Source organism: Ursus americanus, chromosome 4, assembly GCF_024610735.1.
Source record: "Ursus americanus isolate L20-20 chromosome 4, mUrsAme1.1.p, whole genome shotgun sequence".
Classification (NCBI taxonomy): Eukaryota; Metazoa; Chordata; class Mammalia; order Carnivora; family Ursidae; genus Ursus; species Ursus americanus.
In genome coordinates, this window is record NC_142130.1 from 83,195,411 (window position 1) to 83,267,499 (window position 72,089).

The following is a 72,089-nucleotide window of genomic DNA, read 5'->3' on the forward strand; positions in this document are numbered from 1 at the left end:
TCATCTAATGTTTTATCTAAAAATGTGTATTCCAAATATAGTAGCAGGTTGCTAGTAGATCTAAAATGCCATCTTACTTCAAAATGGAAGACATGTGACTCATCTTTGGCTAATCATATTCAGAAGTCAAGAACAGAGATGTACCAGGCTAGCCTCAAGCTCATTATATTAAGTCAGGGGATTAAGTAAAAATAAATAAATAAATAAATAAAATAAAAATAAAGGCTTTTTGTCTGTGAAAAATAAAGGGACAAACAAGATGTCTGGTTTTCAACTAGATAAAAGATCAAAATACTTAAGATTTTGTCTTCATTGATTTAAAAATGAAACCCAAATTATTATATTTCACATTTCAGTATGTATAAAGATTACTGATTAAAAAACTCAAGTTAATTTTATTTCTTCATACTTATGATCATTTTGTGTATAAAATAAAAACTATGCTCTCTCTTGTGTACCAAGCACTACGTTAAAAGATTATCCTTTTCAAAATTGTAAGTTTACTTATGATATTTAATTGATACAGGATGACTAGTCTTATAGATTTTGTTATTGGTTTCTCAGTTCAAAGGAATATTCTCAATCAAAAGTTTTCATGATTACTTTTCATAGTTGAATATTGCTTTATTATAACATCAGTAGGGTTGAGTATCAATAAATATATAACTTAGAATAGTGATGTTGTGACATACTATAAGGGTCTGACATTGAGTCGTTTTAGTAATACTATTAAACAAGGAAATATTTGTTTTTTCTAGCCTAATTTATTTGTGATATTCATATTAAAAAATCTCCTTGGCTCCCATGGAGAAAGTAACATATTTATCAGCTGCCTTCCTTAGGGCATAAAGTAAAACATAGAACTCCTGCCATTTCCCTAATCTAAGGAAAATCTGGTCATAAGCCAAATTATACTGAAGTGTGTGCTATATTTGGATCTTAGAATGTTTGCCAAATGTGTGACTTGCTTTAACTGTGTATGTTGTTCAGCCAAATGTCAACAATTATCGTTTCATTATACTGAAAACTCTGGCTTTAAGCCTCCTCTTGCTATAGAACACATCCATGCTATCTAGAAAACTTATTTTATGTAATTATGTGTCAGTGGGCATGGTTACTAAAATAACTAAATACCACCCAGTCACCAAACAGACCTTTGCACTCATCATGTTTTATCTTTCAGTCGTATTAGAGGTCAGTGTGAAAAATGTCCTCCTTTTAATGATGTGGAGATAAAGAAGGAAAATGTGCAAAGCTCATAATATGCCTGTTATCCTTGTTCTCAAGCTTGGAGTTAAAACACCCAGCGTTCAAGTACCATGGATAAGGTTTTAGAAATACACCACAAATCCCAAAGACTTAAATGGAGAACACAGTGGTAGAACAAAAGAATATGTGTATCGTTGTCTAAAAAGTAATTCTATTCTTTCAGGGATGGCCAATCTCTGGCCAAGCACCAGCTTGGAAATGAGAATGATTATACAGATAAAGCATCCATCTTGCCAGTCAGAACAGCTGACTCAACACTTTAGATTATTAGAGTAACATGTTAAGTACAATACAACTCACAGCTTAAAATTTGGTGCAAAACATCACTCTGCTTTCTAGTTCATAAATAATGAGATTGTTTTTTACAAAGTGCTACTTTAACAGTTTAAAGCCATATTAACTTTCTTTTTACCAGGCACTTTTCAGCCTAATTCCGAGTTTGGGGCTCAAGCTGTTTATAAACAGCTTTTTTGAATGTCTGCAAAATTTGGATAGGATAAGCTTGAGTATATTTGGATGGGGAGAGAGTGGGGATTAGTTTAGAAAATATATATTCTCAATAGGAGTGCTTAGTGAATTGATCTATCCAAAGGCTAAAACCACTGCTTTGCTCCATTCTGTTTTGGTATCTGGCTGCTTTCTGTCATTGTACTCTTCCCTCATTGCCCGTCCTAGGGCAGTTAATTGTGCTCTGGGCACATATTCTGAATAGTTGAAATGAAAAGTTCCATTTTAATTGTTTTGGCCCATGAGGTAATTTAATAGTGATCTGGGTAAATCCTAAAACACTATTTTTAACAGGGCAACACCCTAATAAATATACTTCCATGGAGCTTTGTTAAATATGTTTGCAACAGTATGCTACTTGTTTTCTAAAACCATTTTCTATTTTACATTACATGGATGTGAGAAAATTGCCATTCTAATAATTATAATGAGTTCAAATGTCTCCAGTCTCAGAACAAAACCAGATGTAACTCATAGGTAAGTTTTTTTTAAGACCCCTTAAAAATGACTTCTCCCCCCACCCCCACCTTCACGCCACAGGTTCATTGTGGTGTAAGCAACTTGAATGTTGTCGATGTTTTGTAAGTATAAAATCTATGAGAGAAAGATGTATTAAATATCATTTGCATGGTTAGTTGAATATATTACTAACGATATAGTTTTTAAAATTGTTATTATTCATTTATCACTTTATTATTGCTTTTGCTCTTCTTAACCTAGAGATTGGGGAAAGAAATTAAAAATATACTTTCAAAGGATTCCTTAGAAGCCCAGTTCATGTTTACTAGTTGTCAAAATATTCTACTAAGCTTCACATTATTTTAGAAGTTTTCATAATACCTACTTTCTTAAAAAAAGAATTAAAATACCAGTAATTTGGACTTAAATAGTTATAGCTTTTTATTTTTATATAATTTTAGATTTCCAGAAGACTTACAGAACCAGTACAAAGAAGTCTGCTAAACCTTTCACCTAGCTTTACACAATCATACACTTGTTAAAACAAAGAACATAATTTTTACACATTTATATGAATTAAACTACAAATATATTTGAATTTCACCAGTTTTCCCACAATTCCCATCTCCTGTTCCTAGTTCCCAGCTAACATCCCACATTGCATTTACTTGTCATGTCTTCTATGTTTTTTTTTAATCCATGACAGACCCTTAGTCTCTCCTTGTCTTTCATGACCTTGGCACTTTTGATTAGTACTGGTCAGTTATTTTATAGAATATCTGTCAATTTGCATCTGCCTGATATTTCCTCACAATTGTACTGAGGTTATAAATTACTGGGAAGGGTGCATTGGAGGTAATATGCCCTTCTTTCTGCATCGTGTCAGTGGCCACATGATGTTGAAGTTCAACATGCTCTCATTTTTTTTCCTAATTGTTTGTTTCTCTCCTTTGAGCACTTCCTTATGTCTAGCACAGCAAGGTATGCCATGCTCATCATATATTATCCCTTACCCAGTCCTAGAGTCATCCATGTCTCCAACAATTCCTGATTTGCTTTTTTAAATAATTTTATTTAAATTCTGGTTAGTTAACATACAATGTAATACTAGTTTCAGGTGTACAATGTAGTGGTTCAACACTTCCATAAATCACCCACTGCTCATCACAAGTGCCCTCCTTAATCCCCAACGCCCATTTCATCCATACCCCCACCCACCTGTCCTCTTGCAACCATTACTTTATTCTCTATAGTCAAGAGTTTGATTTATTGGGGCGCCTGGGTGGCTCAGTCATTGGGCGTCTGCCTTTGGCTCAGGGCGTGATCCCGGCGTTCTGGGATTGAGCCCCACGTCGGGCTCCTCTGCTGGTAGCCTGCTTCTTCTTCTCCCACTCCCCCTGCTTGTGTTCCCTCTCTCGCTGACTGTCTCTCTCTCTGTCAAATGAATAAATAAAATCTTAAAAAAAAAGAGTTTGATTTATTTTATTAGAAAAGGATATTTTCTATAATAACTGGGTGCTTAGTATACTCACTGCTAGGAAGTGTCACTGCTTTTAGTGGCTTTCAGTGGATAGAGACAGGACATATGTGTATGTATATTAATACTTGCATTCGCATCTCTCTCTCTCTCTCTCTCTATCAACCATCATCTATCATTTATCATCGCTTACACACGAACACACACAATTCATTGCAGCACCATAGGGTTCATTCTAACCTCCCATTTATTTTTTATAACTTCTTGAGAAACTTGGCTCTCATTATCACATTGTACTTACTTATTTTTTCAACCATAGTATGCAAACAAAATAATTTAGGAATTCTTAATCCATCATGCACTAGAACACAGTATATGTGTATAGTTCACATTGTTTTTTGGTATGTGATATGCAGCCAAAATATTGTGTTCTGAAGTTGACATAAATTGTTCCTCTCTTCCCATCCCCTTCAGTGCAGTTACATAATTAACTTATAATGCAATTCAATTATTTGTCAAAATTTACATTCTATCTCTTCAGCATGGGCTGGTTGTTACATTTTTAACATTTACATGCAGTTGTAATTACTCTTTGTAATGGATAGTCTTATTTTTTTGACAAATACATACAGTCATATATCCAACACCATTTCCATCCAGAAGACTTCTATCACCTCGAAATGTTCTCATGGTCCCTTTTAATCATTAACCCTGCCCCATATTTCTCTAAACTGTTACACCATTGGTCTTTCTTTGTCCTTATACTTTATCTTCTCCTCAGTCTTATGTGAATGGAATCACATGAATCATGACATAGATAACTTTTCAATTCTGTTTTGTTTTGTTTTTACTTAGCAAAATGCACTTAAGATTCATCTGTATTTAGCCTGAATCAATAGTTTATGTTTACTGTAACTATTATTTCCTTTGCCAAAGATTTTTTTTAAGAGATTTCAAATTTTCAAGTTGCAATAGTTTGGACTTGATATCACTGTAAAATAAAAAAATTCCAGTATTTTCTAAATGTTTAAATGTGTGGCACTTATTTTGTTTCAAATACATGCAAAGAGAAGTTTTGCTGTTTCCATTTCATTTTCTGTCTCAGTTGTTAGCAGAAGGAAAGTTAATAATTAGTAGTAGTTAAATTGACATTTGGTAACTGGTATTTAGGAAGTGTAGAACTGAGTATGAGAACAATTATTTACTGAGGTTTTCCTTAGTAACATTAAAATAATGTCCAAGAATGCTACAGAAATATGTATATAGTTAGAACAAATTTAAGATTATCACTGAGCCATTTGGATGGCTTGGTTGGTTAAGCATCCAACTCTTATTCTTGGCTCAGGTATCAATTTCAGGACTGTGAATTCAAGCCCTGCATTGGGCTCCACGCTAGGCATGAAGCCTACTTAAAAAAAGTGGGGGCACCTGGGTGGCTCAGTCAGTTAAGCATCCAACTCTTGATTTAGACTCAGTTCATGAACTCAGAGTTGTGAGATTGAGCCCCACATCAGGCTCCATGCTGGGTGTGGAGCCTGCTTGAGATTCCAAAGGCTGGTTTCAAACCCTTACTTCAAAAGCTTGCCAATCATGCAATCTTATGTCCCAGCTTTCTCATTTGTAAGATGGGATGGCAATAATATCTACATCACAAAGATTATTTTGAATATTAAATCAGATACAAATTTCAAAGTGCTTAGCACAGTACTTGGCACCTGGTAAGTGTGCAATGAATGTTAAAAATATGTATATATCTATTTATCTCCCCAAAAAATTCCTTACTCTGAAATGTGTTTCCCATCTGAATAACTAGAACTAGCTAATAAATTCAGATGTCTACTGAAAGGGGAGGGAGAGGACCTTGCCAAATATCATCCCATGTCACATTGTGACCAGAGAAGACTCTCTAGACAGTGATTCGGGAGAATGTTCCTATTTTATCTGAAATTCCAAAGAGTGGAGCCATAAGAGAGGTTCATAAATATTCTGGTATGTGTGTTTATGTTTATAAATGATTGATTTATTATGTAGTAATAGATATAAGTATACAGAGATAAATAGAAGATAGAGCAAAAACAAATCCATTTATATTATAATTTGGGCTTACTTTTATTATTGACAATCATGTTCAATCTTTTGTGGGTTGTAATAATTCTTACTCTTCAACATCTTTCTTTCTATCTTATGACTAGAAACAATTAATGCACAAAATAAAAACTAACAACTGGCTGTTAATTAACCACATACAAACCATTTTCACATTTGTTATTTTATTTAATATCTTAACACACACATCCACACAGACCCACAAACATATTCACACATGCAAACCTTGTAAGCTAAGAATGACTGATCTTATATTACCTTTCTAAAGGCTTTCCTGAATTTATTTTCTCAGTAATAAGTACAATGATAGATACAGAGATTATTATAGAAGACTGAGAGGAACATGCAAGTCAGATTGTGGCAGTCAGGGAAGGTTTCCTGGAAGAAGAAACGCATAATCTGAATTTTGAAGGCCATGTAGGAAGTAAATAGGTGGTAAAAAAGGCAGGGCATTTCATTTGCAAGAAACAACTGCTGTAAAACACAAAAGCATGGATCGCATGAGAGATTTTTGGATATGTAAAGAGGTTTGGTTAGCTAAAGAGAAGGATAGTCATGGAATGGTGGGGGCCTATGTTGGAAAGGTAGTAAGAAACTAGCTGGCAAAACTTACAATAAATATCAAAACTTTAACCTAAAAACTTTGGAGAAGTATGTGCAAATGTCAAGCCTGAGAGTAACATGATCATAATTTTAGAAATACCATTTTAAAAATAATGTGGAGAGTGGACTAGTCATGGGGTATGAGAGGAGGTAAGACCAAGCAGCCAATAAGAGACCATTGCAGTGTTTCAGGATACAAGCAACGAGTGTCTTAAGCCAAGAACTATTTATGAGGCCATAATGAACTGAGGAGAGCTAAAGAAGTCTGACTTAGAGGTATAGATAGGAGGTGAGGATTAAAACCATGAATTTAGGAAAACATGGACGTCTATGGTGTGGGCTTGTGGGTAAATGATGTTCACACATGCAAACGCTGATAAAAGAGGAAGCAAATGCAAAAAATAAATACAGCACATTTTATTTGGAATATTCTGAATTTCACAAAGATATTTGGTAGACATTTGAACATATATGTCAAGAGCTGAGCATGGAGGTATGAGATAGAAATAATAAGTTGACATTCGTTAATATATACATACAATATGGGGCAAAATGTTTGGACGAGTTTACTTAGGAAACTGTCATAGGAGGGGCAAGGAACTACAGATGAGCGTGCATATGAGGAACAAAGAAAGGGAAGACCAGGCAGGGAGCAGAAAATAAGGCCAGGTGGGATGGAAAAAAACAAGAGAGAGTAGCAGCAGCAGCAGCCTGGATACCGAGGAGGAAAACAGTTTCAGGAAGAAGGAAAGGCTGAACTTTGTAAGACACCAATAATTTCAGTCAGAAAGAACTGAACAACATTCATTGTGCTGACACTGTTAAGTCACGGAAGGATTTACAAAGAACATTTGTATTGACCAGTGGCTGGTATCATGGGCCTAATATGTTGAAGTTCTAAACTCTAGTACCTCAAAACATGACAGTATTTGGACATAGGGCATTAAAAAGGTAATTAAAGTTAAATGAGGTGTTTAGGGTGGGCCCTAATCCTATCTGACTGATGTCCATATAAGAAGGGGAAATTTGGACACTCAGAGAGACACCATGAGGGTGTGTAGACAGAGGAAAAACCATGCAAGGACACAGCAAGAAAACAGCTCTCCAAAACCAAGGAGAGGCCTCAGAAGAAACGAAACCTGCCAAGCATGATCTCAGACTTCTACCTCAAAACTGTGAGATAAATTTGTGTCATTTATGCCACCGAGTTGGTGGTCCTTTTTACGGCAGCCCTAGAAACTAATACATCTGGGAAGAAAAGTCATTTTACTAAATTGGAGCTTAGAAAGAGGAAACAATAAATGCGAATGTCTCTTATAAGCCTTAGAGTTAAAGGGCCTTACTAGGGGAAAGAAATTTGCGGTAAGGAAAAGTGTTAAGGTCAGTTGGCTTTGTTTTGTGTAAGCTAGGAGACAAGTGAGCATGTTTACAAACTAAGGGGAAGAAGAAGAGGAATCTTTCAGGAATAAGGAAATTATTTTAGCCAAGGATCTAAAGAGACGCAATAAGAGGGCCATCACTCACTCATGTATTCATTTTGGGACAACATATTAGGGAGTACCATATTAGTGTCACAGAGATAGCACTAGGAGTCACTGTGGGGCTACAAAGATAAGTAAGGCATATATACTTTCCTTCAAAGAACTTTCTTTGTCACAGAGAAAACACCTGAAGAGCATATTGCAGAAAAGTGTGAGGCATAAGTAACATAAGTAACCCTATGGAAGAAGTATCTACCTGAGCTAATTGTAGTCTGGGCATGTTGCTTAGAGTAGGCTATGCATGACCTGAATCTTCAAGGACAAAAAAAATTATTTAGTAAAAGAAGGAAGGATGTGGTTAATAAGAAAATGACAAGACCGGTTGAGTAGTCTTTTCAAAAGCAGGGAGGCAAAAAATAGCATAGAATAATACTGTTGAGGAGATATGCTCATCCTTTAATTCACATTGATTGATCTTCTTATACACTAACTAGGATGTATATAGATTAGCTGAACTAATGAGTGTGTGTATGTGTGGATTTAATAGCCATACTGTAATTTTATAATAACTCTATTTGTCACAGAGCAAAACTTAGCACAAAACAAGATCCTCATTGGATTGGGGTCCAGAGTATTTAGTTACCAGGTTATCACAAATGCATTCATTTCCTGTTGGTGTTGTGACATCAAACTTAGTGGCTTTAAAAATGCAAATTTATTGGGGTGCCTGGGTGGCTCAGTCGTTAAGCATCTGCCTTCAGCTCAGGGTGTGATTCTGGCATTCTGGGATCAAGCCCCACATCAGGCTCCTCCGCTGGGAGCCTGCTTCTTCCTCTCCCACTCCCCCTGCTTGTGTTCCCTCTCTCGCTGGCTGTTTCTACCTATGTCAAATGGAGAAATAAAATCTTTAAAAAAATGCAAATTTATTATTTTATAGTTGTGGAGGTCAGAAGCCTGAAATGGGACTAAAATCAAGGATCATCAGGATTGTATTCCCTTCTGGAGGCTCTAGGAAGAAGCCATTACTTCATCTCTTCCAGCGTCTAGAGACTGCCCAAATTTCTTGGCTCATGACCCCCTTCCATCTACAAAGCCAGCAGTGGCCTGTCAAGTCTTTCACACCTTGCATTACACTGATAGTAGCCCTTCTGACTCCTTCCAAATTTAAAGACTGTTATGATTACATTGGACCCACCTGGATTATCTAGGAAATCTTCCCTATTTCAAGGTCAGGTGAAAAGCAACTTTAATTCCATCTTTACCTTAATCCTGGTGGCCATGTAATAAAACATATTCAAAGGTTCCAAAAAATTAAATTAAATTAAAATTTTAAAAATTAAAAAAGATTCCAGAAATTAATGACATCTTTGGAAAGCAGCTGTTCTTACCACCATGCAACAAATGGTCCTCGAATGTGGACATCTCTGGGAGGCCATTACTCTGCCCACTACAATTTGCAGTCTGGCCTCTGAAGATTTGCAAGCAATCCACATGCAAAATACATTCATTTTATCTTACCATCCCCCCAAGAACCTTAATAGATTACAGAGTCAACTCAGATTTTTAAATCTCATCTACTTCTTGTCAACTCCGTTGCAGTTGACTCTTGAACAACACAGGTTTGAACTGTAAGCATCCACTTATACTCAGATTTTTTTTTATAAATACAGAACAGTACTATAAATGTATATTCTCTTCCTAATGATTCTCTTAAGAACATTTCTTTTCTCTAACTTACTTTATTGTAAGAATACAATATGTAATACATATAGCCCAAAAAATATGTTGATTGTTTATATTATCAGTAAGGATTCTTGTCAATGGTAGGCTACTAGTGGCTAAGTTCTTAGAGAGTCAGAAGTTTTATGTGAACTTTCAACTATGTGTGTGTGTGTGGTGGGGGGGTGGGAGGTTGGTTCTCGTAACCCCTTTGTTTTCAAGGGTCAGTTGTACATGGAGTGAACATTAAAAAAAATAGAGGAAGTGTGGGACTACTTGCAATTAAATGACAACAGTTTCGATCAAATTCTAAGACACATTTAGTTCAGATCTTAAAACTGGAATTAAGAACATCAAGTCCATAAGTGGAGGTAGAAATAAGCTGGAAATAAGGAGAGAGGAGTAAAGTATACTAGTATCCCTTAAGGACATGTTTCTTTTAACATGGCCATTTCTTATGATGGGATTATTTTGGAAATGATGGTTACAATAAATTCCTAGATCAGTTTTGGACATAGGTGGCCATTTCCCATCATGAATGGTATCACAGCAATAATGTGAACCTTTATAGAAATGTAATAGAATAACCCTAGGTTATGGGCTGTACATATAGAATTCTATCACAGCAACTAGAATTTGCATCAGCCTTAGCATACCCCCCCCACAGGAAGTGACCTGATTGGATATTTCCCATCAGGCTTTTCTCAGAGTTTCTTTTTCACGTCATCTTTGGCTATGCTTATGAGTCTATGGCATTCAGTCATACCCTCTGCTGCAAGTTCAGTTATGGTTAGATTTTAAAGGGTCTATCATTTGTGAATGGATATTTTGAACAATAACCAAAAAATCAATGTTATTTTAGATAATCTGGTTTAGCTATAGAAAGAGATTTCTTACCTGATGAGAGTTTCAGATATTGACTAGGTGAAGAGATAGGCCATTAAAAAAATCCTTCAATTGGATAGTCTTTCCTGCTTTGTTTAAAGTTTGTTGACCATATAGTCGTGGGTCCATTTCTGGGGTTTCTACTCTGTTCCATTGATCTATGTGTCTGTTTTGTGCTGACAAAGCAGGAAAGAATATCCAATGGAAAAAAGACAGTCTCTTCAACAAACGGTGTTGTAAAAACTGGACAGCAATATGCAGAAGAATGAAACTGGACCACTTTCTTACACCATACACAATAATAAATTCAAAATTGTTGAAAGACGTAAATGTGAGATAGGAAACCACCAAAATTCTAGAGAAGAACACAGGCAGCAATCTCTCTGACATTACCTATAGCAACTTCTTACTAGACACATTTCTGGAGGCAAGGGATACAAAAGCAAAAATGAACAATTGCGACTTTCATCAAGATAAAAAGCTTCTGAACAGAGAAGGAAACCATCAATAAAACTAAAAGGCGGGGTGCCTGGGTGGCGCAGTCATTAAGAGTCTGTCTTCGGCTCAGGGCGTGATCCTGGCGTTTCGGGATCGAGCCCCACATCAGGCTCCTCCGCTGGAAGCCTGCTTCTTCCTCTCCCACTCTCCTGCTGTGTTCCCTCTCTCGCTGGCTGTCTCTCTGTCACATAAATAAATAAAAAATCTTAAAAAAAAAAAAACTAAAAGGCAACCGATGGAATGCGAGAAGGTATTTGCAAATGACGTATCTGATAAAGAGTTAGTATCCAAAATATATAAAGAATTTATCAAACTCAACACCCAAAAATCAAATAATTCAGTTAAGAAATGGGCAGAAGACTGAACAGACATTTTTCCAAAGAAGACATCCAGGTGGCTAACAGACACATGAATAGATGCGCAATATCACTCATCATTGGGGAAATAAAAATCAAAACCACAATGAGATACCACCTCACACCTGTCAGAATGACTAAAATTATCAACTCAGGAAACAATAAGTGTTGGCAGGGATGTGGAGAAAGGGGACCCTTTTACATTGTTGGTGAGAATGTAAACTGGTGCGGCTACTCTAAAGAACAGTATGGAGTTTCGTCAAAAAGCTAAAAATAGAACTACCCCATGATTCAGCAATTGCACTACCAGGTACAAAAATACTGATTTGAAGGACACATGCACCCCAAAGTTTATAGCAGCGTTATCAACAATAGACAAGTTATGGAAAGAGCCCAAATGTCCATCAACTGAAAAATGGATAAAGATGATATGGTAAATATGTACAATGGAATATTGTTCAGCCTTAAAAAAAGAATGAAATCTTGCCATTTGCAATGATGTGGATGGAGTTAGAGTGTATTCTGCTAAGCTAAGTAAGTTTGTCAGAGAAAGAAATGCTATATGATTTCACTCATATGTGGAATTTAAGAAACAAAACAGATGAACATAAGGGGGGAAAAAAGAGAAGCAAGCCATAAAACAGACTGTTAACTATAGAGAACACACCGAGGGTTGTTGGAGAGGTGGTGGGTAAAGGATGGGTTAAATAGGTGATGAGTATTAAGGAGGGCACTTGTGATGAACATTGGGTGTTATATGTAAATGATGAATCACTAAATTCTACTCCTGAGACTAATATTATACTATATGCTAACTAACTAGGATTTAAATAAAAACTTGAAACAAAAAAATTATAGAATAAATTAAAAAATAAAAAAATAATGTAAGGTTGATAGAAAATGTAGCTTTTTAATAGCAGTGGTGTACCTGATTGGCCAAAACATGTAAAGATTCTATGTTAAAAAAAAAAAAACTACCCTTCAAAAGCTGAAAAGGATATTTTTTTCTGTTTTTTACTATAGAGTTCAGAAGACTGCTACTGATACTCTCTGAGACCTTAATTTCTTTTTTAATGAGAGAAGAGATATTTTAATAACCAGTTAATTAAAATAGGGTTATTAAATTTAGGAACAACGGTCCATAGTAGATGGGTGGCTTGGGGATATGGATTATCTTTCATCATCCTGTGTTAATAGGATGCCAGCATGTAGATTCCCTCTGCCATTTCAAATAGCTAAAAATAATTATAATGATTTCTCTAATCCCGGTATCATGAGGGACACTATAATTTCTTATAACTCTTTATCATTTCATCAATTCTCATAACAACCCTGTAACTTAGATATTACCTCATTTTGCGTGTTCACTTGCTTGCCCAAAGTTAAAACAGCAGAGTTGGATTTGATCCCAAGTTTTTCCAATTCACAAGCTTATATTTTTCACTTCTTTCAATTTTTTAAAAACTGTAATTGAGCTGTTTTATAGAGAGATATTGCTCTATGACACAGGTGATCTGTGAGAACAGAGCAATACTCTATCCAGCAAATGGGTTTAGCAACCTCACCCAGGGAAATCTGGCATTGATATATATTGCAACCAGCATTTGTGTTCTGTTCAGAAATGGATACTATCTGCTTTCATCCAGATGTGCATTTTCAGTTGTCTTTCCAACTTTGTCTTAACCCTTTCTCCACATGTTTAATTGATCAATAAATGCAGGGACTTGAAATTTGTTTTCAGCCTTTTCAGGTCTTCATTTCTTCTAGGTCGTAGGGTTCTGGGAGAAATGTCACAGAGGTAAAGTGCCATTTTTAGCACACATGTCAGGGGAACATACTATCAACACAATTTGCTGAGTTTTGACCTTGATCATCCAGCTAAGATAATGTCTGTCAGGTTTCTCCACTGTGAAGTTATTCTTTTCCTTCTCTTTCTATACTGGTGGTACTCTTTGGAAGGAAGACATTGTGCACAGTCCACACTTAAGGAGTGGGGAATTATTTCAAATATTTGGGATTCTTCTACAAAGCCGATTTGTCTCTACGCTTTATTAACTTATGCAATCATGTGTTGATATCCATATGAGCTCAGATATTTGTTTATACCTTGGATTATGCCTATTCTGTTTTATTTCTTTTTTTGAACAATTGTTTCAGCTTTGGACACTGGGAGCACTTTCATTAGGTTCTTCTGTCCTTTTGTCATATCTCCATCAATGTGTGCTTTCCTTTCCTTTCTCTCACTTCTTTCTTTTCTTTCTTTCTTTCTTTCTTTCTTTCTTTCTTTCTTTCTTTCTTCTTTCTTTCTTTCTTTCTTTCTTTCTTTCTTTCTTTCTTTCTTTCTTTTTCTTTTGTCTTTCTTTCTTTCTTTCTTTCTTTCTTTCTTTCTTTCTTTCTTTCTTTCTTTCACTTCCTGATGTTAACAAGATACAGCTCCAGACTCAGATTTATTTTATTTAAAGACGTATTATTAAATAGTGCAATACAGCTCACTCCATGGGTCCACTTTTGGAAAATTAATAGAAGTTATATGCATATATAACTGGAATATTACATATCAAATATTAATAGTAGCTATGTTATCTCTGAGTAAAGGGAATATCATTGATTTTCTTTCCTCTTTTTTGCATATCTGTTTATTTTTATTATTATATGTTTCTTAAGTTTAAGAATAAATAATATTGGATGTTTAGAAAGGGAATAAAAATAGGCTGAAAGCAATAATCGCTTTTTTGTAAATGATTGAAGCATGTGTTTCCTGAGGGTCAGGACATGGAACCAAATCTGAAGAGTTGCAGCTGCCCTCTACTGGTCAACACTGCAGACCCTCTTGGAGACAAGGGCCAGTGCTTTTAGAAAGCACGCCTGACACTTTCTGGCTAATGACAGTTCAGATATCTCGAGTTAAAAAAGACATTTGAGCTTCTGCTACAGAACCTACAGCAGATTGAGCTGAGCTACATAGACGAGGGGTCACAATGTGAACTTAAGAATCACCTCCCATAAATGTGAAGTTCATGCTGGGGACTGTGAGCAGAAATGGATATGTGTGAGAACAGGCCCAGAAAAATATCGTACATGCTGACTTGCCAATATTGTACCTCCTGAGTCTGATCTAAAGAAAATATCTTCTTGGATGAGAGTGTTTGGTCCATGACCTCTCTGCTGAGAATATGATCATGTCTGTTACAAAGCTTATATAAATAATGCTAAGACTTTTCATTGGAAAAATACAAAGGGAGAAAAAAAAACTATTTTATGTACTACTCAATTAAGTTTAAACTGTCTAGTGTGAATTTGTGATGAAGGTCAAAAGTTTAATAAGTGACTTAGCCAAGAGAGGTATTCATGTCCTGAGTAAATAATTATTGAGCACATATTCTCCTACGTCCTAGGTGTTGCTCTAAGGAGCTGCTTGAAATACAGCAACAAACACTGAAAAGCTCTGCTCATGTGGTGCTTGCAGTGGTGAATAGCGACAGACAACAGACAATAAACATGTAAGTAAATGATTCTATTGGTAGGAGGCAGAACGAAAACTGCTATAGAGCGAGGGTGTTAGGGAGGGTCTGGGGTGAAGGTGGGGACAGGTTCCTGTATTAAATAAAGGAATCAAAATAGGCCTACTTGAGAAGGTGAGATTTGAGTAAATATGAATGAATAAATGAACAAACGAATGAATGGATGGATGAGTGGGTGAGTGAAGAATGAAGGAAGAAAGAAATAATAAATACAACTTCTCAAAACTTTTTTTATTGTCTTCTTTTTAATAAAAAGCTGCAGTTCATTATAATTGTTCCTAAAATACAATGCAAACATTTATTTTTATTTTTTTCATTGCAGACCTTTTTTATTTGACTTCTAAGGGCTCTAGCCTCTAAGAGTTCCAGCCTCTGCTTAGTTGCCCAGCCACACCTTTCACCACCACCCTCTGTTTATTTTGTGCTGGTTACATTGAGTTCAGTTTTTAAAAAATAATTTTCTTTAGTCCTCAAGCTCATTCTCACCTCTGAATCTAAACATTATCTATTTCCTTGGTCTGGATCCCTCTCCCCACCATTAACCTCTCTGCCTATATCCACATTTCAATTCTCAATTTAAATGCCATTCCTTCAAATGCTCCCTTCCTTGATCCCCCAGGCTCCCCAAATGAATACCTCCCAGTATTTCTTCTCCTAATTCTTATTACAATTACCTTGGAATAGACATTGGTTGAGTGTTTGCTTCCTTCCATCCCCTGGCCATCCTTCACTGCTGGGCCGTACACTTCCTGATTGTCTTCATTGTTGATGTTTTTCCTAACACCTAATATATTTGGTTCATAATAGTTGTTTAATAAATATTTGTTAAACAAATGAATGAATTAAGTTCTTTGCAGCTTTTCTTTTTTCTTACATAGGTAACCTTGGTTTCATGAACTATTAGGAGGAAACTCTTGCAAGGTATCCTTTAAGAGTATAAAATTTTCCTGTGTCTTCCTTTTTGTCAGCCAAATTTAAATCCCGGAGGCAAAAAATCAGACATGACAGAGGCAGAGATACTTGAATCAAGAAGTTTGTCTATACACTCTTGGAAGGTTGTATTTAAATACGTCCTATACCTTATATCATAAACAGTGATGGGATTGTGAGAAAACAAAAGGTAGACATTTTGATTATGGCAATGGTTAGTTTGGCATCAATCTCAAAGCAGAAGAAAGAAACAGAAAGAAATCAATGGAGAGAATCCCAGGACAGCTCATCTTCTCTGCTGCCAGAAGAGGCAACTTTCTTAAATTACTTTGAAGAATCACAGAGACCCCTAAATGAAAGGACAGGTATTTAAGCTGTTTCATAGAAAATTCATTTAAAGAGACATATTTTTAGGGCAATGATTCTCAATGCTAACTATACATTGAACTCACCAGGAGAATTTTTACAAGATGCATATGATCCTAAACCAATTACATCAGAATCTCTAGGGATGAGACTTCGGCCTTGATCACATATTTTCAAGTTCCCTAGGTATTTCTAATATACAGCTTAGTTTGAGGGCCACTGATTTAAGTAAAGACAATTTTCTCTATTAATATATAAATATTTCTATATGGATAATATATAATATATTAGCACATTAGTTTAAATGAAAAAATATAAATATAATAATTATTTATAAATGAATATAAATGTATATTAAATTAAACTAAATGTCAGATTCTTTCTAGTTTGCCTGGACAGTAAAAAGAGATTTTTGGTAAGGGTAGAGAGGACATTGGTTGGAAGAAATTTTCTGAAACACCCTATCTCAGCTGGGTAGTGAACGGCTGAGAGGGGTTGAAAGGACTTCCAGGAAATTAGAAATCAAAACCAGGATAGGGAAAAAAGATGGATGGGATGGTTATCAAAAAGCTTGAAAGAAAAGTTGACATAGTGTGTTTCAACAACCCCCAACTGCATCTAAGCATGCCCTAAGCTCTAGAAGGAATGGGGGTCTAAAAGGCCCAGTGGCTGGAGAGAGTAATACAGTCGCCGAAGTTTCTGAGAAAGCAGGAACTAAAACTCGTATGAAAATCTGTTTGGGAGAAGCAGCCACTAGGGCCAAGATCATCAAGCTACAGACAAAGTTCTTGACTGTTTAACAAACAGAGGTGACTCTGTCCCATTTGTGGATAATATGAATGGAAATAAGCATGCAAGATTGGGAAGCTTCTTTTAGTAAATCTCTGCTTGACTTAATTCTATATTCTTGAGAGAGATTTTCATCAGATTAGTTGACTTCATCAAGGGTTCGACTTTCACCTGAATATACTGCTTACTCTAATCTAGATTCTGACCAAAAATTATTTCCAGAAGGACCTTTCTATTAATAAAATCCAAAATATTTAAAAATTATTTCAGCGTTGAAGCATCCTGTATATTTTCCATATCAGTAATTACAAGGGGGCAAAGGGAATTAAGAACATGCTTAGTATATAAGAATCAAAGATGGTAATGCATCTTTCATATGCAGGCTATAAACTTGAATTTGAGATTGTAGTATGCACCACAGTGCATAACTAGTCATTTGGATGAATAAGATTCAGTTCTGTTGTACTTGGCACTCTTGGGAGCATCCACATACAGCTCTTAATCTTGAGCAAATACTTTGGTGGATAACAAATGACTTGTTCCTCATGTCAGTTCAACAAAGTTAAATCCAACTTTGGCTTTATAACTGCAACTGAGGATAAGGCATGGCAAGGTCTCTCTGATATCTTCTGTTATTAAATGTTGTATATACATGTACCTGAATTTGTATTTCTTTGCCTTTTAAGATATGTAAATGTCTTCCTATCCACTGGCTAAAAATCATTAGCAGGATTTTTAATTCTTTCCTTTTCTCCTGGCTTATTGGAGCATACAACTCTTAATCTGATTGGACTGTGCAAATCTCGAGGCTGTGTCTGAATCTATTCACAGCATACTGCTACAAGCAATTTGTTCAATGTGAGGAACTGGAGTGCATCATGTGCAACTGGTGGATTACATAACTGTATTTTATCTTTTTGTAACATGTTATATTACCAGCATGTCATGACCCTTACTTCTTTAGTTCTTACTCCCCTAGGACAGCAATGAATAAAAGGAATTAAACCACTAAAAAAATGTTATGTATAAAAGGGACATATCTTGGAAAGGAGAAATGAACATGATAACCTAACTTTACGTAAGTTTGACTTTCTAGTTTGCCCCAAATCATCTGGCTGCAGAGGTCAGACTGTTATAAGACCTGTCAAGAAAATGCTTTTAACTATGAGAAACAGCAGCGCTGTGTAATTTAGACCACAAATGGTGTTTCTTCACCTTATTTAAGACTAGATTTCTTTAAAACTGGGGAATCAACCAGTTATACAAGAAGTATTCATTTTGATAGTGAAATGTTAAAATGAACCAGAACTTGGAAAAGGGGCTAATGGTACTTTGAATTCAAGAGAAAATAATTTTCAAGACTTTTATTTTTTGCAAATCTCTGCCCATTTCTGAACTTTTTTTTTTTCTTCAGAGATGATGGAGAGGAAAGTAGAAAAAGTGTGTGTTTGTGCGTGTGTGCATGTGTGTGTAATAGGTGGGAGAAAGGTCAGATGATATAAATATTGTAATTGGTGATATCCAGAGATGCTTGAGAGTTTATGACATTCAGGAGCCTTGCTATGGCAGACAGGAGGTAGTTCAAACCATGGATGTTGTGTTAGGGAGAACATGACCACAGAATACTACATCTCACCTTTCAAAAGTGTGTTCTTAAAGGAGAGCTTGCTGAAAGAACGGTAAGAAGGCCCATCATCTGGGTGTGTTAGCATCAGTGTTTGGGAAGTACATGAACATTTCATTCCAGTGTTTCAACATTGACCAAAACCATTAAAGATTTCTGTCAATTGTTGGTTAGAAAAAGACTGAAGCATTGCACAAACTCAAGGCCATCATTAGAATTTAGTCTTGCCTAATTCTGTATGAGAGACTAGTTTTTACTTTTTGGGTTTTGTGTCTAGGGTTCTAAGACTTGATGATTCACTAGAAGAACTCACGGTATTCAGAAATTGTTATACTTATGGTTATGGTTTACGATAAAGGATAGAGAGTAAAATCAACAAAGGGAAAAGTCACAGGTTGAAGTTAAGAAGAAATCAGGTGAAAGCTTTTATTGACTGAGTTTAAGTCTCCAATTTAATACATATTCTAAATAATCTTAGATAATTTACTTAAATTCTTTCTGCCCCAATTATTTCATTAGTAAACTGTAATAATGCTACACACCACATGGGGTTTTTATAAAGAGTAAATAATCTGGTATATATCAATCATTGTACAAATAATGTAATAATCTAATACGTGAAGTCTGAATGCACTGGAGGAAAAAAATTCTGATTTGTAGAATTTACAGTCTACATTGAAAGCCTTTAAGTCCTAAAGTCAGTAAATGTGTGGAGAATTTTAACACAGCATTCAACACAATTCACTGAAGATCTCAAAACTTCAGTCTTGTATTCCAAACATGGCACCACCTGCTTCCGCTTTGAGTTAAGAGGTCTTAACGCCATAATGAATCATGGAACACTACATCAAAAACTAAGGATGTACTGACATAACATAATAAAAAATTATTATTAAAAAAAGAGATCTTAACACCAATGGTTCCTCAGTGGCTGACAACCATTGCCAAGCATCATGCTTTGTCTACTTCAGTAGGACCTCATTTCCTCTCCACCACACCTGATCACTTGGGTTTTCACCTATGGCTTCAGAGGATGACAATAATATTTACTTATCTTAATGTCTTCTATAACAATCAACCCAGCTATTTTATGCCTTTAAACCATTGTTGGTTTCAAGTAACAATTTTTTTAAAGATTTTATTTATTTGAGAGAGACAGATAGTGACAGAGAACACAGTGGGAAGGAGAGAGAGAGAAGCAGTCTCCCCACTGAGCAGGGAGCCCGATAAGGGGCTCCATTCTAGGACCCTGGGATTATGACCTGAGCAGAAGGCAGATGTTTAACTGACTGAGCCATCCAGGTGCCCCTCAAGTAACAAAATTATCACCAGGATTCTGCTCAGAAGAAACTACCTTTACAACCAATTTAACTTATTAAACTGGAATAGTTCATCATTGGCAATACACAGAATAAACATGAGTACAAAATAATTTGTCTATAGTTACCTGCCTATTAAAATCATCTCTGAAATTACTTTCCTAGGGAAGTTTTTCAAAGTATTCTGCCTGGGGCACAATGCCCCTTTGAAAATACGTTCTCAGGGTAAGTTGTAGTGACCCCAAAGGATCACTGAGGAAAGTGCTGAGTCTGGAAGATGAGAATTTCTGCCCACCACAGGTGAGAATCAGGAAGGAAGAAGAAATAAAGAGAAAAGAGAAAAGACTATATGGAGATAAAGTCTGTGTAGCATGGAGGTGGTGGTTCCAGGAGATATTGAATATCAATGGAAATGTGGGCATGGATGCTGGAGGTCACTGCTATAAACTGAATATTTGTGTCCGTGCGCCCCCCCCCCAATTCATATGTTGAAACCCTAATCCCCAATGTGATGATATTTGGAGATGGGGCCTTTGGGAGGTAATGAGGTAATGAGAGGGGAGCCCTCATGACAGATGAGTGACAACCTCAAAAGAAAAGGCAGCAGAGAGCTTGCTCCCTTAGTCTCTCTCTCCCTGCCACAGGAGGATATAGCAAGAAGGTCACCATCTGTGACCCAGGAGGAGCACTTTCAACAAGAACCCAACCATTTTGGCACCCTGATCTTAGACATCCAGATTCCAGAACCATGATCAATAAGTGTTTGTTGTTTAAGCCACCCAGTCTACAAAAATTTGTGATAGCATCCCAAATCAACTAAGACAGATGCTCTCTGATGAAAGGATCTCCTTTCTGTATTCTAGGGAAGAGGTTTCTTGTTGGATAAGGTGCCCCAGTTGCAGGATCTAGTAAACAGTATACATATTCATTAAAAGTGATTACCTGGGCTGAGTTGAACCAATTCTGGTTCATAGAGCATGAATCTGGAGAATTATCTTGTTCATTTCTATAAGAATTGAGTAGTTGACTGAAAGTTGGCCCCTCTTTATCACCATTGAGATATAATATTTTCTAAGGTATTTGCTCATTATCAGTTGTTTCCCCTAGGCCTCTGCTGCTTGTTAAAGGTACAGGTTTTGCATCAGTGCCCATGTCTCATCTCACGATGCCACTGTTCAGCCTCCCTGTGTCATGACCTAAACAACAGCACAGTCTTTTTCTTACCTGCTGTGACAGAAGCTATATCAAGTCCAATGTCCAGCGCAAAGATGCTTGAACCCAGTGTGAAGTTTGCCTCCCCAGTTACTGTCAGGTGGCTTAGGTAACATAATGCAGAAGTGTTGGAGATTTCAAACTGTTGGGATAAAATTTGCTCAAAAAAATCAGGAGAAATGGAAGAGCCAATGTATTATTTCCTCACATTTACTCACCATCTGAACCCCCCCATCCACCTCAAGGAGTCATCTTGAGGAAATTATTTCTATTAGCTTCTCCACAGACATCCCACATCATCCAGGAACCAGCTGTGTTTCTTGTGGCCAGCTTAGTAACACACCACCTTGAATGTGACTTTGTCACCTCAACCTTGATGACCTGGAATTGCACCCTTTCCTGAAGTGTTACTACAGAAACTTTGCTTCAGGTTCATTTTTGGGGGGTGCTTTGACTCATCATCCTTCTACCACAACCCAGACACAGATGGCTTGCCAAGTAGTTTGTTTATTTCATTGATGTCAGCAAGAACAGATGTTCATGTCCAACTATGTTGATTCCTTCCTTTAGTCTATCTTGGAAGCAGCTAAGAATTTCTGCTCTTGAGCCTGTCTTTCAATTGGGAACACACATCAAGATGCAGCTGTTGAACTAGTAGATGCAAATCTGCGGGCCTGCCAAATGGTACATTCCATTGTACAACAAGAATTCTTGGGATGTGTAGTCCACACACCAGCCAAAAGCATAGCTTAATATCCCCACAGTGGTGTAGGGTGGCACGAATCTTAGCATTTATTTTATTTTTCCTGGTAATCATGTATTTTATTTTTCATGATCAAATTTTGAGTCATTTCAAGGGTCATAGAAATGGGAAGTGGTACCTTTATATAGCCAGTGCCAGAGATAGATGTTGGCTTTCCACAAAGTCTTGGAGCTACACAAAGGGAGCCTGAGGATTCTGATGAATTGACTCTGAATAACTGAGAAGAGAAGGATAAATAACGTGTTGAAGACTTGGAGTGTCCTCAAAACATTCAAGTCCACTAAGAACCTCATGTGACCTCATTTGGAAAAAAAAAGTCTTTTCAAATGTAATTAGTCAGGGACCTTGAAGTGAAATCATTCTGGATTTACCATGAGCCTTAAATCCAAAGACTCATGTCCTTAAAAGAATAGGAAAGGTCATAGAAACATAGAGAAGGCCATATGAAGAAGGAGGCAGAGATTGCAGATATGCTGCCACAAGCCAAGGAATGTCAGAACCCACCAGAATTTGGAAGAGGTGAGAAAGAATTCTCCCTTAGAACCTTTGGAAGGAGCATGGTCAGGCCGACACCCTGATTTCAGATTTCTGGACTCTAGAACTGTGAGAGAATAAACTGTTCCTTTAAGCCACTCATTTGATGTACTTTATTATGGTGGACCTAAGAAATTAATACAAAACATAATGGAGATCACAAGGCAGCTATAGAAAATAGTGATTGGCTAACAGAAATAAAAATAAGAATGACAATGGAGAACGTACACAAAAGAGCAAGATACTTGATGCCAAGTCATATCGCTGCCTCATTCCAGTGTTTTCCTACTTAATAGAAAGCTACTAGCAGTCCCTCCGTCTGGGTTTGTAGCTCACATACCTGCTCAAGGTGCCTTCAAAGAACAGAGCATTTCTTTTGCTAAATACAGTTGACCTTTGAATAACAGAGGTTTGAACTGCGTAGGTCCATTTATACAGATTTTTTTTATAAATATAGTACAGCACAGTAAATGTATTGTCTTATCATAATTTTCTTAATGACATTTTCTTTCCTCTAGCTTACTTGATTTTAAAATATATAATATATATAACATAAGTAATATGTATATAATACAATATATAATGCATATAATATGCTAAATATGCATTAATTGACTATTTGTTATTGATAAGGCTTTTGGTCAACAGGAGGCTATTAGTGGTTAAGTTTTTGGGGAGTCAAAAGTCATACATGGATTTTCAACTGCATGGGAGGTTTGTGTCCCTAACCTTGAGGGTTAACGATATTAAAATATATGAAATAGGGGAAATGACATATATATGTTCTTTCATGGTCACAGGGACCAGTCTTGAAACAATGCTTTAAATCATGATCCTCCTATCAATCTACTAGAATTTTAAGTCACTGTATTACTTATCAACTAGTTAAAATAAATAAATTAGAATTCCAGACATATCACAAATTTTTGTCATGCCTACTTTTGATTACTTGACATCACTGACTAATGAACAACTTTAATTTTTTCTTTTATGTGATAAGTTAAAAAAAGGCCTTCCAAAATTGAAAGATTAAAGGATATAACATTATTAATGAGAGAGCTACTAGTAAATTAAATTTTGTATAATTTCAAGGATCATAGGTACAAGAATTAAAGTTTGAAACCAGTGTTTAAGTCTAAAACTAATATACCGGTCATATTTGGTCTGTTTTTAAGCAATGTTCTAGTTTTAAAACTGTCTTTTCTTTAACTGATGGCAGAATCAGTTAAAGCAATTTATGATTGCCTCTCACTTCTTCTTTTCTATAATTCTGTCTTCCCCAGTATAAGGAAAACTATAGATGCAGAACAAATTTATCAATTGGAAATCTTGCATTCTACTTCTGATTTACTCTGTAGTCTAACATCTCATACAGTTTAACTTTCCAAGCTGTGGACAGTTATGCAGTTCCAACCCCACAGCTCTCTGAGGTTTTGGATGTTACGCTAGATATAATGAGTCATCATAAACTGAACAATGGGCTTGTTGGTGTCACTGAATGACTCCAGTTTCTTTTACTTGGATATACTAACTTCCCTAACTCTATATGAAGAAGGTTCAGCATAGCTAGAATACTCTATCAGTGAGTCAAATTGTCTCCTAGATAAAAACACCAACAAACCAAAACAAGCTTGCACAAGTGGAAAACTTGACATTGTTGAAGAGTGAATGACAGAACCTCAAATGTGTGAATAATGTTTCATTCACAGCTGTTGTGGTGTCTCTCTAGTTGGCAACATGTCTAAGTGTAGGCTTCACTAGAAAAGGGATATTCTAGTTTGAGCAAATTGCTTTAACATCAGATGGGCCTCATCATATAATTCTTCAAGGTGTGTATTTTTCAGTTGATTTTATCCTCCATCCCACGTTTAAAAAGAAAATGAGGTAAGCAACTGGTTAAAACCTACAGATCTTTAATTTAATAATTCCTTAAAGCCTTTAATGTAGAATTATTTCTCGTAACAAAAGCCTTCTTATATCCCTTGTAACTATTATTATATATTTTCTGATACTGCCTAAGGGCCGTTTCATTATAATGGGGCATTTTGAAATACATAATTTTCATAATTATGTGTTCTTTTATTCTTATATAAAAATGAACTTATTTGCAAATAGGCACCCCCACACAAAGGGATCATTCAGGCCCCTTCTAAACCAACTGAAATGCTGACACACTTTGCAAGAGACTATTGTTAAATATGTTGACACAATTTTTACCTGGCTTTTATGGCAAATTCCAACTTCTTCAGAATGGGTTTACCTTCCTTGGGTAAAATTTTCTGACCACAGGATATGACTTTGGTGATTTTGAATCTCTTGTGTGTGTGTTTGTTTTTTGTTGTTTTGTTTTGTTTTTGTTTTTTTTTTCAATCAGGCTATGCACACCCCTGGGGAAAAAACTCTAGTTTCTCCCATATGGTTCATTAAAAATAAATTTAAAATATGTGTGTGTGTGTGTGTGTGTGTGTGTGTGTGTGTGTTTTCCAAGGATTGATTAGAAATGTACAGTGTTCTAACACCTCAAATAAACAAGTGACAATAAAAACAAGAACAGTTACCAACTAAACAGCTTTTTAGTAGTATGACCATATTTCTCTTTTCCTTGGAGAATCCTTTCTCTCCAAGACATTCCTATCTCATCTTCTTTCCACCTCATCCTTCTAGAATCATGGGATGTCTTCAGTCATGGATCATTATTTCAAAGATGAGATAATTCTTCAGGAATGATTTTTAAAGTGGTTTTGCCCCAGTGAATATTCTGTTGAATCATTAACATAAAGCTAAACATTTTAAATCTTATGTCTCACAATTTCCACACTGAGAGAGTCAGTGAAAACTACCTATTGTCAAAAGGAATGTGGTTTTGACTACAGAAACATTCATCTGAAGAAAAGAGAAGAGGTTAAGTATAATTATAATTACATTTTCATATAAGAAGACTAAGATGTAGAATATAAGCAAATATTCTTTAAATAATATTTTGGCCAGAACTCATATCTTGATCATATTTTTAAGAGAAAATTAAGATTAAATACCTGCCAATTGTAAATATGCCTCTCAAATCAGAATTCCCCAAATTTTTATCCAAAAATCAATATTATACTCATATGAACAACTTCATTCTATATCTAGGTGAACATAAAATTTGTACTTTTTACAGTAACTTGAAAGGGAAATATAAAAACAGCATTAGCAACAATTATCTTAATGAAATGACTCTTATCTGGATCTAATTGCATTGAACAATTGGAACGTCACTCCATACCTTCAAATTGTACTGAATATAAAATCCACCTAGTCAATACATATATTCTTTAGTCTTCTGCCATAGGCAGCTCATGACATAGGAGAGACACAAGAGAGTTAAAAATAAGTGTAATGTGAACCATGAGAGACTATGGACTCTGGGAAACAAACTGAGGGCTTCAGAGGGGAGGGGGGTGGGGGAATGGGATAGGCTGGTGATGGGTAGTAAGGAGGGCACGTATTGCATGGTGCACTGGGTATTATACGCAAGTAATGAATCATGGAACTTTACATCAAAAACTAGAGATGTACTGTATAGTGACTAACATAATATAATAAAAATATTATTATAAAAAAATAAAAGCAAATAAAAAATAAATAAGTGTAATGTGTTGACAGAGGGTGTGGGTTTGAGGAGAAAAATAAATAGGAGGCTGCTAGGTGAAGAAAGGAAGAAAGAGAGGTTGAAACAAAAGAATAAGATATGCAAAGTCCTGGAATCATGAAACAATATAGATCATTCATGAAGGCAATATGGAGATAAAGATGGGGTGGTGATAGACATAGAGACAGGTACAGATAAAGGTAGATGTAGACATAGAGGTAGAAATAGGGGTAGAGGTTGGGGTAGAGATAAGAATAGAAAGAGTCTGCGTGTGCATGCATGCATGTGTTTATGGTCTTCTCCAACATGTTAGTGAAGGAGCAGGGAGTTAGTTGTGAGGATCTTTAAACCAAAGTCATATCACAATGTAACTCATTTTTAGGAAGGTAATTTTGGTAGTAGAACCTTCTGTATCAGGGAGATTTTTCTCTCTAGAATTTTTCTCTCTTGAACTTTATTAAGTTCAACCAATTCCATAACAAGAGAGGCAGAGGAAACCACTCCTCATAGACTGAAATGAAATTTAGACTCCCAAGGGAGTATAAATGTTACATTACTGGACAGAGCTATGGTGACCAAAAATTTATCTTCTATACCTAGAAACTTGTGAGAGTAAAAGGCAATGCTAAATAATTATTTAGCTTTTGGAATTTTTGTTAACCAGAAAGTGGATTTTTATATTAGTGAATTTGTAAAATGATTTTATTTTAAAAAATATTTTCAAAAAAATATTTTCTAAAAGAAAAACAGCAGATACCTACACACATTGAAACATTTAAAATTTAACTGTTTTTATCTAATTATTTAAAAATGAAATAATAAATCAAAGCAGAATAATAATTTAAGCAGAACAACTATTATTGGTATATATTTGCATTCTTACCTATATCTGACTGAGATGAATCTTTCTCTAAATACCATGTCACTCGTGTTTTTCAGAAATGCTTTTTTCCCCAAATTTGCTTTTTGCTATTAGGATTATAAAAAAATTGTCTACAATTGTCAACAGAGTCTTATTTTATGGGTAAAAATGACTTTTCTCTGTAGACGATAACATTTATAATTGAAAAAATACTCTAGAAAACTTTAGTAGGTTTAGAAAATTCACAATTCTATTATTTTTTCACATTGAAACACTTTAAGGTTTTAGCTCAAAAACAGGTAGTATTTTTTCTTGCTTTTAAGTGATGTTCAAAGGCTATTTAGAAAGACATCATATAAGTCCTTATACTATCTTTATTAGATCTAAAAAATGATAGAATATTTTGATTTCACTCTATTAACAGTGGAGAATATATATACATATTCAATTAAAAGTAAGAATTGTAGCAAAATTTCTTTCTATGAGCTGTTTCTACAAAGTGAAATAACAGAGGATAAAATCCATCTAGTTAACAAATAAAATTTTCAATTACTTTTTCTCAATGCACTTTGAACTCTCATTAATTTATTTTATTCAATTGTTCTCTTGTGATTTTAGAGATTTCTTGCTTGCTAGCTTTTTTTAAAAAAAAAATAACTTCAATTCACTAAAAGTTGAAGTATTTGAGTTCTCTTTTCACTGAATATTTTGATTAAAAATTTCCAAAAGATGTGGAGTACCATGTAAATAGAATTGAGATGACTTGTCTATAAAAATACATGCATTGGACTCAGTTCATATCAAATTAATTTGATGATGGACAGAAGTGGATACTGCTGTATTAAAGTGTTCCTTTGCTTTCAACATCAATATTTTCACAAAAATTTTATAATTTAGTTACATTGAGTATATACAAAATATTCACAAATTTTGTATAAAACTTATAAATTTTGACAACATCAAAGAGAAGTTCAACTTCAGTTTCGGTATAATCTCACAATTTATGACAGTATGATTACAGATTATATGTACACATAGCCAAATTGAAGTGAATTTCCCCTCTTATTTTAGACTATTGTTTTTACCATGACATTGTCTTCAAAATGTATGTCTGTGTTATCACTGCAAAATTATCATCAATATTAAACTTTTAAAATATGTAATGTATAAATTCTAAATTTATAACCACATTCACAATAATGTTATATGTTTCACCTTCGACAGAATGAGTTTTCAAACATTTTTCTTTAACTCCATGATTTGTTGAAGCAATATATCATTATTAGAATCTACTGATCTGTTTCTTTGAAGCATCTGATATCATTGATACAAACAGGGACCATGAAGATCTTCCCCTGTCAAAGGCACCAACTATTAATGCTTGTTTTTGTCTTACTTTCCCTGTTGGACACACAAAAGGAAACATGAAGTTGAAAATGAGTAAATGTGATTTATAATAACAGTCATTCAATCCAAGTGAAAATCCACGCTTTAAAGAGTGATAGAGGAACAGACCTGGGGCAGCATGTTTTAAATTGCCATCTTGGGCACAAATTTCTTTTTTTTTTTTAAAGATTTTATTTTTATTATTTATTCGACAGAGATAGAGACAGCCAGCGAGAGAGGGAACACAAGCAGGGGGAGTGGGAGAGGAAGAAGCAGGCTCATAGCAGAGGAGCCTGATGTGGGGCTTGATCCCATAACTCCGGGATCACGCCCTGAGCCGAAGGCAGACGCTTAACCGCTGTGCCACCCGGGCGCCCCACAAATTTCTTAATGTAATAACTTTGGCAGTAGTTGCTGATGGTTCTTCAGGGTTGGGTCTTTTGGTTTTCATGTGGCCACTGCAATTGCTATGGCTCACAGAGTGGACATCAGTGTTTATAGCATACGCAAAATCAACGTTTATCATCAAACTTCTTGAAAAATAGAGATTCAATCTTCAACTTTTTATTACTTATGCACTTTTTTTTTTTACCTCACTGATGACTAAAATTTTGTTGAAAAATATAAAACCAAACAATTTGGTTACCAAACAACAACTACATTTCCCACTACTTCCCATAAGGAGATCAGAAGGGGCACCGTTCGTGGTTGCTATTTATGAAATTACCACGTGAAAGAGGAAACCATGCCCCTCAGATGAACTGTTATGTCGAAAACCGTGAGTGGTCTCAGATGTTTCCGAATTGCAAGTTAATAAGTTAGCCTACTTATGTGTATAAGTTCACGTACATATACTGACAGAAGACACCAGAGCCATGGGTCAGGCACACAGATGGTTTATTATAGCAGAAAGAGCAAGCACAGTAGCCTCTCACTTCAGGTACTAGACTGAAATCCCCCACAGGGCTATACAAATGAGGGCTGCATGTTCACCTGTGCATTCAGTGGGTTGCACGACAGAATTGCAACACTCAAATTAGGAGAATTTGATCTTCTATCAGAGCTACTGGTGGCCTGTCAATCTCCTCCAGAAAGAGATTACTCCTTACCTTTGAAAATAAGCAACTCTACCCCAGGAAAAGTATGGGGGAATTTATTATCCTGAAATGTCTCTGGGGAGGGGGGAGATATCCTTGTCTTCTATGCTTTGCTCAATCATCCCCGAACAAAGTTTCTCAGTTTCCTTTGCTTAGAAGATCCAGTGTGAGAAATCCAGAAAGAACCGTCTTTCAGTGTGGACATATAACCTCTTCCCAAGGGCTACGATTTTGATTGACCAGAGTTTCAACAGACAAGCTTTATATGGTTAATAAGAACAAAAATTTGAGCACAGTTTTGGGTGTGTGGGGGCATGATTTCCTCTTTTCTGACCAGACCCTCCTCACGAAGGTTGCAACCATAATGGAACACCTTTGGCTTTTCACAACTCAATCATTTTTCTCCATATGGGGTTATTTGACAAGTTCACAATCAGAATCAGCTTGCTTTGCTCTGATCTGCTATCTTCCTTCTGTTTGGAGAGCGAGTCTGTCCATAGCACAGCTGACAGTTGCTGAAGGCCATGGGACGAACTCCGTAGCCGAGGTGGCTGTTGTAGGTTGAGCTCTTAATCTAAGCCAATACTGCCAGAGGCCAACTGGGTAAGTCTGTCTAATTCTGGATTCCTCCATGACATATGATTGTAAAGGGGAAAAAAAGTCGGGAAGGAAAAACTAATAGGAAGTAGAGGTTAAGTTAATGGAAAACTTATTAGATGGTTATTTTTCAGGGGAAGAGTTTTGAGCATGTTTGTTGTTTGAAGTGAGTCACAGGGAAGAAAAGGATTAAAAATTACCTAAATTATGGGAGCCTGGGTGGTTCAGTCAGTTAAGCATCCAACTCTTGATTTCTGTTCAGGTCATGAGCTCAAGGTCATGAGATTGAGCCCCACATCAGGCTCTGTGCTGCACATGGAATCTGCTTGTGGTTCTCTATCTCTCTCTCTCCCTCGACCCCTACCCCCCCCCCCCCCGCTCATGCACTCTTTCTCCCCCTAAAAAAAAAAATTACCTAACTTAGGTAAAGAGCAAAATTGCATAAGGCAAAAGGTAGATGAATCCAGGTGCACATATGGAAGAGCATCTTGACTTCTAAGGAAGTAAGTATAGGGACTTCTGAGGTAACCACAGAAGTAGGGGAAAGGAAAATGGAGGGAAGTTGTGGCTTATAACATCTGTTTTCACCTTGGACTATAAAGCAAAGTTATTTCCTGAAACATGAAAGTTGTGAAAATAGGGCTGAGACCTACAAATATATGGTAAAAATTTAACAGAGTAGCCAAAGGTTGCACCCTAGAATGTAGTTTTCTCTATTCTGTATTCTCTGTCACTACGTGTAAGGCAAACATTTTTTCATTTTCCTTTGAGTAGCTATATTTTCTTTAGGGAATATGTACTAAAGCAACCACATGCTAATTAACTGTAATCAACCAAAACAAACTGTTTGTTATTCCTTGTAGAATTTTGTTTCTATCTATTCTACTTTTTTCCCCCCAGAATTAATTTGGAGCTTTAATGGATTCATCACAATGACTTATTGGAGCATTTAAATTATTGAAAAGATCAAAATTCCAGCTGATAAGTTATATCTACTTTAGTAAAAATGTATACATAAATATATTTTTTTTTCTCTAGAAACACCTTAAGATCCTATGCATATTTTTTTAATGAAATGAAACTAAATATTTCTGATATGAATCACACAGTATTCCTCTAAAAGTTTACAACATCCATTAGGGAAATATGACCTGTTCTCTGCCTGAATATACTATTCTTAGTTTATAGAGGAAATTTCGTATATGAGAGTTTCACCTTCTGATTCACACTGCTTGACTTGTAAGTGGTATTTTACTTAACAGTGTTGGTTATGAGTCATTCATATCAAAGAGCTATTAGTTATAAGGTGTTTTATATATTCTTATTTCATATAAAAAGTAGAGGTGAGGTGAGAATGCATTTAGTGAGACTACTTCTCCTCTTTTAAGTGTATAATTGTGAGTCACCCATCACTGAAACTCAGTCTGTGACACATCTTTAATGATACATCTTCAGAGCAAGAAAGCATGGAAGCTTTGGGAAAATAACGTTTCCTGTGAACTCAGTTCTGTGGGGTACTTCTTTACCCTTCTTTGTTCTTGTTTACTTGTCTCTTCATAGTCACTCTATCTTTTAAAACATAACTTAGATTCATATATGTATATACACATACATTTCTAAATACATATACAAATTTTTAAAAATTAGAACATTTAAACTATGTAAATGAATTTAGTTTTGAGGCTCTTAAAAATTCAATACAAAATTGTTATTAAATATTACATATGATATAGCTGTATTATGTATGTATAGATATACATATATATACACAGATAAAGTATTTTCTTTAATTTTTTTTGAAAAATATGCTCTAGAAATATGTGTTTTAATATCAGAGCATCAAGAATTCCATTGTTTCATGATTTAAAATATTAAAAATAAATAACACGTTTCTAGCTGTGCTGGATCAGTCTAAGTTAAAAATTTTAGTAGTGATTCTGTATGAATTTATAAAGAAGAATTACATATTCCAGTGTACAATATATTTGCAGTCTCCATTTTGAATATGTTTGCTTCTAACTGATTTCTTATGAAGGATGTCTTAGTAGACATGTGGTATTTGGACCACTTAACATACACTTTCCCTTGGGGTAGTGACACTTAGATTTACAGCTCAGGGTTTGTGATTTGCTAGAACTGACTGATACCATGGTTTTGGAATGGACTCATTAGTTAGGCCGGACATCAGGGGATTGCATCTCCCTTACCTAAGTCAGAGAGATCAGAACCAAGGAGAGGGCATCTTTAGGATATCAGATTCAGACATACACTACAGTTTACACTTGGGGTAGATACCGTCAAGTGAATACTTCTGCTAAACTAAAATTCTTTTTATTGTTAACATTTCCTTTTTTATTTTGTGAATTCATATTCTTTAACCTGATTATAATTGGGATAGCCATACATAATGCATATTTTAAATGGGGTAGCTTCATTTCCTGAGCCTCATGTTTACAGGAACTTCAGCTTGCATAATAATTCCAGCTTCTCAGTTTGTCACTCACTTCTCTCCATGGGGGAAAAAAACAAAAACAAAAAACAAAAAGACAAAATAAAAACAAAAACACGACCCCTGAGTCTGGGTGAAGAAACTCAGCTTACTTGAACCAATCCTTTCCCCTCTCTTTTTTTCAGAACGAGGCCATCTCCAGGACACAAATCCACATTTTCTTTTCTTGCCTTGCATTAGTCTCGATGAGGAGAGTTCTGCCCCTGTGGTTAAGACCCATAGTGCCTAGATTTGCCTGTGACAGGAGTGGAGACTGTGCTATAGTGGAAAGCTTAAACACGTTGTCAGGTATTAAATTCACATCTCCAGTCCAGCTCCCAACAATACACTTTTATTTTGAATGACATCATCCGATATCCATTATTTCATGGGTTCTGAGTCGGAGGAGGGAAGACATAGTATTAACTTACCCCATTGAATCCTGCAGTTATAATTACTCTAGCTCCTTAATATGCTATAGATTGGTTATGCTCCATTGTAGTGTATATGCATAATGCACCTCCCCTCACTGTGTGACCTTTTCCCCTTAATGAGAAGCTCTTTTTACTACAATATTTTATTATTGTTATTACTCCCCGGAGGAATTTTTCTATTATCCCTATAACACTGGCTTAGGTACCTCTCCTGCTTTCACAGAGTGCTGTATTGGAGAATTTGTCCCATAACATTTTCATTGACTCTTTACTTGTCTGTGTCTACTTCTAGTTCTGGAGCTTTCTGTTGGTACTGACTTTCTTTATTGAACGTTATAATAACAACAAGCAACTACATAAATAGGCTTGGGACAATTATGTGAGAAATGCATTTTTTTAAAAAAATTATTGAAACAATACGGGTTGATAAATAGTTGAAAATACTTTTGGTGCAAAGTACTTTTCCATACATTATCACTTTGCATCTTTATAGTCACCCTTTTCAAAGAGTAGAATGTGTGTAATCCTCCTTTTAAACATAAAGACAACATGTTTGTCAAATTTTAAAATTCAAAGTATCATGTATTTTAATAACTGTATTATAAATATATTTCAGTTAGCTTTTGGTCTATAGAAAAATACTTTTAAAGTTAGTGGTTTAAAAAGTGTGTGTTGATGATTCTATAGGTCTGCAATTCAGGCAGGGCTCAGCTGAGGCATTTCATCTCTGTATCATATGGTGTCAACTGGAATCACTCATGCATTTGTGGTTAAGTGGTAGGCTGGTTGGGGGCTGGTTGGTCTAGGATGGCTTCCCTTACATCTCTGGAAATTGCCTCAAGCTGTCAGCAAAACCACTCCAGTTCTCTTTCAAGACTAGCTTGGACTGGTGACTGGTTTCCAAGACTGTGAGAATGTTAATTACAAGGTTCCTTGATGCTTGTCATTGAAATCCTACAACATTACTTCTGCCACATACTATTAGTCAAAAGGTCTGACCAAGTACTGGAGAATGAAGAAACAACCCTATCTTTAGATGGGAGGAGCAGCAAACTCACATTGTTAAGGGGTGTGCATACAGAGATAAAAAAAAGTTTGCAGCCGCTTGTCCCAATCTACTGTAAAATATTAATTTAAAACTGCAAAGATAATATAACACCGTATGTTAACTACACTGGAATTAAAATTAAAATTTTAAAAAGCTGCAGTTTTAATTTTAAAAAATTAAAACTACACTGGAATTAAAATTAAAATTTTAAATAAAACTGCAAAGATAATATGTCAACTATACTGGAATTAAAATAAAATTTAAAAAAAACAACAGAATATAAAAAATTTGACAAGTAAAACTATACAGATAGAGGAGACTAATATTCATTAAGTGACTACCATAGTTCAAGCATTTTGCCTATCTTACTTCATCTATTAATCATCATAGAAACTCTATGTGACGTACACTATCCCTATTTTATAGTTAAGGATATTAAAAATCCAGACATTTAATAACATATCCCAATATCCACAGCCAACAACTGATACAACAGCCTTCAAAAACTCAAGATCTGCATAATTTCAGAGATGATGTCATGCCACAGAAAGGGAAGTATAAGTAAAATTAATAAGTAATGAATCAATACATGCTAGAAAGATTGGAATGAGAAACAGTAAGAATAGCTTACTTAGGATAATACTTTTTATTATCTCTTGGTATGTAGCAAACTATCATAAAACTTAATGTTTAAAACACCAATTTTTTAGCTTACAAATTTGCCTATTTGTAATTTGAGCTGGACACAGCTATGTAGTTTTGCTGATGTTCTTGGACAGGCTCATTCATATGTCTATAGATAGCTGATATCTTGCAGCTTTTCCCCTGGATTGGCTTGCTATTGGCTGAGGTCTGAAAAATGGCAGAAAAAAAATTATGAATGGAAGTTAACAAACCAGAAAAAAAAAACACTATTATAGGAGAATATGATACCAAAACAACTAGCAAAATTTTTTTCTGAACCTTGACAAAATAATTTCCTGATAGAATCTTGAGAGTGTTATTAGGCTTCTTTTGTTTCCTTTAATAACACACAAAGAGAGAGAGATGAGCTAAAAGAACCATTTAATGATCAGAATTTGGAGGTAATACATAAGGAACAAAACAAATTGGAATGAAAACAAAACTTCTCCTTATCCCCTAGTCTTGAAAGTGGATAAAAGTTTCTCAAAATAAAAGATTTGTGGGGCACCTGGGTGACTCAGTCAGTTAAGTGTCTTCCTTCAGTTCAGGTCATGATCTCAGGGTCCTGGGATTGAGCCCCATGTTGAGCTCCCTGCTCAGCGGGGAGTCTGCTTCTCTCTCTGCCTCTCTTGGGCTTGTGCACACACTCTCTCTCTCTCAAATAAGCAAATAAAATATTTTTAAAAATAAAAGATTTGGAGCCAGAGATCATTCTAATAGGGCTCTCAGAATCTTTTTAAGGTTTGCCATAGACTGAACACTTGTGAACCCCAAAATTCATATGTCAAGATCTAATCCCCAGTGTGATGGTATTTGGAAGTGGGATTTTTGAGAAGTGGTTAGATCATTAGGGTAGAGTCCTCATTAATGGGATTGATGTCCTTATAAAAGAGACCCTACAGAGAGTTCCCTCACCCCTTCTGCCATGTGAGGACATGGTGAGAAGATGGCTATCTGTGAACCAGGGAGCATGTCCTCACCACACCATGAGTCTGCTGGCACCTTAATCTTTGACTTTACAGCCTCAAAACTGTGAGAAATTTCTGTTGTTTATAAGCCATTCAGTCCATGGTACTTTGGTGTAGCAACCTGAACTAAAACAAGGCCCCAGAAATATTTTTGGTGTAGTAGACCTTCTCAGCTTGAGAAATGGATTCCCAATCCTCTTAAGGACATGGTCCCACAGCAGCCCAACACTGTCCCCAAAGTAGGGAGTACCTTTTATAAAAACTAATATAGGTATGCCTTTCTTTAATTTTCCAATGGATAGAGTATAATCCACTGTTTAGAATCCTGTAAAGACTTTAAGGAAATTTATCAGAAAATGGCCACTGGCTTGGACTAGAGGAGGCTGGAATTGCTCACATTGCAAATAGATCTTTGGGCTTTTGTATCTCTTGAAAAAGAAGCCAGATGAGAAAGCTGTTGAGATGCCAACACAGGTTGTTTCTTATGAAAAAGGAAGAGAGCTCAGTGGGCAGAGATCATAGCCCAGAGAGTGTAACTAATATCAATGGAATACCATGAACTAGGTGGTTTCTCAACAGAAACTTTACAGGTCAGGAGACAGTCGTATAATATATTCAATGAGCTGAAGGGGAAAAAAATGTCGACCAAGAATATCCAAGAATAGTTTACCTGACCAAGCTGTCCTTCAGAAATGAACATCAGATAAAGGCTTCCCAGTAAAACAAAACTCGAGTGAGATTATCACCACCGTCTTATAAGAAATGCTGAAAGGAGGCCTTCGAGCTGAAATAAAAAGATGCTAATTAGGAACATGAAAACATGAAAATATACAAGATGGTAAAGTATATAATCATCAGAATATTCTAATACTGTAATATTGTGGAGTGTTAACCACTTAACTCTAGTATGACGGTTAAGGGATGGGAGTATTACAAATAACTATAGCTACAATAATTTGTTAATAAATACACAACATAAAAAGGGTTAAATTGTGACATCAAAAACATAAAATGAGGACAGAGTAAAAGGATAGAGTTTTTATATGTGATTGAAGCTAAGTTGTTATCAGTACAATAGACTATTATGTCTATAAGATGTTTTATATATGCCTCATGGTAACCACAAAACAAAAGCCTACGAAGGATTCACAAAAGATAAAAAAGAAACAAAGCATGTCACTACAGAAAATCATCAACTCACAAAAGAAGTCAGCAAGAGGGGATGAGAGGAAAAAGAGAAGTATAAAACAAACAGAAAACAATAAGATGGCACTATTAAGTCTTACATATAAAAAATCTTAAAAATTTCATCAAAAATCTGCCAAAACACATAAATGAATTCAGTAGAGTTTCAGGATACAAAATCAACATACAGAAATTAGTTGCATTTCTATACACTAACAATGAAGTATCTAGAAACATAAAAGGAGAAGAAGGAAAAGAAAACAATTGTACTCACAATAGCACCAAAACAAATAAAATACTTTGGAATAAATTCAGCCAGGAAGGTGAAAGATCTGTATGCTGAAAACTGCAAGACTTTGAGGAAAGAAACTGAAGAAGACACAAATAAATGGAAAGATATCCTGTGTTCATGAATTAGAAGAATTATTATTGTTAAAATATCCATATTACCCAAAGGAATATGTAGAGTCAATGTAATCGTATCAAAAATCCAAAGGCTTTTTTCACAGAAATAGAAAAAAATTAATTTGTAAGGAACTAAAACAGACCCCGATTAGCCAAAGCAATCCTGTGAAAGAAGAATAAAGCTGCTGGTATCACACTTCTTGATTTCAAACTATACTATAAAACTACAGTAATTAAAACAGAATGGTACTGGCATAAAAATAAAAACATAGACCAATGTAACAGAATTGTGAGCCCAGAAATAAACCCTCATATGTACAATTAACTAATATTTGACAAAGAAGCCAAGAACACTCACTGGGAAACATAATCTCTTCCAAAAAGGTTTTGAGAAAACTGGATAGCCTCATACAGAAAAATAGAATTTTTCCCCATCTCATACCACTCACAAAAATTAATTTGAAATGGATTGAACACTTAAACTTAAGGTTTTAAGTTCATAAGAACTAAGTCTGTAAAATATACATACATGGCCACCAACTTGTACTATGGGAGGTTGGAATTGCTCACATTGCAAATAGATCTTTGGCTTTTGCACCTCTTGAAAGAGAAGCAGGATGAGAAAGCTGTTGAGTTGCCAACACAGGTCATTTCTTATGAAGCAGGAATAAAGCTCATAACTGAATCTGTACAACATACATACTTGTAAAACTACAAGAAAACATAAAGAAAAACCTTCTTGACATTGGTCTTGGCAAGGCTTTTTTGGGTATGACACTAAAAGGACAAACAATACAAGCAAAAATTAATAAGAAGGATTACATCAAACTGCAAAAAGCTTTTGCACAGAAAAAGAGATAATCAACAAGATGAAAAGGCAACATATGGGACGGGAAAATATTTGCAAATCATGTATCTGATGAGGGGTTAATATAAAAATATATATAAACTCATAAAACTCAAAAGCAAAAACAATACACGTATAATTCTATTAAAAATAGGCAGATGAATTAATTAAAAAATAATAGGCAGAGGAAATGAATAGACATTTTTTCAAAAAAAAAAGACACATAAATGATCAACAGATACACAGAAAGATGCTCAACATCACTATTCATTAGAGAAATGCAAATTGAAACCACACAAGGTGTCAGCTCACACCTGTTAGAATTGCTATCATCAAAAAGACAAGAGACATATGTTGGTGAAAATATGAAAAAAAAAAGAGAATTATTTTACTCTGTTTGTGGGAATGTAAATTGATATAATCACTATGGGAAACAGTATGAAAGTTTCTCAAACAGGTAAAAATGAAACTACAGTATAATCCAACAATCCCAATTCTGGGTTTATTAAATTAAAATGGGATCTTGAAGAGATATCTGCATTCCCATATTCATTGTAGCATTATTCATAGTAGCCAAGAAATGGAAGCAACCTAGCTATCTGTCGATGGATGAAGATATATATACAAGGGAATGTTATTCAGCTATGAGAAAGAAGAAAATTGTGCCATTTGAGACAACTTGGCTGGACCTTGAGGGCATCATGCTAAGTGACGTAGTCAGAGAAAGACACATACTATATGATACCACTTATGTGTGGAATATAAAAAAGCCAAACTCAGACAGTAGAATGGTGGTTACCAGGGGCTGTGTGGTGGAGAAATGGGGAGATGTTAGTCAAAGGGTACAAACTTTCAGTTATAAGACAAATAAGGTCTGGAGATCTAATGTACAGCATGGTGATTACAGTTAACAATATCGTATCATATACTTGAAAGTTGCTAAGAGAGTAGATCTTAAATGTTTTGACTGCAAATATAAAACAGTAATTATGTGACATGATAGAGGTATTAGTTAAAACTAGAGTGCTAATATTTTGCTATATGCAAGTGTATTAAATCAACGTATTGTATACCTCAAACTTACACAATGTTATATGTCAATTCTATCTCAATAAAGCTGGAAAAAATAAATATTTATTTCCCACAGAGAGAAGTATTTAAAACAAGGACACTTGAAATGTGAAGAGAGTAAATGTGCCAGTCTGGTTGATTCAATAGTCAATATTCAAATGATAATTCTCTTTATAAGTTCCAGTCATTTCAGCTTTTTTGAGTTTCAGTAATAGATAATGATAGTGTGTCTAGAACTCTGATAACCAAGTACAACTTCCAACTCAAAGATCTCTTATCATTCTTTTTTGGATGCATGTGTTTCCAAAAGCTTGTGAATTTCTTGAATGGTTCCTTTTCAGTGTACTAATGGGAGCAAAGAAGCACTACCTATTGGTGTTGGACAATTATTTCCTACAGATGTTGTACCCATTACCTGGATCTGGTTAAAATCTAAGTTACTAAGAACTCTCTGGGGATGGCTCACCACTCTCCTATATCATATTCCTGATGCTCTTAGCCAAACAGCCAACAACCTCTGAGTTGTAGCTGTTTCAGTCCTCCGTTAATATATTTCCACTGGACACCAGGCCATCTGAAAGAGTTGGATATAGTGGTAATGATATCTGTCCATTTACAATGTTATCAAAGGAGTTTCAGGATTCATGAACTGGGCTTTGGAGCTCCAGAGGCCATGGTTATGAAGCAGAGTAGTTAAGGTAACATGGCAGGAGTTGGGTCTCTCCAATGGCAGATTCACACTGTCAAATTGGAATCTGAGGGAAGAGAAGCTCTAAAGGGAAGTGAAACTGACTACGAAGGCAGAGTTGATTCCAAAAGCTAGATGAGAGCGTAGAAGTGATAGGTAAATCTTCTGCTGAGACCTCTGTTATCAAGGCTAAGGGAGTCAACTTCCACAGATATGTTTAAAGTCATGGGTTATATTTAAATACATCCATAAGAATTAAATCTGCAGGAGTTACCACTCCTTAACATTTTTTCAAGAAGTTTAAGGAACAGGCTCATGAAGGATAATTCCAATACTATGCAGAATAATCCCAGTTCCTAAAATCATGACTTCAGCTGCTGCCTGGAATTTGGTCATGGTACATGAACACAGCTCATCCTATAATTGTACCCTCCACCTCATGCAAACAATTCTCAAATGTCACAATACCTCTAAAATACAACACATTTTTACATATTAAAAAGAAGAATTTCATGAGGAGCCTGGGTGGCTCAGTTGGTTAAGAGTTGGCTCTTGATTTCAGCTTAGGTCATGATCTCAGGGTTGTGAGATGGAGCCCCACATCCAGCTCCATGCTGGCTATGCAGCCTGCTTGATTCCCTCTCTCTCTCTCTCTCTCTCTCTCTGTCTCTCTTTCTCTTTCTCTCCCTCTGCCTCTCCCCCACCTCCCTCTCTAAAATAAATAAATAAATAAAATAATAATAAATAATAAAAATAAGACTTTCTTGTATGACTTTAAAGTCAATAATGTTTGTGAGTTTATCTATTTTTAGAAATTCTGAAACTATCCTTTAAGAATCAACAAAATAAGGACTAAGAAGTGAGATGAAAGAATTAGCTTTAGGATAATCTACATTTCTCTACAGAAAACAAACTGATGGTTGTTAGAGGGAAGGGGGGGATGGGCAAACTGAGTGAGGAGGAATGGGAGATACAGGTTTCCAGTCATGCAATAAATAAGTCAGGGGAATAAAAGGCACAACATAAGGAAAACAGTCAATGATATTGTAATAGTGTTGCCTGGTGACAGATGGTAGCTACATTTGCGGTACAGAGACGTTGAGTCACTATGTTATATACCAGAACCTAATGTAACTTCGAGTGTCAACTGCACTGAAATAAAAACATTGAAAAAAATCTGTTTCTCAACATGGCTAAAAAAGCTAGTCACAATAAATACAAGGTAAACACATTCCCTTATACATCTTTACAATTATTCTAAACAATAGCTAGCAATCTAAGGAAAACAATTAATGATAAAATCTTCATATTATCAGAAAGATTCATTTTTAAAGTTTAAATAATTTATGGCAGAATATTACCAAGACATTTCTTTTATTAAAATCAAGATATTGCTTAGTATGTTTTCGTTTTAATTTTGATGAAACAGAGAAGCAAATAACTCCTAAATATTTGTTTCCATATTAAAGGAGTCTACCTGCCCCCATTTAAAGTAAAATATTGTTTCCTGTTTTGCTGCACACATAAGACATTTGCATTCAAAGTTACTGCAATGAGACATGTGAACAAAAGCATAAGCGACTCAAAAGAAATCACATGAAAAGCCATACTATATTGAAGCTTCGATGAGTTAATTTTTTTTTTTTTGAAGTTGGCTGTAGAACTTTGTGGTTTGGTTCCCATTCAGTAAATATTCCCAGTGTTTATATAATGCCAAGCAAAAGAAAATCTGCTGAGAAATTTGCTGGAAGGACTGAAAATTTAGGTTAAATCCTTCAATTCAAATGGAATATTTTTTAAGAATTCTCTTAAATAAAAAGCATATGTTTAAAATATATGAAATATAAGTAATCATATACACAAAATTTTTACCCAATAAAGACTTTCTTTTTGGTTTAAAAGTATGTAAAAAATGAAAGCTATTCTGATGACAACTTTTTCCTCTTCATATCTGGAATTATGTTTAGCTATGAAATTTGTAATTGACAAAAATATATATGTTGACTTTTACAACCATACTAGATTCCATAATGAATGGTGTTTCACCATTTTTTTATGTTACTTTTGTTTTCTTTTGGAAACTACAATCATTATAGGTTTTTGAAATTTTTAGAGGTACTGCTGTGTCTCCAGGATTTGGTAATTCTTAAAAACAAAAATACCGACATTAAGAAATATTCACTGACATATGGTAGATTCCTGGATATGCAATGGTCTACGAAACGTGGAAAGTCTGCCATCATATCACATGCCACATCCTGTCAGAGCTAAAGCCATGCTAAAAATCATTGAAATGAGGTTGACAACCTTCCCAGACACCAGAACATGTAACTCAAAATTTGAACCAAGTCCCAGGAGTTCCGGAACTACTCTTTGGTCAACAACATACTGAAGCAACATTGCGTGCTAAGTGATTAAGAACACACTAATTGAAGCATATGGTGACAAGGAGAACATAGTTTAGCTGCAGTGCTTAGTAAGAACTTCTCTTTTCAGAAATACATTTTCAAAATTTATGATTTCTAAAGGGAATTTAGTGGAAAGTTTTCCTCCTACCCTGCCCCGATTCCCGTATTTAATGGCAATGTTTCCAATTCCTCATATACTCATCCGGAATATATCTATGGATATCCAAGTAAATTTAAATGAATTTTCTTAATTTCTCCAGTCTTTACACATTTTATAGTATATGTGTAATTTTTGACACCTTGCTTGTTTTTTGTTTTCATTCTGCAATCCATATATTTGAATATCCTCCCACTTAAATACATAAATATATTTTTGTTCTTTTTTTCTTACTGATAAATCTTACTTAATCTTGTATAAGATATAATTTTATTTAATCATTTAAATAAATAAATATATCATATTTATCTACTCAGGTAACATTCCATGTGTGAAATTTATTAAACAGCTTCTTTTGATGAATATTTGCTAAATTTTTGCTGTTAAAAAAAACACACACACACAACAGAACAAAACTCCTACGGTGAATAGCCTATATCCATACCCATTACACACACATACACGAGTACATATCTGTAAGATGAAATCCTAAAAAATGGCATTGGTTTTCCACAGGCCAAGTGCATTTTGACTTTTGGTAGTTATTACCAAATCCCTATACTTAATTTGTACTAAATAATACTATGGTGATCGACTTATATAAATGCCTGTTTTTCATATTCTCAGCAACTCAGTGTATTATCAGTCTGTTTGATCTTTTCCCAGCAACAAAGGTCAAGACTGGTAGCATTCATTTTTCTTTTTCCTCTACTTTGATCGGTATGGTTGACGTTAAGCCTGTTAAAGTGACGTGGCACTTTAGGTGTCTTGAAAAAAACAAGAAACAAAGGAAACAAAGAAGGAAGGAAAGAAGGGAAAAGGAGAAGAGAAGGAAGGGAAGAAACAAGGTAAGGAGCAAGGGAGGGAGGAAGGGAGAGGGAGGGAAGCAAGCAGGGTAGTAGTAGCCCACGCTCCGGGTGGTGTGAAAGAATGACTCAGGTTTGCCTAAGGAGCGACTGCAATTGTGTGAAGGGCAGGGCGGGCTTAGTAGATTGCTTCCAGTGAGAGAATTTAAACCCAACGCATTGGATAATCACTACTGGAGTTTTCTAAATGGAGAAATTCAGTGATAAGCTTAGTATTTAAGAACAATTGGTAAGACAAGATGGTATGTAGTGAAAGGGGCGCAGAATCGGAGAGATTGGTCAGGTGTTGTTTGCGATCATTTTTTCTTAAGCTAATATGCATAGGGAGAGCAGAAAAGGCAAGCCGCTGAACTTAGTGACTGTGTATCGGAGATGAATGAATGAATCATGACTTCAAGATTTTCAATCCTATTATTTTAGCTCTCCTAGAAAACAACTTTTCCATTTTTATGAAAGCCAGGGGAACAAAGGATATCTTTCCCCTCTGCCAATATAATTGACAGAAGGAAGCCAGATATATGACAATTTATGATCTAAAATACTCAATATGCCCAGTCAGTGGAATGACTACATGTATTCAGTGGTAAGTCAGGGAAGGGATCTTTAAGCCCCTCCACCCAGATAACCTCCATCTGTAATTTCTTTCCACAGCTAACCAAACTTACCACTGATGTGGAGCAAAGATATCACAACACAGATACAGATAGCTTCAGGATAACCTGTTCAACCTTTCCTGTCACCAAATCACCGACCCTGAGTCTCTGACGTAGGAATTCTGAAGATGTCATTGACCAGACTCTCTTTACAGATATGATCATCATATCTCCATCTACGGACCATCTTATCAGATCACTGTTTCTGTGTGGAATTTGTGTCACCTGCATGACGGCTGGGCTGTTTTCTTCCTCTGTTGTGCCGAGCTGAGAAAGTTCTCAGTACCCAAAGTGGTACAGGGCACATGGAAGACACATATTCAATTTAAATATGTAAACATTTAAATATCTATTAAATATCTCTTAAATGGATTTCTATGTTGGACAGCTAATCGCACAGTAGGACTGGGGGTAGGGAGCGCGTACCAACCAAACAGCTCCATCTCTCACCAGAAAAGAAAGTTTGCTCTGTTTCTTTTAATGCCGCCACAGCAGCCAAGTGACCTCATTGGTAAGTCTGTTGTCCCTGCCGATCAAGTCCTCTGAATATGATTTTTACGTTGTTGGAGTTTTTTAATGTGCTATTATGTGTGATGTTTTGTTTTATTTTTTTTTCAACGTGCGTTTACAATACTGTTATTTTCGTGCGTTGAATGTTAGCAATCCAGTGGTTTGAGTCAATTTAAAAGCACTTAATTTTGTTTTTCTCTCACATCCTCTGAGCCCACCCAAGTGCACTGCAATCCATCAAGGCAGGAAACCCTGCACTTTGTATGCCAGAGGATTTGGAATTGATTTAGCTGTACCTGAATCCAAGTTGATTTCTCTTAAACTCCCAGGCTTAACTGTTTAAATCTATAGCACACTGAACTTTTAGCTCCGGACATTCACGGCCATTCACTGGCCTGGCTCTAATTTTAACTTGGAGTTAGTATTTTTTTTCATTTGGGATTAATGAAAAAGCAAAAATATTTGTCAGAAAACCACCCAAAATGCTAAATTTAATGTCACGACTTCTGCTGCGGAAAAAGTTAATTTTCTCAGGCTTCGTGAACTCTGAATTTTCATCCACGGATATGAGGCCACGATATTTCCTCCAGAGCTATCTTTCTCTGCTTCCCTTCTTTTGGCCAGATTTACTTTACTGTGAATTTCCTCAATGTGGGCGGAAAGGTTAAAGCAATAAGAACTCGCAGTTGCTGACCTTCCTTGTTGCCTGATTTCTGTAGGCACTTGGGCTGATGTGGCAGCCTGACTCTCTAGGGCTTACAGGAAAAGTGTTCTGTTCCGGAAGCTGCTGTGAGCCAGTGGCTATGAACTTGTGGCCCAACCGCAGGGAATCGGGAACTTCTGAGTTAGAGCCCAGACTCAACTGAGGCTCACTGAGTGACCTCAAGCAAGTTACTTAACATTTGCCTGTCCTTCATTTTCCAGCTGTAAACCGGGAAAAGATAATATTTACTCACTCAAGGTTGAGCAGTTTGCAAGTTGTTCCTATGATACCCTGGTTACTTTTCGTATATGTTTGCTTGTTTGTTTGTTTTGTTTTTTAATAACAATTTTGAAAGGAGAATGGCTTGCAACTTTTTTTTTAAATATTGGCAGATAAAAATTGTCATAATTTGAAATAAACTAAATTGTCACTTGACTACACATGTATAAAAATAAACATGTGCAATCTTTTTTGAGCTGCACTTAACACTCAGATACTCCTCTTCCAATCATAATAGGACTCTAATGAGGACAGGTTTTCTTGGGGGGGGGGTCATTTTTCTTCTCCTTAACTTACATCTACACAATTTATAAGCATGCCTATTAAATAATAGATGCTTAATACATATTTGCTGAATAAATGAAAGAACAAATGAATGAATGAAAAATTAAATAATGGTTCAAGAAAATTATAGACAAGGTAGAGTTCTTGGTAATATGTGTAGGAGTCTTTTCTTTTTAATTCAGCAAGAATTACAACCGTATCAGAAAATAAAAAATAAATATAGAAGTTATAATATCAATTTATTGTACTATAGAATTCTTTATTCACTCTTTGACTACAGGCCATTCAAATATATCTTGTAAAAATCTAAAGAGTCTGTAGAATATAAGTTACAATATTCCTGCTCTGTATATTTTCATATCCTAAAGAATCATGAAGTATTTACTAATACCTTTTTTTAATAACATGGTTTGATTCAGAGACGTCACAAGAGAAGAGAAAACCATTTGATAATTATACACGAAGAAGTTATTATTTAACTGAAATAAATATTTTTGAAATATGAAAAGAATGGGCAATTTTGTATAAAGGATATAGTACTATTTGATATAATACCAAAACATTTAAAGAATTTTTATTTAGTGACTAAATCTATTTTTTGTTATTTTTAAATGTTGCCTTAATGTTTAAAACCAATTTAACATTTACTCAGGTGATATCTGGAATTTTCATATTTTAATCTGTTCTGATTGAATTTCAATCAAATTCTATAATTTTGTCTTTTACTTTATCAAATCTTTGAATGTCTTTAAAAGAAAAACCAACGCATTATAGTAGTAGAGTTTAGGTTGGAATAAGAGAAGATTTGCATATCCTTTTATAAAAAAATAATAAAAATGTCTTCTTCAGCTGAGTATTTCCCATTCTTTTTCTGTTGGAATTTATGAATTGTATTGGCAATGATTCATTTGTTGTAAACAACTGAACAAAGGTTGGGTGGGGGTTTAGCTTACATGACCTTGTCATAATTGTTCTTAATAAGAGTAAAACAAATACCTTCCCTGATGTAGATATGTTTGAAAGATATTATAGGAGTGAAGATTGCTGTTGACATTTTGTTCTGAATATAAATAACTTCCAAAAAGTACTCAGGTTCTTATATACTTTTTTTCTTCTCTTTTCTGTTATTCTTCTGAAGGTCATGAGAGAAAGCCTCCCATTAGAGTTAGTAGTTAGTATTAGTTTTCTATTGCTGCTGTAACAAAGTACCACAAACAGGCAGCTTTAAACAACGCCAACTCATGATCTCACAGTTCTGTAGGTCAGAAGTCTGGGTGGGCTCCCGGAGCCTCTACTCTGAGTCTCCCGAGGCCAAAATCAAGATGTTGGGGGGCTAGGGCTTTTATCTGGAAGCTCTAAAGGAGAATCCACTTCCGAGCTCATTCTGGTTCCAGACAGAATCCAGTTTCAAGGGCTCAAGAAATTTAAGAAGTTTACTTATTTTATCAAGAGACAAGTTCATCTTTCATTTGAGGATTGGGGTACCAGTCTCCTTGCTGGTTGTCAGCTGGGGCCTGCATTGAGCTTCTAGAGGCTTCTCTCCAGTCTTTTTATGAGGCCTCTACATCTCAGAATCAGCAAAATGACATCAAACCCTTTCACCTTTCAAACCTCTTTGTCTTATCTTTATCCCTGTCTCCAGCCGGAGAAAGTTCTTTACTTTTTAAGGGCTCATATGATTAGACTGAACCCACCTGGATAATCCAAGGTAACCTTCCTCTGTAGAAGTAACTGATTTTAATTACATCTGATATTTATTTATTTATTTATTTATTTATTTATTTATTTATTTAGCTATTAAATATAACATATTCAGAGGTTGAGGGGATAGACATCTTTAAGAAGTCATTATGCCTGTCACATTCCTGAATCCACTAGTTGGTAAGAATGTTAGAATACATGGACAAAAAAGTTATAACCTCTCTCGTAATTTAGAGAGAACAATGGAATATTTATAAAGAATCACAGATTTCAGGGGTGCCTGGGTGGCTCAGTCGTTAAGCATCTGCCTTCGGCTCAGGGCGTGATCCCAGCGTTCTAGGATCGAGCCCCACATCAGGCTCCTCTGCTGGGAGCCTGCTTCTTCCTCTCCCACTCCTCCAAATTGTCTCTCTCTCACTGGCTGTCTCTGTGTCAAATAAATAAACAAAATTTTCAAAAAAAAAAAAGAATCACAGATTTCAATAGACATTTTAGAAACAGGAAATGATGAGGCAGAGAGTTGGGAGACTTGGCTCAATTTGTGAGCATAGAGTCTCTAAGTGAGGAATCAAGAAAAATGTAGGTCATACTAGTGATCTGAATAGAACAATAAAAATTTAGGGGCAAACCTCAAAGGAGTTACAGAAAATGAAGCATGAGATTCTGGGGCCTTTATAACAAAGAATTATAGGTAATGAAGAGTCAGAGTAGAGCTGCATTTCATGGTGACCAGAATTAGTGATTGCAAATCATTTATAAGAAGCTAAGCATATACGACTAAAAATTACCATTGGCATATTGCTGTATAATTTTAAAAGTGCTTTGATTATAAAAAAATTATTGTAAACTACAGCTCAGAACTGTCTGGAGAATTTTACTTCGTTTTTTAGCAGAAACACTAAACATAAAATATATGTGCTTAGCCATTTGCAAATTTGTGGGAAGTTAAGAAATTTACTTATTTTATCAAGAGAATCGTTCACCTTTCAATAAGCACATCAAAATACCAAATCTAGGAAAATTACATAATAAACTGTCTAATGAAGAAATGTGCAGTAATTTCCATAGAGTCTTGGTTAAGAATTTTCCCATCTACTTCAATGTCCAAAAGGTCCTTTTTGGGTATTTAAAATCCTGTGGGCATCTTGGTGAACCTTGCCTTGGTTGTCAGAAAGGTACATCTGAATACACATCATATTTAGAGATATTGTTCTTTAAGTTTATCCTTCTAATCTTACTGCATATTTTTCTGGCTTCCCAACTGGCCTTGACATTCTTATGTGCTAAAAGATGATATATAAGCATGGTTAAAATAATTCAGCTCCATTGTATATCTGAATCACATCTTCTTTATCCATTCATCTGTTGAAGGACAGCTCAGTTCCTACATCAAAAACTAATGATGTACTATATGTTGACTAATTAAACATAATAAGTTGAATAATAATTCAACTTCCAAGGTTGCACACCTCTAAATAAACTGAAAATTTTAAGCAACCTCTCCTATAATGTACAGGTTTAGACCCAAAGCTTGTTCTGATTCATTTTTCCAAGATGCAGATACTCAGCAGAGCTTATCCTGGTATAATCAGACTTAAAAAATCATTTTTGAACTAAATAAAATACTTAGAAAGAAATATGCTATGTTATGGACGCTTTCTTAAAAGGAAAATTAGAAAGGATAGGGTGGTTCTTTAATCAAAATTCTAACTCTCCCAGATGATAGTTTAAGTTAGTTGAGTGGATTCTAATCCTTCTTCACCAAAGAATTATTTATTTTCTTTCTTTTTAGCTTCCCTGGTTCTTGATTTTGAGTCCAGTTTATTAGTTTCAATCTTGGACTTACTTTGCTTTTGTCACTGTTGTTGGTGGTGGTTGGTTGGGTTTTAAATGCATCTTTATGAGAAGTTTGCCAACTTTTCATGATTTTTTTCAAAGAACTTTGACTTCTCTTCCTGCAGTCCTTACTATTTCCTATATAAACAAGCTCATTCCAGCTCTAAGACCTCCTCCCCCCTTTCTGAAAATATGCATCCCATGACCATCCTATGACTGCCTTGCTGTCCGTTAGATCCAATTTAGTTGTCACCTCTAGGAGTTCTATTCTATTTACCAAATATAAAGTATACACACATCTCTTCAATGTCACTTCACTGCAGCTTAAATTTTTTTATAGAACTAGTCATTCTCTGACAGTTTTCTCACTAATTTGTTCTAATTTCCTATCTCTTTCTATAGAAACATTTATGAATGGATGGATAATTTGGTGGGAATATATAATTGCAGCCTTCCATTTCTGAGCTATCTTCAAGGCGAAATGATCTGGACAACTTATAGCTCCAGCTTTCTATTTACTGACCCATTAGGGGAAAAAAGCTCAGAATAAAATATTACTGACTCAATGTTATAAATATAATAGAAGCAGTATCTTAAGATAGTAATGTCTCCAGCTCCTTCCAAAGCCCACTGCTATCTTCCACCCACTGCATTCTTTCGTTGCCTCTTAAGGACCCTTTTGAAGATCTATTTTCCTATGTTATTGCCCTATGCTTGAGGCTTATTTTTGTCCCATTACCTCTCATCAAGAGCTCATATTGGAAAGAAGTTGATGTCTCTGTGCTGATGTATCAGTGAGTTCCTGGCACAGAACTCGAGTGTTTCCAATATCATATGTTTCTCATGTAAGTTATCCACTATATAGTCTGTCACGTTTTTCATGAAATACTCTATGGTGGCTATATTTCAAGCCCAAGTTGCTGAGAGAGCAATTCTTGGGAAAAGAGTTCATTTTTTTTAACTTTTCACAAACATCAATCTGAAAACAGTTACAGAAGCCCTGGGAACAAACAGGCTTCTATTTTTCCATTGCTCATCGCCTCATGTAAGCTCCAGCAGACAGCCACCCTGTAAGTCACAGGCATGAGTCTTCTGCGGTCACTGCTAGAGCAGAACCTTTCTGTTGTTTTTACGCCTTCCGTGTATATCTTTTATTGATATTTAGGAAACGGAGTTGTCTTCAATGCTCTACTCTTATTTCATAGATGCATGATATGTCCTTAGGAAATTAGAGATTCCTTTTCAATTTTTAAAGAACAGATCCAATATATTCAGATCCCTGGAATCCATTTCAAAAGCTTCCGAGAGTGGGGGAAAGGGTGTAACCGTTGGCTACGAGATAGTTCCTGTGAGGGTGTGTGAGATAGTGTGGTGAGCTTGATTGTCTGTTTCAGAGTTTAAAACAATTTCTGGGGGAAAAAATATATCTTTTCAAAACCCTTTGAAGTATCCAGGGAGTTTTTTCTCCTAAGTGATTATTCCACGAAGGTAAGGGAATGATTCAGCCAAATCCACAATTTCCCATTTGGATAAACTCCTGATGGCCTCTACTGAGGGATTTCAGTTTCCAACTTTTAGACTTCCCATCCAGCTGTTATATTATGGAAATTTACTTTTAGAATATATTCTAAGAACAGAAGGCCTTCCAAGTACTTCTCTAACAAGTGTTTCTATAAAACTGAATGCCACTTATAGCACTGAAAATCATTAGAAGCATATATCTTTTGCATATTACAATAATACAAAAAGGAAAGATTTGTATCGTCTCTAAAGAGCAGTTCTTTTCTAAAATAAACTTGAGCTTCAGATGTATTTGCTTAAGAGTGTGAAGGAGCTAATATCGTTCCTTTTGTGGTAAAGATTACTTGAACACTGTCTGTGATTTTTGTTTTTTTCTCTAAGGAAGTACATCTAACCATTGCTTAATATCTGGCAGTCATTGAAACAAAAGAAAGAAACATTTAATATTCTTTGCATCATTTTCCATCCAAATAATAATATCAAAATACCCAGACACTGGTTATGAAAATATAGAAATTGTGGTAACAGCCAATTAGTTCCCAGAAAGTCTTGCAGTTTCAAAATTTTTCCACAATAATTATGCATTGGAAAATCTCCTGATACAAACACAAGTCATAGTCAGGATAATAGGTCAAATCAACCTAAACTCTCCTACTTCCAAGAAAGTACAGAGTCTGAAAGAGCATTCACAGGACAAGAACAACAAAAGTAACAAAAAAAAAAATCAATATATATTCCATACTGTGTCACAATAACTGTGACATAGGGACATCATTACATTTATATTTACATCAAGGGATTGTTGCCTGTCCCAAATACGTCCGCATTCAGTGTATCTCTGACCTGTGGTAGGCTAGAGTAGGGGAAATTTGGACTACTCAGATTGTTTCAGTGCAAGTATACAGTTACTTCTAGGACTGATTAGGTTTCTTCAAGGTCATGCTCAGGTAATGGACATTCCACTGGCAATGTACCCTCCTCTTCACTCTGCTACAGAGATGAACAGAAAAAGGGAAATTTTAAGACTAAGAAACTGATTTGTTTCACAGACCTCCTTCCTTGGAGCAATTTTGAGGCTTTAAATAAGTACCTTGTAAGGTTAAATAATATATGTTCTGCCTCTAAAATACTTTGTGAATGTGTTACATTAAATGTAGTGGCTAGGTCTATACTTTTCAGTGGTTGTATTTCTAGCCTCCAAAAGTGAGATGCAGTCATAAGTCCCTTTCCAAATGTTTAGTGATAGTAATCACTTTTAAGAGAACTTTCCATGAATGACATCCCCTTTAATCACTTAACACCTAATATTTTTTATCTCAGTCCTTGGTCAAGCATTCTGTTAATGTGAATAAAACAGATGGTTGATTGAAGATCTGGCTATCTTGGATCCAAGATAAATCTTTCTCTCCCTCAACTCCTCTTCCTCATTCAAGACAAATATATCATCTGTTTTCTAGTGAGATCTTGACGAAGACAATATTGCTACAAAAGTAGAATTATGCTATATACAATGATTTGCATCAATGTTTTTTCATGTACATAATGTAAATATCTTCATTCCTGAAAACTATTTTATTAGACTAGTTCTATTTTTTTCTATAGTACTCTTTATTCAAAAAAATTCTCAAAAGCAAATGAAACGCAAATGTCTTAGGCTTTATCAATGTTGATTACACACTTCTTTGTGTTACCAGATTATGTTGACAAAGAGTCACTAATCTAAACACAGAAAACATAAATTATCGAAGAACATCCCCACTTATATAGGAGATCCAAATGGGGGTCTGACCTGCATCCCAAACCCAGACACTTGGTTCCTAGGAAAAACTAGAAGCAACAATTTATATTCATCAAAATGTCCATATTTTTGCCTATCAGGCATATGAAAGGATTGTAATATTTTTTCCCAGAGAAGGTACCTGTGGCCATTTGACTTGATTTGGTCAGTGAAATAAGAGCAGAAGTAACCTGTTACTCCTATGGAAGTAGCAGTGAGCCTGTGTGCTTTTCCTCAAGCTGCCTCTTCCCCAGTTCTCCAGAGATTATGGAAGCTTATGTCCAAATGAAGCTTCCATCATCCTGGGGTCTCGAATAACTGATGAGGAGAATTCCTCTGTCGAAGCAGTATGAATATTTAGGATCTACAAGAAATACACTTCACTGTGTTAACATACGGACATCGGGAGTGTTTTTTGTTATTTCAGTGTAATCTTGCCGATCTTACTGATACAACCACCATCACCACCAAATGTCTACCTATTCTTCCCTCTTTCTCTCCAGCTCAATATTCCTTTCACTGTGAAACTGTTCTAGATGTCACGACCTATATACTATAAATACAGCACAAACATCTACTCTCCCACACCGTTGCTAGATTCTACGCAAAGGAAGAGAAGATGCCCTTCCTCCAAAGACCGTGCCACTTGGACAGCCAAAGAACTCTGTTTATTTTACAGTTAAGCAGTATCTCTCTTCAATGATTTCATGACCTCTGATCATTGTCCTTGCCCTAGATATTTGAGATTTTTTACTCCTATCTTCAAGGAACTAAAGTGCAAAGTAAGAGATTAGGGAGAGAAAATATGTTATATAATTTTTCCCATTCTCCTATTCTACCTGTTGTCCCACATAAACACAATAATAAAAAAGAAGTATCTCTTTTGTTCACTTGTAAAACAAATATACCCTGCTAATGAACGACTGTAAACAGTGGGTGGGGGTAAAAGAGGATGGGTGGGCAGACAAGTGATTCAGACTCTTATAGTCTAAGCCATACCTTACCCATCCAAAGAAGTCCTGTTCCAACAATAAAACAGATGATCTACGGCCTGAGGCCTCTTCTTTTCTTTTGCTATGCTAAAGATTTTAAAGGATTTAAAAATCCACCAAGCTATAAGACCTTTTAAATTCGATGAGTAATACCTCCTTGTAGATAGGAACTATTATTTAATTTCATCCATCCTTAACTTATGTTAGATTGTTTAAAGTGTTTTGCCTTTCTACACAATGTTAATGCATTTTAGAGGGTATCCGAGGTATATGTCAATATGCCAACTCACACAAAGTTATAATTCTCAGCATAATCATTAACATGAAATTCTCAGAGTGGCTGGAAATTCTGATAATGTTAACTTGCTTATAGTTTAAAATTAAAAAGAAATTGTTTTCACAGCATAGTTTATATTTCATTTATTGAAGACAAAGACCTAGTGGAATATCATAATTTGACTGTCCTTATTTCATAAGTAATGGTACAAGCCACAGATTAGCTAATGTGGCTGGCCTCAAATAGTAATGCAAATCTGTGATATCAAAGGGGCTCTAATCTAATTTGCCCAAGACTTTGAAATCTATTGAATATATCTTTTATATTAGGATATATCTTTTATATTACATTATGTTTTCACTATTATGTGTGTTTACGGTATATGTGTGTTTATGGTGGTGTGGGGGACACTTTCAGAGAAGATAGTAATCAACCTAGGTTTAAGGAGAAGACATACTTTTAGCCTTTATCATAAACAGCAAATTCCTACTGAGGGAGTGTGGTGATGGTGAAGGGGCCAGGCTGAACTAGTAGGAAGGCTCAGGCTTGATGACTGTCCCTGAAAATGGCTCTAGGACCTCTCCACTGCCAGCATCTTTGAGAGTTTATATTTCTCTCCATCTGCTCTTACCTTCCTGGGAACTGTTTCCTAGAAGAGCTTTAGGGTGTTAGTTTCTTTGCTCTTTTTCCATCTGCTTTCTATATTCCAGAAGCTTCTTATATTTCTTCTTCGTTCATGACACAGTTTCTTGTTTTAGCGCTATTACTGAATACTACTTTTCTGGCATTTCAAGGTTTTGAGGCAGAAGTATGTGTTCATCCAAATCCAACCTGAGGCCCATTTTGAGAAGATTCTATAAACGTCTTAGCAAAAACAATTTTATTTTAAATCTACAAAAGTTCTACCTGTTAAATTCATGGAAACACATTTGGGGCCAATAATACTAATAGAAAACATATAAATAACCATTTGATTTTTAAAATATTGTATTAATACAGGGGTGCCTGGGTGGCTCAGTTGGTTAAGTGTCTGCCTTCAGCTTAGGTCGTGACCTCAGGGTCCTGGGATTGAGGGCATCATCAGGCGCTCTGCTCAGCAGGGAATCTCCTTCTCCCTCGCCCTTGGCCTGTTGCCCCTGCTTGTGCACGCTTTCTCTTACTTTCTGAAATAAAATCTTAAAAAAATAAAATAAAATAAAATATTAATACAAATAAACTAACATTTTAAATTCATGTAATCCACTTAAAGACTTTAATGTTTAAAAAAGTGCTGTTTCCCATGATATATTTTATTGACTAAATTAATATTTACTGTATTTCACTTACTTTAAATATGTGTAGAGGTCGTACAATGTGACATATGTGCCGGGTATGAGCAATAATACAAGTGTGAATGTAAAATTGACACATAAATACCACCAGCTAATATTTATTGAGCACTGACTCTGTAAAAGCATTGTGCTAACCAGTCTTCTCATTTAATACGAACAGCTACTCTTTGAGGTAGAAATTACTACTATCTTCATTTTGCATAGAAAAACTGGTAGGATTTCAGTGGAATAAGTCTCAAAATGTCTATGCACAAAGGACAGTGATCATAAAAATTAGGGAAGCAAAGTTGTCATAAAGAAACACACAAGACATAGATCTGGAATGAGGATTTGCCAAACAAAAAATAAGTGGGTGTACGGCTTATCTTAGAGAAAAAGGGAAGGGATCATCTCTACAGAGACCCGAATGCTTATCAACATTTCAATGTGGTTGAATTAAACAGTGCCAAGAAATCACTAGAGGTGAAGCTGTCCATGTTAAGATCATGGTTTCGGGCCATATCTAATACATGGGAAAGAAGGCATACAAATGTATTTATCATGATGGTAATACTATCAGCCTTGAATTTCAGATTAAAACCTTTTGTGATTTATGTGCAATTTAATGATGTTTATTTTAAAAATTCCTTTTGCCTTTTTTTTTTAGTGAAGAGTAGGCATAAAGTGCATATCATGTTCTACATAGTTTCCTTAGTTATGTTACATCATGTGATCCCCAACAACAAGTCAATAGAGTAGATAGTCATAGGTTCATCTTACAGATTAAGACAGTGAGGCACAGAATGGACAAGCAAACTGCTCAAAACCATATGGCTTTTTTTTTTTTTAAAGATTTTATTTATTTATTTGACAGAGAGAGAGAGACAGCCAGCGAGAGAGGGAACACAAGCAGGGGGAGTGGGAGAGGAAGAAGCAGGCTCCCAGCGGAGGAGCCCGATGTGGGGCTAGATCATAGAATGCCAGGATCACGCCCTGAGCTGAAGGCAGACGCTTAACGACTGAGCCACCCAGGCGCCCCAAGACCATATGGCTTTTAAGTGGTGGATCCAGGATGTGAAACTTCCACACTCCAAAACTTGGCCACTACTTACTAGAACTCTTGGAAGTCAGAGCCTTCTGACTGGGATGTGGTGACACACAGCATTTCTTAAATATTTGATACATGAATAAAAACATAGTGTAATGCACAGTATGTACTTTATTTGATGGTAAAGAAATTCCTGACCAGTAAAAGAATCAGCTAAAATCAACTATTAATTGTAACTCATTTTAAATCATAAGATGGTATACATAAGCAGAAAACTATCCTTGAAAATGTTGTAAGGTTATCCGAATATGAGAGTAAGTAATTTCCATTTGAAGAAGACTCAGAACATTTATGCGCTAAAACGGCATTTTGATTTTCACAAGTTTAGGTCCTGGATTTTGGTGCCCTCATTCGTTGTTGTTTGTACTTCCTTTTACCACTGATTCTACCATATAAATCTCATGTCTTACAGTGACCTTCTCTTACCACCTTCCCATGAGATGTAGAAAAGCTTTAACGCTGCCAAATGGTTTTCCTTATATTTGTTTAACCAAGTGTTTGTGAATTCCGTAGTACTGCACACCTGCAAGTTAATGATCGTCTGGTGAAACGCTTCAGACTGAAAAGAATTCCATTTTCGACAACCATCTGAGCGTCCTGGTTCTCTCTCTCTCCTCCAAGATACACATGCTAAGCTTAAACATGTAGCTATAAATGTGTTTGGAGGAAATTGCAGCAATCTTTATTTTTTTAATACTTAATGTCTTGCACTGGAGTAGTAAACAGACCAAAATTGTACTGAGGGAATCCCTGGAAAAATGTGAACGCATGAACCTTGTAATATATAGTCATATTGGTCAAGGCCACTGAGAGCAACACATGGGTGTTCAGGAAATTCCAGAGCCCAAGTTTGCAATTGAGTTATGCCCAATAATTCTATTCTGAGAACTACTTTGGGCAACCACATAGCTTACCTTAAAAGGCCAGTCTTTGAGTGATTTTTAGATTACATGCTCCAAGAATTTGTAGGAATTTGTTTGTTTTGTGGTATATTTTTAATTATACCACCACCACTACCAACTCTGTATCAACAACACTACCAATATCCACTAAAAACTACCACACCATCACCGAAACGACGAATACCACCATCATCACCACCGACACCACCACCACATGGCCCCCAAAATAGCAGTGGCATCAATATTGTCATCATCCCTACCCTTATCACCAACAGCATCATGTCATTTACCACCAACAACTAAAACCAGACAACTTCGTATATTTCCTCAAGAACGAGAATTTAGTGAGAACGTATAGGTTTCTTTATTCATCTCCTCTGCCCCACCATCTCCAAACGTGAGGAATTTAGTATTTGTTTCTTTAGACCATTAAAATAGCAACTAATATTGTCAGACACAAGGAGAATCACTGAAAACCATTTATGTCTGTATTAAACAGAGCTGTTTTTCACTACCACTGGTTTGATTTTATGGAAAAACTACAAAATCTACTCTGTAAGACCAGGAGGTTTAACGGGCAGACACAAAAACAGTACTCAGGCTCCCTTTGAAGTACAGAAATAAACGTTACATATGTTCGTCTAGTTCAGAGAGTAGTATAAGAATTTATGTCTAATAAAAAAATCCTTAGGATGTGTTTCAAGAAACTTAGCGATATGTAAGAGAAGATTATTAGCATACTGAGGGCACTTGTCCATGTGGTTAACTAGCATTGAGGTGGCAGCTTTAAATTTTGGAACTCATTTTATTTCAATTAGGAGATAAGGCATGTCGAAGAGGGAAATGTTAAACTGAGCGTCAGTGACTGGCACAAATGACAGGCACGTAAGCAATGGAAAGAAATGACACCAAATAGTCATTTATGAATGTTAATTGTCTTCACATTTTAAGCAGTCTTAAATCTTAGATAATGATGAACATAATTTAATACTTTAATTTTTATAATATGCTTTACTTCTTAGAGCTGTTTTAGATTTACAGAAAAAATATGAAGATTGTATAGAGTTCTGATAACCCCACACCCAGATTTCCCTATTATCAATATCTTACATTAGTATGGTATCCTTGTTAAAATTAATCAAGCAATATTCACATCATTATGAACTAAAATGTATACTTTATTCATTGACCCTTAGCTTTTTATTACTGTCCTTAATTTTTTCCAGGATCCCATCACGGACACTGCATTACATTCAGCTGTCATGTCATATCCTATTGGTTAGGACAGTTTTTCAGACTTCTCTTATTTTTGATGATCTTGATAGGTTTTTTTTTCATCTCTTTGTATTTCCAGTTTTCATTTTTTTATTTTTTATTTAAACTCAATTAGCCAAGGTACAGTACATCATTAGTTTTTTATATAATGTTCAATGATTCATTGGTATATTGGTATATCACCCAGTGCTCATCATATCACGTGCCCGCTTTAATGTCCATCACCCAGTTACCGCATCCCCCCACCCACATTCCTTTCTGCAACCCTCAGTTTGTTTCCCAGAGTCAAGAGTCTCATATGGTTTGTCTCCCCTCTGATTTCTTCCCATTCAGTTTTCGCCCCTACCGTTATTGTCCTCTGCACTATTCCTTATGTTCCACATAGAAGCAGTTGACAGTTTTGAGGAATACAGGTTAGGTGTGCTGTAGGGTGCCTCTTTACTGGAATTTGATACTTTTCCCCTGATTAGATTGGGGTTATTACGAGTTTCTTAGAGGAAGAGCACAAATGTAAAGTGCTATTTTCATAACATCACATCAAAGAAACATACTATTATTTTATTATTACGTTCAATTAGCCAGCATATAGTACATCATCGTTTTTGATGTCGTGTTCAATGATTCATTAGTTGTGTATAACATCCAGGGCATCATACTATTTTTTTAAAAGATTTTATTTATTTGAGAGAGAGAGAGTACATGAGCAGGGGGAGAGGAAGAGGGAGAAGCAGACTCTCCGCTGAACAGAGAAGACTGATGTAGGGTTCCATCCCAGGACCCCACAATCATGACCTGAGCTGAAGGTAGACACTTAACCGACTGAGCCAGGTGGCCAAAGGGTACATGCTATTAACATACGTTATCAGTGCTGATACTGCTCTTGATCACCTGGCCAAGGTGGTGCTTGTCAGGTGCATCCATTTTAAAGTTATCTTCCTCACTCTTTCCATACTGCACTTTTTGAAAGGAAGTCACTATGTGCAGCTCACACTTAAGTGGGGATTATGCTGTATGTCCATGAAGCCAGTGAAAGACATAAATTATTTGAAATTCTTCAGCATGAGAGATCCATCTCTTCTCTCCCATTTGGTTATTTATTTATAAAATTATGGGCTTGTGGATATTTATTTTATCTTTTGGGTCATAATCCAATACTACTTTTTATTTTATGGTTCAAATTTTTCTAGCTTTGATGATTGGGTGTTTTCCAGTTGGTGTCTTTAAAATGTCCGAATCATTGTGGGAGGGGTGTGTGTGTGCGTGTGTGGTGTGATGTGTGTGTGTGTGTGTAGTACTCTTGTACTTTCTAGAACTACAAAATACTCCACAATGATCTTGTATATTTCCTGCTCCAGTCCTACCATTAGCCATTAATCTAAGGAACCCTGATTTCTTTTATTGGAGATTAGTATTAGAAACGAAGATCTAGTAAGTAGGTGTTCTCACTGTTACTAGGATGTCTTTGTTTCTTGGCCCTCCTAGCTGACAAAAGAGAGAAATATATGTGTATATAATAACAGTGTATGTACACATATCTTTAAATATGTTTACATGTTAATACCTATATCTGTATTAAGCTAAACATGAGTTTATAATATAATATATATATATATATATATTATATATGATGTATTCAAATGTGATCCATTACCAAATGAATCATTCTGGCCTCTCCCCTTGGTTATCTGTAACTTCCCACTTCAACAAAGAAATCTGGCTTCCGCTAGAACAGTTTACCTAACTGTTCCATTCTAGTAATAATGTACTGTGGTTTCATAATTTCTAAAGCATACTACATTGGGAGACTTCTTTATCAACTAGATTATTATGCATATATACAGTTCCTTTTGCCTTTTGTTTTATTTTCTCTCATTCCCAAAATTACTTAGATAGGCATCCTCCTCACCGGCCCCCTACACTGAATGTGATGTTTCATAGATCTGCAATACAATTAGATTATTCTGTTACTGTCTGCATTCCATCCTGGGATCCCTTGATCTCCTAAATCATTTTGTAAATTTGCAAGATTCATTATTATTCTGTAAAGTTTTATGGCTCCTAACAAATGCATAGTGTTATGTATCCACAATTATGGTATCATAAAGAATAGTTACACTGCCCTAAAATTTCCTTCATGCTTTACCTAAACAACATTCTTTCCTGCTTTTCAAAGCCCTAGACTTATCTATGTGCTATAATCATGAAATGCATTGTTTGTATTATTTTAAGCAGTTTTTTTTTTATCTTTAAGGATAAGGAAAAATAAAATACTTATTTTACTTTTGTGTATTCATTTTCTTTTTTTTTTTTTTAAGATTTTATTTATTTGACAGAGAGAGACACAGTGAGAGAGGGAACACAAGCAGAGGGGCAGGAGAAGCAGTCTCCCCCCTGAGCAGGGAGCCCAGTGCGGGGCTCAATCCCAGGACCTTGAGATCATGACCTGAGCTGAAGGCAGACGCTTAACGACTGAGCCACCCAGGTGCCCCTGTGTGTTCATATTCTAAATATTCTTCCTTTCTTTGTATAGATTTGAGTATCTAATCTATACGCTTTTCATTCTCCTTGAAGAATTTTCTTTTGACATTTCTTGTAGGGCAGGTCCGTGGACAATGAATTCCTGAAGTTTTTATTTTTCTGAGAAAGTATTTCTTCTTTACTTCTGAAGTGTGATTTTACTGGATAAAAAGTTCTGGACTGGTAGCTTTTTTTCTTTAACTACATTAAAATTTTCACTCTACTCTCTTTTTATGTGTTTTCTGAGGAGAAGTCCAATATAATTCTCATCCTTTTTCCTCTATAAATAAGATGTTATTTTCCCTTGGCTTCTTTCAAGATTTTACCTTTGTCTTAATTTTCTGCAGTATGAATATATTATGTCAGATTTTTCAGTCTTCAGCCTGCTCAATATGCTCTGAGCTTCCTGAATCTATTGTTTAGTATATGTCATTAATTTAGAAAAATACTTGGCTATTTTATTTGAAATATTTCTCCTGTTCCATTCTATTCCTTCCCTTTTTGGTATTCTAATTACATCCTATGCAATTGCCTCATGGATCTTAGATATTGTTTTTCTTTGTCTCTTTCTTTGTTTTTTTCTTTGTTTCTTTTTTCTTTCTTTTTTCTTTTCCCCTGTGTTCTTTCAGTCTGTCTCTCTTTCTTTCTGCCTGTCTTCCTGTCAATCTTTCCTATTCCTTTTTCTCTCTGCATTTCAGTTTGGGACGTCTCTATGGTCATATATTCCAGCTCACTGATTTTTTCCTCAGCTACGTCCAGTCAGTTCAGGAGATGATCAAAGACAAGATTATATCAGTTACAGTATTTTTGATTGCTAGCATTTCCTCTTCATTCTTTCCTAGTGTGTTCATCTGTTTGCTCCCATTACCCATCTGTTCTTCCCTGGTGTCAGCTTCTCACAGTAGTGTCCATAATGTGTTAATCATAGCTATTTTCAAATTCCCTGTCTGATAATTTTAACATCTGTTTTATATCTGTATGTTTCTGATGTTTGCCTTGTCTCTTCTGACTGCTTTTTCTTGCCTTTTAGCATACTTTGTAATTCTTTTGTTGACATCTGGACATGATGTATTGAGTGCTTGGGGCCTTTAGTGTAATGGTTTATGCTAATGTGGTTTAGAGTTCTGTTTGTTTAATATTTGCCACAGGTGTAAATGCCAGAAGCTTCATATTCATCTACTGTCTTCCATTTTGCCGCCCCTGTTGTCTTTGAGATTTGCTAAAAGCTCTCTCTTAGCTAGAGTTTTTGTCTTGCAAACCTTTCATCTGTAATCTGCTGGTATTAACCTGGAGCCCTGTGACTTCCAGGGCAGGATGAGGAGGAAGGGAAGTATTCTATAGTCTTATGTTTATATCTCAGTATTTCACTTGGCTGGTATCCTTCAACTGTGACTTTCGCAAGCGTTTATTGACTTTTTTGCCTCGCTTGGGTGAAACAGGAAGCCTAGAGGGGGTTAGAATCAGGCAAGTGCCTTCCCATAGGTGAGATAGGACTCTGGTGAAATCCTTATTTGTGGAGAGTAGTCCTTTGTTAGGGAACAACATTCTTCCTGTGTTTCTAGTGGTTCTTCTCCTCTCTCTTGGCCAGAGCCACGTGCAATCTTTCTTGACTCTTCACCATTAGAATTTGGCAAGGTTTCTAGAAGTAAAACCCCCCAAGACCATGGCCCAAGGGAGTTTCTCACTCTCATGCTAATATAAGCAATTTATAAGAGTTCCCATTCAAGTGTTCCTATCAGGTCACGGCTTGAGCAGCATCTGCTCCAGATAAGGAGACCTGGGCTTTGACCCTCAGGGTTGCTGTCTTTTCACATAATAGGGTAGTGTTTTGGCCTGCAGTCTTAGTTCTCCAATAAATCCAAGTAAAGTCCTTAGTTTTCAGTTCATTAAGCTTTTTCTTATTTTAACAATAGAGCAACACATTCCAAGCTCTTTACATATCAGAGCAAACACTGGAACACTCCTTCTAATGTTATGGGTTTTGATGGCAAATGTGACACAGAAGATAACAAGGTATTACAAGCTTTAAGCATATTTCGATTATAGAAGTTTTTATACAAGTTGGCATTAATAATAATATTGATTAAACACTGAAGTTAAAATTTCATGATGATTACGTGAATAGACAAGACTTTTTTAAATGAGACCTAAAATATATTCACATTCGTTGTGTTAACATTTATTATGCTAACATATGCTATCATAGAATTGTTCAAAATATCAAATGAAATGCCAAATGAAAATTTATTGAAATAGAATTCTGACAAAAATGTGAAACATTATTATAAAGCCGGATTTCATAAATCGACTAAATTTTTTTTTCCTTTCTTTGTATGTTTAATACTAAATAAAGAGCATGCTTAACTTTTGACAATAATGAGGTCATTCTTTTTTTTTTTTATAATAAGGTCATTCTGATTAACCTCAATATTACTTTAACTTTTTAAGAAAAATTAGTTTATATTTACACAAATCTGTGGATTATTAGTATATATAATAAATAGATACATTGTATTAAAGACATAATGAATACATTTTTCCAATTAGGAATCAGGAAACTATATAGTCTATACATCTAGATCAGAGATCAACAAAACTGTGGCCTGTGGACCAAATCCAGCCCAGAGCCTGTTTTTGTAGGTAAAGCTTTGATGGAACACAACAATCTCATTTATTTACATCTTGTCTGTTATTGCTTTTAGGGCTGATGTAGCAGAGTTCAGTTGCAACAGAGACCTTATGAATCACAAAGATAGAATAATTTTTATCTTTCTCTTTGCAGAAAAAACTTGCCTATCACTACCGTAGATGGATCCCAATTTGACAAAATATGATATCATAATTTAACATTTTGGCATGGAGCATATTTGATTAGTTAAATAATGGAAATCTTATTTAAAAAATCACTTGAAATTTCCTAGAACATATTTATTTTGCCAAAAAATGTATAACTGTGAGTCATTTTTTAAGTGATTCATATTTTCATCAACTTAGGAAACACTGGTACAGTGGGTCTGGTTTTATGTTATGTTAATTTTTAATCATTGCATATAAATAATCACAATGGATGTAACAAAAGCAAAGAGACAAATTAATGTTAGTTCCTTAAAGACACCTAGTATTTTACATAAAAATTCATTTTAAAAAAATTTGAGCACCTTCCTTAGCATTAAACATGTATTAAACAAAACACACACACACACACACATATACACATATATGTATATATGTGTGTATATATATGTATATATGTATATATGTGTATATATATGTATATATATATATATACATATGTATACATATGTATATATATATATATATTTAAATGTGTTGTGCCAGGAAAGTTGGGTTTAAAAATTTTGGTTTCATCTACTATATATTTATTTCCTCACTATATTTAAAAAAAATAATAATTTTATTGGTATGTTTATTTTTTCTTTCCAAGCACCAAAATGATAAACAAATTCAAAGAGAACTTCTGAAGACTGTTTTTCATGTAAAGTTGAAAAATTAATCACACTCAAATCCTGTGATCATGGGTAGCTTAATGTTTATCCTAATTTATAACAAAGTTGCGTGTGCATTAGCAACCTACACCTATCATGAAGTTCAAACATTCATTTAGGTTGTTGGATGCTATGAAAATTTATTGGTTAAAATACAGAAGCAATTATTGGCAGGGCATGGTCAAGTTGTAAACACTCTTCCGTGGAGACAAAAGTTCACTAGTCTGGTCTTACCTTATATTATACTCAAACAACACGAAGAACAAATTTCAAAGCTTGACAGTTTCCACTGGAAATTCATAATAGTATTCCTAGAATTCATAATTGTAAGTAATAATGCATGCTTTCAAATAAGGTAGGCAAAGGATATTTGGGGGATTTCTTATATTATAACCTGCTTCTATCCATTTTTTTAATGTTGCTAAAACCTAGATAGAATATGCTGTTTTACTAGATGCAGAAATATGAATTTACCTTCAAAAATCTTATAATTTAAAAGAGTACGAACATTCAAAACTTTTACTTCAGTCCGAGTACTTCATACCGTTAAATTCTGTTTTGTTTTTCCACCTATCTGCTGTATTTGAAAGCATTACATATTAGCTTATGGACTTTTTTGAGATAAACACAATCTGGGTTAGCTGGGACCCATACGTTCTTCTCATCCAAACTTCCGTGGATACCCCAGCAACAGTCTTTCCCAGCCCGTGCCGTTCCCTGTTGACCAAACCTGTACAAAATTTTATGAAACCAAAGTTTTTTTTAGATTTCACATGTTACCCACCAAAACATACCAGTCTATTGTCCTCACTCTCTCAGGATTGCTCTGTTTTCACCATAGAATTCATTAGAATATTTAATGCCTTCCTGGAGTTTTTGTACTTTCATAAAAAATAAAAAAAAATAAAAAAAAAACTCTCTTTTTGATAAAGGGTGTTCTTCCTGGTTAAGCCAAATGTACCATAGAAGCATCTACCTATAAAAAGCAACAGTCTGTGGCAACTTAAAAGAATGTTCTATATAATATTTAGGATTCTTTAATTTCAAAATAATGGAAAATGTAATTCAAATTAGTTTAAACAATAAAATGGGTTTATGGGCTTACCTACCAGGAGAGTTCAAAGGCTCGTATTTGTTTGATTTGGGCATTTTTCTATATCATCAGGAAGAAGGATTTTTTAATTAGTCTACTCTGTCTTCTACAGTGAACCTTGTCTTAGGCCTACCTTCCTTCCAAGAGGCAACATAATCACAGTCAGATTCACATTTCTACCCTACACCTCCGAAAAGGTACAGAGAGAGAACATGCTATTCTAGAATGCCTTCTCCAGTCTCATTTGCTGAGCTCTGATGAAGATCCGTGGCTATAAATTGTATTTTGCCACTTAGTTCAGTTCTGGCATTCATATTCTATCTTAAAATATAGGTTATGGGAAGGATGTATGAAAATCTGAATAAAAGAAGAGTAGTTATCAAGAGACAGTGATATGGATATTAAGGAAGTCATGAAAATGTCTCTGATACTCTAAATCATCAAATGACAAGCAAAGCCTAACTAATTCTAACTATATTACTTAATCATGTGAATGTCTCTACTTTACAAAATAATTCAGTTAAAGGCACCATCTGCTAGAAGATGAAAAGTCTTTACCTTCAGTTGCCAAGAACACCTTGCAATAATTCATAGCAAAGTCACTTCGGTCCTGAGATTTACCTGCATGTCTTTTCTTTAGAAAGTAAACGACAAACCAGAAGGAAATGTTCCTATTCAATCATGCAAAACAGATGGTTTTAGGAATCTTCCACTCGAATGCAGAAGGTGAACCTGTGAATCTACCAAGGAAGAGAGCAATAGTGCTAGTCTCTGTACTTGCTTCACCTCAACACCAAATACTGAATTAATAGAAAGCATGGTGATCTAATACACAAACAAACAAGTAATAGATACAAATATCCCTTTCATGGTGATGACAGTAAATGTGGAATCAACTAAAATATTCTGCCATGATGGGATGATATTTATTTCCCCTTTAAAAATAATGGCTTTTTAAGTTTAACCTTAAAACCAAGTTTATTAGAAGTTTGTAGCTAGCTTTTTTATTTTTTTTTTTCCTTATTCACATATTTCCTTCTAAAAAAGTAAAACCCTAGAGTCGAATGAAGTCCATGGTGACATTGAAAGTTAGCTTGTTCTTCGTGTACATCAATTGTTAACCTAAAAGTATTTTTAGGCGGCTTTGTTTTTCTTCTACTTTCTCTTTAACCTTCCCCTAAAGGTAACATCTCCAGATTTCAATGGAACCAAGGTTAATGTAGATATAATTCAGATATTGGTATAAATAGAAATGCTCAGAATTTACCTTCTTCAAAATATTTATTGGATTTCGAGGATCGAGCCCCAGTCCCTCCTTCTTCAAACATCTCCTTAACTTGGTTTCCAAAAAACCATTCTGTCATGGTTCTCTAACCTTTCACTGACTTTTGCTGTTCTATTTCCATCTCCGTAATATTCAAATATTGGTTTTTCCAAAGACTCAGATAGACCGCTGATATTCTCTATGTATAATCACTTCCTTGATGCTCTTATTCAGTATCATGAATCTTATTATCTAACTGCTGAGTTCCCTCTTATTTATATATGACTAAGATCTCTCCCCTGAACTCCAAACTGATATTTAACTTCCTACAAGATTCTTCTACTTTGCTGTATAATCGGCATCTCAAGTTTATCCTCAACAAAATCACACATCAAATGTTCCCTTTCAAATTTGTACATCCTATAATCTTCCCCTTCTGACACTATTCTCCCAGTTACTCAAGTAATTCTTCTGTCCCATTTCTTTTAGAACTTGGACTTTTTTTTTCCTCATGGTTCTTTCATAACCTTTAAAATAATACCTCACATATAGAAGATGTTCAGTAAGTATATTTTTTTAAATAATATTTATTTTGTTATATTAGTCACCATACAGTACATCCCCAGTTCTTGATGCAATGTTCCATGATTCATTACTTGCATATAACACCCAGTGCACCATGCAATATGTAACTCTTGAACAAATGTATGAGTGAGTGACCACAGGAGGGGGATGAATTTAGCTTTGAATGATTTGACTGGAGTATCCTACAAAATAAAAATTTTTATGGTCAATTCACTACTAAAGTCGTGATGCAGATGATAGCTCGAACAACTAATGTGAAGAAATTGTTTAGAGAGTGTGAAAATTGAGAGGAAAATGTAAAAACAGATTCTATGGGATGGCAATTTTCAAGACTTGGAGAGAGATAGCAGTGCCTGAAAACAGAAGGGGCAGAAAGGATTAGAGAAACTGAAAATAAGTGTGATTAGAGCTGAAGGAACCAAGAAAAGGATTGCAAAAGAGTCAATATTATTAAATGCCCAAGAGACCAAGTTAGATAAGAACTTGGATTGACAAAAAGGGGGTTCCTAAGGAGATAATTAAGGCAGATTTAGAGAAATTATTGGGATGAAGTCAAGTTACAACACATGGAGAATTCAATGGGAAGAAAGGAAGTGGAAATCGTGAGCACAGTTATATTGTAGGCTTGTTATTCTTGGCTGTTAGAAGTGCAGAGAGGTGGCTGGATGCGGAGCACAGAGTATGGGATTACTGTTTTCTCTACTAATGTGAAAGGAAAAATCTATATATGCCAAGGGAAAAAGTCAATAATAAGGGAAAATTTGAATTCATAAGGGGATACTTTATGGGATGAAGTCCTAGAGGAGAGAGGTGTCTACCGTTCGAGTAGGACAGATAGAAACAAAAATATTTATTTTATTGAAATTGACAAAATGCTCTCTTACCATGGAATTATGGAATAACTATATCCCATATATGAAATATATAAATATTCCATAAAATAATTATGGAATTATTGGTCCTATTATTAAAGAACCTCCTCTAAATGAAAGGTTTAAATAAAGTGATGTGAGGAAAATGTATAAACAATATTAAAAACGTGTTCATTTGCAATGAAAGATAACTAGTACAAGAAGAGCAGGTACTATTCTTGTTGTGGCCTGCATTTTCTCTGCCTATGGAAAAACTAAAAGGGAAGCTAAACTCTTACCAAAAGGCTTGCACGGTATAATGATCCATTCTTGGTGGAAGAAAAGGCGAAGTCTTTGTTCTCCTCCCCATTAGCTTTCTATGACTAAATAAAGATATCCCCAGGGAAAGTAAACTTTAGGACCTGCTGAGAATATAACTTCACCCAGGTGGATTGTAGTTACCGGAGTGTATCATTGAGAGCACATAGGATTGAATTCAGTCCATAAAAACACTAATGGTATAAAATGGAAAAAGTTGGAATCTTTTACTAGTAGGTAAGGAGAAAACTCTCCTCTTGGCAAAGAGAAAACTTACTATATTTCTGGGACTTTTCTAATGAACATTGTACTTTTTACTTTGAGGTAAACTTGTAGGAGTTAGCAAATGCACAATTCTTAAAGAGGAATTTAAAGAATCCTATGTTAGAATGTCCTCAGTTCCTTCTTTGGGTCACAACTGTGATGCAGCAAGCATTCCTAAAAAGGCTAAGCCATAATTTTCCTTTGATCCTAAAATAATTTCCTAATGTCGAGATTACAATTTTATACTAAAATGGAGTGATTATTTGAAACCCTCCATTTTAGTGCATTTTTGTCACTTTATTTTCTCTAGAACAATTTTCAAACAAATGATAGTAAGAAATAGTGTGGGAATTGTCTTTTAAAATTGTTTTTCTCTGGGTGCCTGAGTGGCACAATCAGGTTTCAGCTCAGGTCTAATCTCAGAGTCATGAGGTTGAGTCCTGCGTTGGGCTCTGTGCTCAACATGAAGTTGGCTTGGGATTCTCTTTATCTCTCTCCTTCTGCACCTCCTACTTATGTTCTCTCTCTTTCTCTAAAATAAATTCATCTTTAAAAATTTGCTTTTCTCACTCATATGTGGAATTTAAGAAACAAACCAAATGAGGAAAGGGAAAAAAAAGAGAGTGAGGCAGAGCAAGAAACAGACTCTTAACTATAGAGAAGAAACTGATGGTTACAGGACTGTGGGGGGAGAGGGACGTGGTCAGGGGGATGGGAGAAATACATGATGGGGATTAAGAGGTGCACCTGTTGTGATTAGCATTGGCTGTTGTATGGAAGTGTGGAATCACTATATTGTAAACCTGAAACTAATACTGCACTGAATGTTAACTAACTGAAACTTAAATAAAAACTTTTAAAAAACAAAGAACAAAGTAGAAAAAAAAAGGAGAATAAAAGAGAGAGTGAAATATAGATAAATATAGATTTCCCCTGACTTTTAGAAAACTCTTTGGAACAATATCACAAACAGCTCCAATAAAAATGTTTTAAGACTACAAAAATAAAATAAAATCACTTTTCTCAAAGTTTTTATTAAAAATGTTCTGGTGTAGTAATACTTGGTCTAAAGGCGACTTCATAAAGTTTTTCCTCAAGCTGGAGAGATAAAAAAGGTCATCAAGAACCAGAGTAGAATTGGATGCTAACTTCTTTCTTTGAAGCAAGTAATGGTGATTTTTATTCTGGAATAGTGGATCTTAAGCCATCATTACAGACAGTGAGAAAACATGAGGGGCGCTTATCAATTAAAAGACATAAGGACCAGCAGCATAGATGTCACATAGAAATTTGTTAAAAATGTAAATTATCCAACCTCAGCCCAGACCTACCAGATAGGAACCAGTACTTTGACAGGGTCCAGAGATGGTAGTTATTTACATCTAGACTTAAGTAAAAGGTTGAAAAGGCTGTCCTATGCTAATCGGTGTGTAAGTATATATACTCAGTTGTTCTTTCTAAGAGCTAATGAGAAGGAAGAAATCTTATCCTTTGGGATAGCTTTTAGAACTTTCTCTCTTCCTCTCTCTCTGCACTTATCCAGTGAAGTACATACCCCCTGAAGATTTTTGGCAGTCCTCTTGGAATACACTGGAGAATTTGCCTTAGAATAAAACCTGCCCTGGAATTTTAAATGGATAAGAATTCAGTAACATCCTTGAAATGACAAATCAATCAACCCAAAAGGTGGAACCACCTCTGGACATTTAAGTCAATAAATGTTCCTCATTGTTACAGCCAAATTGAGTTCTATTTCTTCCAACTAAAGGCATAGCATGTTAGCTAATAGGTCACATTGAAGCATTTATTTAAAATATAGATAATTAGCAGATACCAGGGTCTAAATTTTTCACATAAAATTTTAAAGAGAAGATACACAAATGCTTGGGTAATCCCTGCAAGAACATTTGAGTGTTTGCTTTTTCTTTCATGAAGGGCAGAATAATATTTTGAACTATTATTAATATGGAACACTTTTCTATTCCTCATGTTTATTTTTTCTCATACTTGCAATCTTCTCCACTTCAGACAACTAGGACATCCTACAGTCACTAACTCCAGAGAAAGTGTGTTACTTACTAGAGAAGTACACATTTCAGAAATAACTTCTTTGGGAAAAATTTTGGCCTCAAATCAAACATTATTTTCTGGTTCAGAACACATTTTGGCTGCTAATAGGCAACAATATTTCCAGCCTGGCAGACACTGCTAGTCATGAGTGCCGAAAGCAAAGGAATTTCATATATTTATAAATTTTACACTGAGCTTTATCTTCATATTTGCATGCTGTTTATTTTTTAAAAAATATTCTTTTCATCCCTGTGTTTCTATCAATAAGAAAAATATTGTGATGTTCAAAATATTAAAGAAAGACTACAGTGTCTTTAGGGATAGTTTACAATTCTATTTTTTTTTTTTTAAAGATTTTATTTATTTATTCGACAGAGATAGAGACAGCCAGCGAGAGAGGGAACACAAGCAGGGGGAGTGGGAGAGGAAGAAGCAGGCTCATAGCGGAGGAGCCTGATGTGGGGCTCGATCCCAGAACGCTGGGATCACGCCCTGAGCCGAAGGCAGACGCTCAACCGCTGTGCTACCCAGGCGCCCCTACAATTCTATTTTCTTGATACGAATAAGTTTGGTACTGTTTCAGATACAAGCATGCAAGGCAAACAAAGAATAAGTATCAGTCAAAAACATTGAGATACTTGCCACTATTTAATACACACTGAGATGAATAGAAAAAGTCACTGCAAGTGCAGACGTTCTTAGCTGAAATGAACTGAAATATAATTTGAATTAGTTTAAGCAGAAAAGAATGAATTTTAATGATAATGAGGTATTTTCAGAAAATAAGAATAAAGAGTTATATAATACTTAGGAAGGGAAAAATAACCAAGAAATCTTATCTTTACTAAAGACTTCTCCAGATCAGAGTTTCTCAGACTGGCACTGTGATCTGGATAATCCTTTGCAAGGACATTGTCCTGAGCATGTAGCATGTTTACCAGCATCTCTAACCTCTACCCACTAGATGCCAGCAGCACCTTCCTCAGTGTGATGGCCAAATATCCCCTGGGGTTAAAATGAACACTAATTGAAAGCCACTATGATGGATATAAATCTATATTACATATAGGTATTGATGTGATGGAGACATAAATGAAAATAGATATAGACAAAGATGGAAATGGAGATACAGATATTGCTGTAGGTATAATTCACTGCACATCACGACTTTCTCTTGCATACTGGTAAAAGTGAACACTGAGTTTTGGAAATAAAACAGCTTTAGAGTTCTTTCTTGTGTCACGTTAAAAAA

At 35.3% G+C, this 72,089-nt stretch overlaps 1 long non-coding RNA gene across 1 annotated transcript; it reads left to right on the top strand.

Moving 5' to 3' along the window:
- The first annotated feature begins 14,766 nt into the window (after positions 1-14,766).
- Positions 14,767-46,225, top strand: LOC148110280 (uncharacterized). Its single transcript, XR_015724249.1, has 3 exons — positions 14,767-14,860; positions 43,041-43,222; positions 43,892-46,225. It is a non-coding gene; the product is annotated as an uncharacterized LOC148110280 (long non-coding RNA).
- The last annotated feature ends 25,864 nt before the right edge of the window (positions 46,226-72,089 follow it).